Raw genomic sequence first — 72089 nt, forward strand, 5'->3', positions numbered from 1 at the left:
ACTACAAAGGAGACTCAATCCAACCATGAAAGAGGTGGTCCAAAAAGAGGTAATGAAATTATGGGAAGCATGTATTATTTACCCTATTTCTGACAGTCCTTGGGTAAGTCCTATGCAGGTAGTTCCCAAGAAAGGAGGGATGACATTGATCCAGAATGAAAAGAATGAGCTTATTCCTACAAGAACAATCACAGGATGGAGAATGTGTATAGACTACATGAGGCTCAACACTGCTACAAGGAAGGATCATTCCCCCTGCCTCTCATTGATCAAATGCTTGAGAGGTTAGCTGGTCATGCTTTTTATTGTTTTCTAGATGGATATTCTGGATATAATTAAATTGCAGTTGACCCTCAAGATTAAGAGAAGACAGCATTCACATGCCCCTTTGGAGTATTTACCTACAGAAGAATGCCATTTGGACTTTGTAATGCTCCAGCAACTTTTCAGAGGTGTATGCTTTCAATTTTTTTTTGACTTGGTTGAGAAGTTCATTGAGGTATTTATGGATGACTTTTCTATTTTTGGTAATTCTTTTGAATTCTGCCTTAAGCATTTATCTCTTGTCTTGAAACGGTGTCAAGAATCAAATCTTGTTTTGAATTGGAAAAAATGCCATTTTATGGTCACAGAAGGTATTGTTCTTGGACACCGGATTTCAAGTAAGGGGATTGAGGTTGACAGAGCAAAGGTGGAGGTAATTGAAAAATTACCACCACCTGCAAATGTTAAGGCAGTCAGGAGTTTCTTGGGTCATGTAGGATTTTGTAGGAGATTTATAAAGGACTTTTCTAAAATTGCTAAACCATTGAGCAACCTGTTGGTTGTTGATGTTTCTTTTGTCTTTGATTCTGATTGTCTACATGCTTTTGAAACTCTGAAAGCAAACCTTACCTCTGGTCCCATTATAGCTCCCCCTGACTGGGATTTACCATTTAAATTGATGTGTGATACCAGTGATTTTGCTATAGGAGCTGTTTTAGGACAGAGGCATGGTAAGCTTGTACATGTCATTTACTATGCCAATCGTGTGTTAAATGATGCATAAAAGAATTACACAACTACAGAAAAGGAATTATTAGCTGTTGTGTATGCTATTGATAAGTTTAGGTCCTATTTACTTGGTTCTAAGGTTATTATTTATACTGATCATGCTGCTTTGAAGTACCTTCTAACCAAATAGGATTCTAAACCAAGATTAATAAGATGGGTGTTGCTTCTTCAGGAGTTTGATATTGAGATAAAAGACAGGAAAGAGTCAGAAAATCAAGTAGCTGACTATCTCTCCAGAATTGAGCCTGAAGCAGGAGTACATCTACCCACAGCTGTAACTGAGACATTTCTGGACGAGCAGTTGTTTCTCATTCAGTAGGCTCTATGATTTGCAGACATTGCAAATTATAAAGCCATGAATTTTATTCCAAAAAAGTACAGCAGGCTGGTGCGATATTTTACAACCCACAAACTAACCGGTAAGTACACCGGGTTGTACCAAGTAATACCTTACGTGAGTAAGGGTCGATCTCACGAGGATTGATGGATTAAGCAACAGTTATTGAGTCATCGGCTTAGTTAGACAAGCAGAAAAGGGTTATGAGATATTCAAAAGGTTTAAATTCGAAAATATCAGAAGGCAGGATGATAAACCCCGTTTTTAGGGTTTATCTTGTGTTGAATTTAGAGCATTTTGATAACCTTTTCTCACATTTAGCCAATGAATTAGCATAGTTTTGTAATCTCTCCCGTATTTGTGCTTGAATGTAGAAACATGCTTTTTAAGCCTTTAATTTCGTAATTTTAATTCATCCTTGATTCCATAAGATGCCTTGATGTATTTGCTAGTAATCTCAGGTTAAAATAGGCTAGGCATGGATCAAAGCAGCAAGGAAGGAAGCATGCAAGTGGAGAGAAGCATAAAAATCCAAAGGAATAACCTCGGCCAAGGACGCACATGCGCACAAGGCACTCGCATGCACATTGCGAATTTGGCCAGGGATGCGTATGCGTACCGTGCGCATCCGCGCCGATGGCCGCACGTGAGTTTTAAACAGAAAATGTGCCCAGCAATTTCTGGGAAGTTGTGGGGCTCAGTTACAACCAATTTTGGTGCCCAAGTGCTTTAAAGAACCAAGGATTGAAGGGGATATCAAGGATTCATTCACCATTTTATCATTCTAGCTTAGATTAGTTCATTCATACACATTAGGATTAGTTTAAAGATAGTTTCTAGAGAGAGAAGCTCTTACTTCTCTCTAGAATTAGGATTAGGTTTAGGTTAATCTCTCCTCTTAGATCTAGGTTTAATTCATGCTTTGATTTACTTTCTCTCTATCAATTCTTACTTCTCTACTCTCCTTCTCTCTAGTTTTGTATTTCAATTCTTGTAATTCTTCACTTTGTTGTGGATCTATTTTTATTCTTTTATTTTCTTTCAATACTGCAATTTGAGGTAATTCATGATAATTGTGATTTTCTTGATTGTTGTTGTTAATTCTTTGTATTCAATTGTAGTTAGAATTCTTTCTTGTTGTGATTTACTATACTTTTCTTTTGTGCTTCCAAGTGTTTGATGGAATGCTTGGGAGGATGTTAGAGTAGAATTTTATGTTCTTGGCTTGAGAAGATAACTTAGGAACTCTTGAGTTACTAATATCCAAGTGATTGATAGTTGATAGCCATTGACTCTTGCTTTCATTAATTCAATTAGTGGGAACTAGGATTTATGGATTTGGATTGATATAACTCACTTGACTTTCCTTTGCTATTAGTTAGAGGATGACTTAGTGAGATTGATCCTTGCAACTATCATAATTGTGATTAGTGATAATGATATAGGTCCTTGATCATCAAACCTTGCCAAGACCATTTTGTTAATAAAATTTCATTACCATTTACTATTCATGTTTCTCATCTAAAACCCCAAAATAAACAAGTTCATAACCAATGACAAGAACACTACCCTGCAAGTCCTTTGAGAGATGACCCGAGGTTTAAATACTTCGGTTTATAGATTTTAGGGGTTTGTACTTGTGACAAACAAATTTTTGTATGAAAGGATTATTGTTGGTTTAGAGACTATACTTTACAACGAGATTTCATTAGTGAAATTCTAAACCGTCAAAATCTAATCATCAAAATGGCGCCATTGCCGGGGATTTGCAATGCTGTTATGTTATTGGTTATTGTACATATGTGAATATTGTAAATAGCTTGCCTTTAGTTTGATTACTAGCTTAGTTAGTTTTATTTTGTCTTTTCATAATGAATTCTCACTTTGGCTATGAGTTTGGTCCTAATTGTGTTGTAGGAAATGCAAACTTCAATGATAACATGTACCAAGGATGGAACCATCAAAGATGGAAGGAGCCTCAAGGAATTGATCACTCCTATTGGCAACAACCTCCGGATGCTTATAGGTATAATTCACATCCTAATGCATGCCAATTCAATGGCTATGGTGACTTCTTTTATGACAATCAACCATCACCATATGCCTACGAATCTTATCCTCAACATGATGCTCAACCATACTCACAAGCCCCTTTCTACCAAGTACCTTTATGTGACTCTTATCCATCATATGACCAATCACCCATACCACATCCTTGTGATCATTATGAGCAAGGACCTTTAGAACCACCACAATCCTATCAAGACTATCACCAAGAACCACCTCAATGCACATCTTCTCCACAATTTTACCAAGAGGAACCACCTTCCTACCATGAACCCTCTCTCCAAAATAATGAACCTTCCTACTCGCCCCAAGCCCCAATAGACGATTCTCTCACTCTGTTACTTCAAGGACAAGAAGCCATGAAGCGAGATACACTTGAGTTTGTGACCAACTTGACCAAGGTGGTGCATGCTCTAGCCCACCATTGTTTGAATACTCAAGTTATTTTCGTAGCCCCATGTGAAAAACCAAAGGAAGAACAAAGCATGGAGAAGATATCAAAAAATTCGATGAAAAAGGAAGAATCGGTAGTAGTAGTAGAGCGATTGGAGAAGCCTACGGTTATTGAAACAAAGGAGGAAGTGGTCCAAGATTTAAGAGATGCAGAATTGCCATGTAAATCTCAACAACCTCCAGAGCCTATCAAGATTGAAGAACATGAGAAAGTTAATCAAGAGGTAGATTCAATCATGGAGGAGTTTCTATCTACAATTGAACCTCCTCATAGTAGACATGAAGTTGAAACCGTAAAAGAGTGTGCACAACCTCCTAAAAAAGAAAAAGATGGCATGGTGTATATCGAAATTGAAGAATATGAAGAGGTTGATCAAGAAATGGATTTATTCATCAATGAATTTCTATCCAAAATTGAATCACCTTCCATTGGACAAGAAATCAAAATTCTTGAAGACAACACCAAGCTAAATGACAAAGGGGAAAAGGTTGAAAGTGAAGAAACTTGTCAAGAGGTGGAAGCAACAAAAGAAGAGCATAAAGAAGTCAACCTTGCATTGTCTAAGTGTGGGGAGAATCACCCCCCTAGATTGGCATCTTCCACAACATTCAAGTGGGTAAAATTCTTATCCCTAAGCTTTACTTTCTCGCTTGAATATAGTTTGATTGAAACGGATGGACAACTTAGAGCTCTTTGTGGAATTAAAAGCAAGAACGAGTTGTGTAATGGTTGGAAATTTGGAATTAGGCTCATTAAGGTCAAGCTCATAAGGTATGGGGACTATGATTGGAAGAATACCACTTTATATGGGTCTAGAAGGAAGGCATGGTGTGCTAAAGAGAATTCTATGTGTCAACCACTCGGAAAGAAAAAGTATGAAGATCAACTTGAAGATGGGTGCGAAAATAAGATATGGGACCCCGGATCGAAGAGTGAAGACTAATTAGGGGAACTCATATCTTGGGTGGAACTTCACCCAAGCTTGGTGAAGATGGTTGAAAATTCTATCAACCAATTGAGAAGCAAAGATCCTTGGAGGTTCAAGGATGAGTACAAGCATAAGCCGCCATGACAATGAGCTTCCCAAATATCTAACTTAAGGACTTTAACTAAAAGTGCTAGGTGGGAGACACCCCACCATGGTATACTCTTTCCACTCTCTTGTAGATTTCATTAATAAGTGATTTGAGTTACCATTGTAGGTAGTTCCCCATTTCATTTTAGTTGCCTTAATAAATTGATTGTTAGCATAGTCACATGTATGTTGTGCTTAGTAGTAGAGGAATAAATCAAATTGTATTTTTGTGAAATGTATGATTTTTGGTTGAATAAAGAGTTGTAGGAATTATAGGGAGCTCTTGGACATTTTTCTGTCAGTTAAAAAAAAGGGAAATGGCGCGCGAGCGCGCTGTACACACGCGCGTCCATGAGCGGATGCACCACCATACTAAACTCCAGAGAGTTGGGCCTCTCTTGGGCGAACATTGTGCCTTTAGCCCAACTCGTTCCACGCGAACGCGCACAACGTGCGTGCGCATCCATACACCTTTAGGGGAAAGCACGCGGGCGCGCACTTACCGCGTACGCATCCCTAGGCTGATAGCAGCAGCCCCTACATCCCCTAGAGAGTTATGCTGGCGTTAGGCCAACACTAAGCCCAGGCCCAAAACCTATCACGCAGACGCGCACTGCGCGCCTTCACTCCCACGAGTCAATAAGCATTTGCGCGAGCCCGCGCTGATCGAGTGACGCAATTTCCAGGCCAAAATCAGAGAGTTAAGCCAACTCTGGGCTCGCGTTAAGCCTTCGGCTCAACTCCTAGCACGCGTGCGCGCACCGTGCGCACACGCACACTTACCAACTCTCACCATCCACGCGTAAGCGCACAAGGCGCACACGCGTCGATTCCCAAATTCGTCAATGCACGCAGACGCGTGTGATAAACCACATTTGTAGGGTTTATCTTGTATTGATTTTAGGGGATTTTATAACCTTTTACCCACATTTATCCATTGAAATAGCATGGTTTTATAACTTCTCCTTTAATTGTGCTTAAGAGTGAAAACATGCTTTTTAGGTCTTAAAATAGCTAAATCTAATTCTCCTTGATTCCATTAGATGTCTTGATATGTTTGTTAAGTGATTTAGGATTTAGGAGGCAAAGATTGGATCAAGGGAATGAAGAAAGAAGCATGAAAAGTTGGAGAACTCATGAAGAAATGAAAGAACCGGAAAGCTGTCAAGCCGACCTCTTCGCACTTAAACGATCATAACTTGAGCTACAGAGGTCCAAATGATGCGGTTCTAGTTGGGTTAGAAAGCTAACATCCGGGGCTTCGAAACGATATAAGATTTGCCATAGTTGCTATACGTATGGTGGTGCGCACGCGCAAAGTACGCGCACGCGCCGTTGCTGCCACCTGGTTCACTTAAAGCAAAACGTGGCCAGCGAATTCTAAAGCCTTGTGGGCCCAATCCAACTCATTTCTGATGCTATTTAACCCAAGGAGTGAAGAGGGAAACATATGTTAGTTACCATTAGTTTAGGATTAGTTTAGAAGTAGTTTCTAGAGAGAGAAGCTCTCACTTCTCTCTAGGATTAGGATTAGGATTAGTTCTTAGATCTAGGTTTTAATCTTTGCTTTCTTCCACTTCTATCTCTCAGTTCTTTGTTGCTACATTCATCTTCTTCTACTCTTTTGTTGTAATTTCCTTTATGTTGTTCTTATATTTTGTTGTAGATCTACTATTGCTACTTCTTTTCTCTTTCAATTCAATTCAAGGTAAATCATAATAATTGTGTTCCTTTTGATTTGTGTTGTTAATTCCTTTCAATAATTGTTGTTAGATTTTGTTCTTGTTGTTGATTTACTATGTTTTACTTTTATGCCTTCCAAGTGTTTGATGAAATGCTTGGTTGGATTTTAGAGTAGGATTCTATACTCTTGGCTTGGAAAGGTAACTTAGGACCTCTTGAGTTACTAATGTCCAAGTGATTGATGATTGGGAGCCATTGACTTTAGTTCTCACTAATTGAATTAGTGGAGAGTTAGGACTTATGGACTAGGATTGATATAGCTCATTTGACTTTCCTTTACTACTAGTTAGATGATGATTTAATGAGATTAATCCTTGCCAATTCTCATATTGTGATTAGTGATTAGGATAGAGATCCTTGACCACCAACCCTTGCCAAGACCTTTTTAGCCATTAGTTTACTTTCTTGCCATTTATCTTTCATACTTCATATCAAAACCCCAAAATAACTCACAACCAATAACAAGACACTTTATTGTAATTCCTAGGGAGAACGACCCGAGGTTTCAATACTTCGGTTTATAAATTTTAGGGGTTTGTTTTAGTGACAAACAACTTTTTGTATGAAAAGATTAGTGATTGGTTTAGAAACTATACTTGCAACGAGAATTCAATTGTGAATTCTAAACAGTCAAAAATCCAATCATCAGCGTGCTGTGCGCGCTCATGCAGATTCAAATTCTATAACCCTAAGCACGCGAGGTAAGCAGCGTAGTCGTGCACCTCAACCTTTTTCCTCCCCTACTCTCATCTTCTCACCCTCTCACCTCCCTGCGCCTACCTCCGCTTCGACCACCACGCCGGTGGCGACCACCATCGCAACCCCTCCATCTCCCCCTCTTCCTCGCTCTCTCGTTCACACACACACCCCCTCTCTCTCTCACCCATCTCCTATCTGTCTCTCACTGCCCCAACCGGCGACCACCGGCGCACCTCCGTCGCCGCGGGTCTCTGCTGCCACCACCATCTGAGGCGGCAACTCTGTCTCTACTTCTGCCTCACCCCCTTGCCTACCCAGTTCTAATCTCTGTTCCTGCTCTAGGTTCATAGCCTTTGCCCCAACTCTGCTCTATCTCCTTAGTATTGCTGTTATTAGTTAGTGTTAGATTTGTTACTTAGTTAGATTTTGATTCTGTTTGTTAGGTTAGATAGAAATAATTGCTGTTAGGTAGCTAGGTTCTTGATAGAGGATTCTAGGCCTGATAATTGCGCCGTGTTTGTTTACCTATCTGAGCTTATGTTGATTGATTGCTGAGTGATATTCATACAGGTTTGCTATGTTTGCTGAGTGGTATGTTCAATGTTTGTTTCTATCAATGTTTGTGATGCCTGTTACATTTCTCACTTTGAAATTGTATTGCTGCTGCTTGGTTATGTGAATATTACTTGGTTATTGCTCTGTGGATTCATATGACTCTGTTATAGTTTTCTGCCTATCTGGGAATGTCCAATATTATGCCGGAATGCTGCTCGATTTTTCCAAAACTGTTTTTAACTTCACATTTCCACTGCGGTTTGAACTTGGCACTTTCAAATTGATTTTTGCCGAATTCACACCAAGCTCAACCCCCGGGACACTTGGGCCAGTTTTCTTCTATTTTCATTTTGGTTCCCATGATTAGTAGTGACTATAGGAACTTCAGGAAGCGCTTACACGTTTCATCGATCCACAATTTACAATCTCTTTTTACAATGTCCATTCTTTCAACAATTGGTGAATTCTACTTGTGTAACTCATTTTTACTCAAATTCACTCCTATCATGATTTGTGTTACACAACATGCATTTCAAACTTGCAACATCAATTACACATTTTGCAATCCTCTTTTAATTAGGCAAGTTTCCATCATAACACTAACCATCAATCTCACTTTTTAACTCACTAACTTGTTCAACCTACTAACTCCATTTCTCTTACCATTCTTTTGAGTTATGATGATAAATGTGCCTAATACATGAGCATTATGCACATTGATTGAAATGTTGAATTCTTGGTTTATAGCTATGTTTTCTATGCTTACTTGCTATCCAAGTTTTCTGTTTCAGTTCACCATTAGCCTATTTGTCTTCCATCTTACACCCTGAACATGTTCTACTTACTATTTGGCTACTTGCTTAATTGCTTATTCTAATTTTTAGGATGTCAGACAAAGAAAAGGCCATAGCCACTACTTTCAAGAAAAGAAAGCACTCTAAGACTTCTACCCCTTCCCCCTATACCAATTATGCTAAGAATCTACTGAATGAAATGGATAAGAAAAATCAGTTGCTACCTTCCACTGATCCAGAAAAATTCCCCAACCTTTACTGTGAGCTTCGCCTTCCCAGGTATCGGAAGAAGAACTTGAACATTGAAAAGAAACTAGTCCTCCCCAATAATGTGAGACGCGCCATCAACACCCGTATTCTAGAGTTGGGTTTGAAATTTGTTGATAGGGATCTGGGAAACATCAACGTCTCATGGGTCAAGGAGTTCTATTGCAACTTCTTCTGTCCCACTCTTGATTCAGTACAGCTAAGGGGTAGAGAGATCATGATTACTAAGACTGCTATTGAAGAGGCATTGCAGTGCCGACACCTTACTGATGGCACCTGCGCTCATCAGCAGCTAGAGACAGCTATCTAGTGCATGACTTTTGACTATGAGGCACTTAAGCGCATGATTGCCACACCCGATGCTCCTTGGATCATGGATTCGGGCAACACAAAGCCCAAAGGGATGCTTTTCGCTCATTTGACTAGAGAGGCTAAGACTTGGCAGATGATATTCGCCCACTATGTCCTACCCACCACTCACTTTTCTGAGATCCCGATGGAGATGTTACTTCTGATTGGTTGTGTCATGGAGGGCAAGGAGGTTTATGGTGCACGAAATTGTGATCATCAATAATGGCGCCAAAAACTTGGTAGCGCTCTCAAACGTGAATCACACTTAGTCACAACTCCGCACAACTAACCAGCAAGTGCACTAGGTCGTCCAAGTAATACCTTACGTGAGTAAGGGTCGATCCCACAGAGATTGTTGGTATGAAGGAAGCTATGGTCATCTTGTAAATCTAAGTTAGGCGGATAGTAAATGTTATGGAGTTTTCGAATAATAAATAAAGCAGAAAATAAAGATAGAGTTACTCATATAATTCAATGGTGGGAATTTCAGATAAGTGTATGGAGATGCTTGTCCCTGTTGGATCTCTGCTTTCCTACTGCCTTCCTTCAATCCTTCTTATTCCTTTCCATGGCAAGCTGTATGTAGGGCATCACCGTTGTCAATAGCTACATCCCATCCTCTCAGTGAAAAAGGTTCAAATGCTCTGTCATGGCACGGCTAATCATTTGTCGGTTCTCGATCATGTTAGAATAGAATCCCTTAATTCTTTTGTGTTTGTCATCATGCCCAACAATCACGAGTTTGAAGTTTGTCACAGTCATTCAATCCCTGAATCCTACTCGGAATACCACAGACAAGGTTTAGACTTTTCGGATTCTCATGAATGCCTCCATCAATTCTAGCTTATACCACGAAGACTCTGATCTCACGGAATGGAAGGATCGGTTGTCAGGCGAGGGCAACCATGTGTCGTGCATCAGGAATCCAAGAGATACACACTCTAGCTTTCGCTTGTAGAACGGAAGTGGTTGTCAGGCACGCGTTCATAAGGATGAATGATGATGAGTGTCACGGATGATCACATCCATCAGGTTGAAGTACGAATGGTATCTTAGAACAGGAATAAATCGAATTGAATAGAAAATAGTAGTAATTGCATTAAAACTTGAGGTACAGTAGAGCTCCACACCCCCTTAATCTATGGTGTGTAGAAACTCCACCGTTGAAAATACATAAGTGATGAAGGTTCAGGCATGGCCGAATGGCCAGCCCCCAAACGTAATCAAAATACCGAATGGTCAAAAGACTAGACCTGTAGTACAATAGTTAAAAGTTTTATTTATATTAAACTAGCTACTAGGGTTTACAGAAATAAATCTAAGTGCAGAAATCCACTTCCGGGGCCCACTTGGTGTGTGCTTGGGCTAAGCTTGAACTTTACACGAGCTGAGGCTTCTTTTGGAGTTGAACGCCAAATTGTAACGTGTTTTTGGTGTTCAACTCTGGTTCGTGACGTGTTTCTGGCATTTGACTCCAGAATGTAGCTTGGAACTGGTGTTGAGCGCCAGTTTTCGTCGTCTAATTTCGAATAAAGTATGAACTATTATATATTGCTGGAAATCTCTGGATGTCCACTTTTCAACACCATTAAGAGCGCGCCATTTGGAGTTCTGTAGCTCCAGAAAATCTATTTCGAGTGCAGGGAGGTCAGAATCCAACAGCATCAACAGTCCTTTGTTAGCCTTTTATCAGAGTTTTGCTCAGGTCCCTCAATTTCAGCCAAAAAATACCTGAAATCACAGATAAACACATAAACTCATAGTAAAGTCCAGAAATGTGAATTTAGCATAAAAACTAATGAAAACATCCCTAAAAGTAGCTAGATCCTACTAAAAACTATCTAAAAACAATGCCAAAAAGCGTATAAATTATCCGCTCATCACAACACCAAACTTAAATTGTTGCTTGTCCCCAAGCAACTGAAAATCAAATAGGATAAAAAGAAGAGAATATACTATAAAGCTCATAATATCAATGAATATTAATTCTAATTAGATGAGCGGGACTTGTAGCTTTTTACTTCTGAACATTTTTGGCATCTCACTTTATCCTTTGAAGTTTAGAATGATTGGCATCTCTAGGAACTTAGAATTTCAGATAGTGTTATTGATTCTCCTAGTTAAGTTTGTTGATTCTTGAACACAACTAGTTTTATGAGTCTTGGCCGTGGCCCTAAGCACTTTGTTTTCCAGTATTACCACCGGATACATAAATGCCACAGACACATGACTGGGTGAACCTTTTCAGATTGTGACTCAGCTTTGCTAAAGTCCCCAGTTAGAGGTGTCCAGAGCTCTTAAACACACTCTTTTTGCTTTGGATCATGACTTTAACCACTCAGTCTCAAGTTTTTCACTTGGACCTGCATGCCACAAGCACATGGTTAGAGACAACTTAATTTAGCCGCTTAGGCCTGGATTTTATTTCCTTGGGCCCTCCTATCCATTGATGCTCAAAGCCTTGGATCCTTTTTACCCTTGCCTTTTGGTTTTAAGGGTTATTGGCTTTTTCTGCTTGCCTTTTCTTTTTCTTTCTATATTTTTTTTCGCCATTTTTTTTCACAAGCTTTTGCTATTCACTGCTTTTTCTTGCTTCAAGAATCAATTTCATGATTTTTCAGATTATCAATAACATTTTTCTTTGTTCATCATTCTTTCAAGAGCCAACAATTTTAACATTCATAAACAACAAGATCAAAAATATGCACTGTTCAAGCATTCATTCAGAAATCAAAAAGTATTGTCACCACATCAATATAATTAAACTAAATTCAAGGATAAATTCGAAACTCATGTACTTCTTGTTCTTTTGAATTAAAACATTTTTCATTTAAGAGAGGTGAAGGATTCATGGAATTATTCATAACTTTAAGACATAGTTACTAAATACTAATGATCATGTAATAAAGACACAAACATAAATAAACATATAGCATAAAATCGAAAAAGCAGAAAAAAATAAGAACAAGGAATGAGTCCACCTCAGTGATGGTGGCGCCTTCTTGAAGGACCAATGGTGCTTTAAGCTCCTCTATGTCTCTTCCTTGCCTTTATTGCATGATCCCTAGTGATTTTGGTGCTCCTATCCTTAGTTGCTCCCAATAATTGTGTGGAGGAAAATGTATCCCCTGAGGTATCTCAGAGATTTCTTGATGAAGAAATTCCTCATGCTCTCTTGATGTGCAGTCAAATGCTCTATTACTGAGCTATGGACCATTGAGATGAATCTCTCCATCTCCCATGACTCAGAGGTGGAAGCAATTTTCTTTCCTTTTTCTTCTTCTTTTTTTTTTGAGGTTTCTCTAGCCTAATGCCATCAATGATTATGGAAAAGCAAAAAAAACTATGATTTTACCACACCAAACTTAGAATGTTGCTCATCCTCGAGCAAAAGAAGAGAGAATAGAAGAAGTAGAAGAGGATATGGAGGAGAGGGAGAGAGGTGTGTATTCGGCCATGTAGGGTGGGTTTGGGTGGGAAAGAGATGATGGATGTCAGTGGTGAAGAGGTAATGGGGAAGAGAGTTATTGGATTGTGTGAAAAAGAGAGAGAGGGGGTGAGTTGAGGTAGGTGGGGATCCTGTGGGATCCACAGATCCTGAGTTGTCAAGGATTTACATCCCTACACCTATTAGGCGTGTAAAATGCCCTTGTATGCAATTCTGGCATTTAAACACCAGAGTGATGCTTGTTTTGGGCGTTCAACGCCCAATTGCAGCATGTTTCTGGCGTTCAGCTCCAGCTATCCTCAGGGTGTATTCCTGGCATTCAAACGCCAGCATGCTGCTTGTTTCTGGCGTTCAACGCCAGATCCATGCTCTGTTCTGGCGTTGAATGCTAGCTAGATGCTCTTTACTGGCGTTGAACGCAAGTAAGTCCTTCCTCTAGGGTGTGACTTTTTTTCTGCTATTTTTGATTCTGTTTTTAATTTTAGTATTTTTTTTGTGACTCCACATGATCATGAACCTAATAAAACATAAAAGAATAATAAAAATAAAAATAAAATTAGATAAATAAAATTTGAGTTGCCTCCCAATAAGCGCTTCTTTAATGTCAATAGCTTGACAGTGGGCTCTCATGGAGCCTCACAGGTGATCAGATCAATGTTGTAGACTCCCAACACCAAACTTAGAGTTTGGATGTGGGGACTCAACACCAAACTTAGAGTTTGGCTGTGGCCTCTCAACACCAAACTTAGAGTTTGATTGTGGGGGCTTTGTTTGACTCTATACTGAGAGAAGATTTTCATGCTTCCTCTCCATTGTTACAGAAGAACACCCTTGGGTCTTAAATACAAGGTAGTCCCCATTCAATTGAAGGACTAATTCTCCTCTGTTAACATCTATTACATCTCCTGCTGTGGCTAGGAAAGGTCTTCCAAGGATGATGCATTCATCCTCTTCCTTTCTAGTGTCTAAGATTATGAAATCAGTAGGGATGTAAAGGCCTTCAACCTTTACCAACACTTCTTCTACCAATCCATAAGCTTGTCTTACTGACTTGTTCGCCATTTGCAATGAAAATATGGCAGGCTGTACCTCAATGTTCCCCAGCTTCTCCATTACAGAGAGTGGCATAAGATTTATGCTTGACCCCAGGTCACACAGAGCCTTTTCAAAGGTCATGGTGCCTATGGTACAGGGTATTAAGAATTTGCCAGGATCTTGTCTCTTTTGAGGTAAGGTTTGCTGAACCCATGTATCTAGTTCACCGATGAGCAAGGGAAGTTCACCTTCCCAAGTCTCATTACCAAATAACTTGGCATTCAGCTTCATGATAGCTCCTAGATATTGAGCAACTTGCTCTCCAGTTACATCTTCATCCTCTTCAGAGGAAGAATAGTCTTCAGAGCTCATGAATGGCAGAAGGAGGTTTAATGGGATCTCTATGGTCTCTATATGAGCCTCAGATTCCCTTGGGTCCTCAATAGGGAACTCTCTCTTGCTTGAGAGACGTCCCATGAGGTATTCCTCATTGGGATTCGCATCCTCTCCTTCCTCTCTAGGTTCGGCCATGTTGATTATATCAATGGCCTTGCACTCTCTTTTTGGATTCTCTTCAGTATTGCTTGGGAGAGTACTAGGAGGAGTTTTAGTGATTTTCTTACTCAGCAGGCCCACTTGTGCCTCCAGATTTCTGATGGAGGACCTTGTTTCACTCATGAAACTTAAAGTGGCCTTAGACAGATCAGAGACTAAATTTGTTAAGTTAGAGGTCCTCTGTTCTTAATTCTCTGTCTGTTGCTGAGAAGATGATGGATAAGGCTTGATATTGCTAAGCCTATTTCTTCCACCATTATTAAAGCCTTGTTGAGGCTTTTGTTGATCCTTCTATGAGAAATTTGGATGATTTCTCCATGATGAATTATAGGTGTTTCCATAAGGTTCACCCATGTAATTTACCTCTGCCATTGCAGGGTTCTCAGGATCATAAGCTTCTTCTTCAGAAGATGCCTCTTTAGTACTGTTGGATGCATTTTACCATCCATTCAGACTTTGAGAAATCACGTTGACTTGCTGAGTCAACATTTTATTCTGAGCCAATATGGCATTCAGAGCATCAATTTCAAGAACTCCCTTCCTTTGAGGCGTCCCATTATTCACGGAATTTCTCTCAGAAGTGTACATGAACTGGTTAATTGCAACCATGTCAATAAGTTCTTGAGCCTCTGCAGGAATTTTCTTTAGGTGAATGGATCCACCTGCAGAATGGTCCAGTGACATCTTAGAGAACTCAGATAGACCATAATAGAATATATCTATCATGGTCTATTCTGAAAATATGTCAGAAGGACATCTTTTGGTCATCTGCTTGTATCTTTCCCAAGCTTCATAGAGAGATTCACCATCTTTTTGTTTAAAGGTCTGAACATCCACTCTAAGCTTGCTCAGCTTTTGAGGAGGAAAGAATTTAGCCAAGAAGGCCGTGACCAGCTTATCCCAGGAGTCCAGGCTATCTTTAGTTTGAGAGTCCAACCATGCTCTAGCTCTATCTCTTACAGCAAAAGGGAAAAGCATGAGCCTGTAGACTTCAGGATCTACTCTATCAGTCTTAACAGTCTCACAAATCTGCAAGAACTCAGTTAAGAAATGGTAGGGATCTTCTGATGGAAGTCCATGAAACTTGCAGTTCTGTTGCATTAGAGCAACTAATTGAGGTTTTAGCTCAAAATTATTTGCTCCAATGGCAGGAATTGATATGCTTCTTCCATCAAACCTGGAAGTAGGTACAGTATAATCACCAAGCATTCTCCTTGCATTATTGTTGTTGGGTTCGGCTGCCATCTCCTTTTCTTGTTCGAAAATTTCAGCAAGGTTGTCTCTGGATTGTTGTAATTTAGCTTCTTTTAGTTTTCTCTTCAGAGTCCTTTCAGGTTCTGGATCAGCTTCAACAAGAATGCCTTTTTCCTTGTTCCTGCTCATATGAAAGAGAAGAGAACAGAAAAAGAAGAGGAATCCTCTATGTCACAGTAAAGAGGTTCCTTATTGTTAGTAGAAGAAAAAAGGGAATAAAGAAAGGAGAATCCAAACACAAAGGTGAGGATAGGGGCAGAGATTTGAGATGAAGAGAAGTGTTAGTGAATGAATAAATAAATAGAATAAGATGAGAGAAGGAGAATTTCAAAAATAAATTTTGAAAAAGAGTTAGTGATTTTCGAAATTTAAGATAAGAAATAAAATTAAAATTTAAAATTTAAAATAATTAATTAATTAAAAAAGAATTTTTGAAAAAGAGGGAGGTATTTTCGAAAATTAGAGACAGAAAAGTTGTTAGGTGGTTTTGAAAAAGATAAGAAACAAACAAAAAGTCAAATAGTTAGTTTGAAAATCAAATTTGAAAAGATAAGAAGATAAGAAGATAATAAGTTAGAAAAGATATTTTAAAATCAAATTTTTGAAAAAAGATAAAATTTTGAAAAAAAAAGATATGATATAAAAGATAAAACAAAAAGATATGATTAAAAAGATATGGTTAGAAAAGATTTAATTTTTTTAAAATTAAAATTAATTACTTAACTAACAAGAAACTAAAAGATAAGATTCTAGAATTTAAAGATTGAACCTTTCTTAACAAGAAAGTAACAAACTTCAAATTTTTGAACCAATCACATTACTTGTTAGTTAAGTTTCGAAAATTTTGAAATAAAATTAAGAAAAGATTTTGAAAATAATTTTTGAAATTTTCGAAAATCATGAAAGAAAAATGAAAAAGATTTGAATTTTGAAAAAGTTTTAAAAAGATAAGATTTTTAAAATTTAAAAATTTGACTTGACTTATAAGAACTAACTTATTTTAAAAATTTTTGACTAAGTCAACCCAAATTTTCGAAATTTTGAGAGAAAAAAAGGGAAAAATATTTTTTTATTTTTGAATTTTTTAATGATGAGAGAGAAAAACACAAATATGACCCAAAACATGAAAATTTTGGATTAAAACCAATGATGCATGCAAGAACACTATGATTGTCAAGATGAACACCAAGAACACTTTGAAGATCATGATGAAAATCAAGAACATATTTTTGAAAAATTTTTGATGCAAAGAAAACATGCAAGACACCAAACTTAGAAATCTTTAATGCTTAAACAATATGAATGCAAAGATGCACATGAAAAACAATAAAAGACACAAAACAAGAAAACATCAAGATCAAACAAGAAGACTTACCAAGAACAACTTGAAGATCATGAAGAACACTATGAATGCATGAATTTTTCGAAAAATGTAAGAACAATATGAATATGCAATTGACACCAAACTTAAAACATGACACAAGACTCAAACAAGAAACACAAAAATATTTTTGATTTTTATAATTTTATTATTATTTTTTTAGATTTTATTTTATTTTTTTGAAAACATATAGGAAAAAGGAAGTAATGAATTCAAAGTCCTCAATCAAAATTCCAGGAATCATACCAGGTTAGTCTAAAGCTTGATGGCCAGCCAAGCTTCAGCATACCATTTTGAAACTCTAGAATTCATTCTTAAAAAATCTGAAGGATTTTTCAAAAATAGAGGGAGAATTTTGAAAAATATTTTTGAAAACTTTTTGAAAATAAAATAAAAGAGAAAATTACCTAATCTAAGCAACAAGATGAACCGTCAATTATCCAAACTCGAAAAATCCCCAGCAACGGTGCCAAAAACTTGGTGCACGAAATTGTGATCATCAACAATGGCACCAAAAACTTGGTAGCGCTCTCAAACGTGAATCACACTTAGTCACAACTCTGCACAACTAACCAGCAAGTGCACTGGGTCATCCAAGTAATACCTTACGTGAGTAAGGGTCGATCCCACGGAGATTGTTGGTATGAAGCAAGCTATGGTCATCTTGTAAATCTCAGTTAGGCGGATAGTAAATGTTATGGAGTTTTCGAATAATAAATAAAGCAGAAAATAAAGATAGAGTTACTCATATAATTCAATGGTGGGAATTTCAGATAAGTGTATGGAGATGCTTGTCCCTGTTGGATCTCTGCTTTCCTACTGCCTTCCTTCAATCCTTCTTATTCCTTTCCATGGCAAGCTGTATGTAGGGCATCACCGTTGTCAATGGCAACATCCCATCCTCTCAGTAAAAAAGGTCCAAATGCTCTGTCACGGCACGGCTAATCATCTGTCGGTTCTCGATCATGTTGGAATAGAATCCCTTGATTCTTTTGCGTTTGTCATCACGCCCAACAATCGCGAGTTTGAAGCTCGTCACAGTCATTCAATCCCTGAATCCTACTCGGAATACCACAGACAAGGTTTAGACTTTCCGGATTCTCATGAATGCCGCCATCAATTCTAGCTTATACCACGAAGACTCTGATATCACGGAATGAAAGGCTCGGTTGTCAGGCGAGGGCAACCATGCGTCGTGCATCAGGAATCCAAGAGATACACACTCTAGCTTTCGCTTGTAAAACGGAAGTGGTTGTCAAGCACGCGTTCATAAGGATGAATGATGATGAGTGTCACGGATCATCACATCCATCAGGTTGAGGTACGAATGGTATCTTAGAACAGGAATAAATCGAATTGAATAGAAAATAGTAGTAATTGCATTAAAACTTGAGGTACAACAGAGCTCCACACCCTTAATCTATGGTGTGTAGAAACTCCATCGTTGAAAATACATAAGTGATGAAAGTTCAGGCATGGCCGAATGGCCAGCCCCCAAACGTAATCAAAAGACCGAATGGTCAAAAGACTAGACCACTAGTACAATAGTTAAAAGTTCTATTTATACTAAACTAGCTATTAGGGTTTACAGAAATAAGTCTAAGTGCAGAAATCCACTTCCGGGGCCCACTTGGTGTGTGCTTGGGCTGAGCTTGAACTTTGCACGAGCTGAGGCTTCTTTTGGAGTTGAACGCCAAGTTGTAACGTGTTTTTGGCATTCAACTCTGGTTCGTGACGTGTTTCTGGCGTTTGACTCCAGAATGCAGCATGAAACTGGCGTTGAGCGCCAGTTTGCGTCATCTAATTTCGAATAAAGTATGAACTATTATATATTGCTGGAAAGCTCTTGATGTCTACTTTCCAACACCGTTAAGAGCGTGCTATTTGTAACGACCCAATTTTCAGTACGCCTAGGACACACCGGAAACTGAGCGCTACCAATTTGTCTTCCTAATTATTATCTATTATTTATCATATGAGCCTGATTCGTTGTTAAAAACGTGGTTAATTTGCGAGGTATATATTTTTTTTATGGTTTGAAAACATTTGGGTTAATAAACGGAATCAGTCATAATCAATTCACAAGTAATAACAAATAAGTTAATTATAACCAACCACACATAAATACATCACGAGTAGCTAGAAACATTCATTTATCCAGCCTTTGTTAGAGTATAGACCGTTAGTTAGAACACCCCTAGATATAGCTAAATAATATCTATATACATATATATATATATACAACATCCCAGGTCCTGACCTGTTCAAGAAGTCCCTAAGCTGACACCCAGGCTAGCCTAGACTCTATACTCGCTTAGTCCCTCTAAACTACTAAAGCGAGGAAAAGTACGTTCTAAGTCTTCAAAACCCAAGTCAGGTGGAACGTCACCAAAAGGTAGGATATCTGCTATTCCTCTGCACGATCAGACATTGCCATAGAACGTCTCTTTGGTACCACATCAAGTAGCCACACAACAGGAGTCTTGTACACGGGTTTTAGGTTAAAGTGCGCATACGAACGGGGTGCAGACGTTGGCTGGTCTCACAGTATATACATATACATAGATAAAGAGATTCACCCTAGACTCAGAAGACTACCTAGAGCGGAATTCTCTTTACAAACGGTCATCAGCGAACTACGGAAGGGTACTCATGCTTCCATCTGGAGGGGGAAGGGAGAGAGAAGGGGTAAGAACTGGGGAGTTCTTAGTAGGGCCGGGGTTGTTAGTTACGTTCATTAATTTTGTGTTGTTTAGCAGACTAATAGCAGAATATAGAGAAGTAGTAAACAGAAGACAGATAAATAGAGAAAATAGAGAAAACAGAAAAAGATTGCAAACAGAAGAATACAAGAAAGTAAAACACAGACACAAACACGGAGAATAGAATACAAACAAAGAAAGCATACATTCATGCAACAATCATAATAGAGAAAATGCACAACCAAGTATGATGCATGTCTAGTCCTAGCGCAGGTAATGAGCTCATCTGTCGGTTACATACCCGCTCCCGACGTTACCCAGCAACCTCTGTCTGGATAAGGCTTTCCTGTTGGCAATATCCACTGCAAGCAACCTTTGTCTTGCAGGGTATCCACTGCAAGCAACCTTTGTCTTGCAGGGCAAAACTTACTAGCCGATATACGCCCAACAAACTCACTGTAAGCAACCTCTGTCTTACAGGAGCAACAACATACTCACTGTAAGCAACCTCTGTCTTACAGGAGCCACAACACATTCATTGTAAGCAACCTCTGTCTTACAGGAGCACATTCATCTTGATACCTCTGTAAGCAACCTCTGTCTTACAGCAAAGCATTATAGCAAGGTATCCCAGGAAAGCGTTCTCAGTGGTCGTACCACCATCTATCTGACTGCCTCTCTGCAGCAGATTCTTACATAATCATTCTCATTATCATCATTCATTAACATTCTCATTATTCATCATCACTTTCACATTCTTATTCTGTACCCCTTTCTTTCTCTGTTCAATCATGCTATACAAACTCTACAGCTTTTACTTTTACAACATCTAACTCAAACCATTTCTCTTTGTCACATTCTCTCTCTATGTCTTTTTACTTTGCTCAGATTACTCTTTCTCTGTATCCCTCTATTCTGCTCTGGTTACTCTGTTCTTTGTGTTTCTTTACTCTGTTTAACATATGTATTTAAAGCTTATGTAAATTTCGGTATGAATAGTTAGCCTGTCCCAAGTATAGGTTCATTAAGTCTATACTGAAACAGTTTAACTTTTCATATTATACCTAACACTAGTCGTAACTCAAGTACTAACTAAGTTGCCCTAGTTCGTTCACTAGTCTCTGTCTGTTTTTCTGTCGTTAGAATTTTACAGACTTTTTCTTTGGTTTTTATCTTTTCTTTAACTTTTTATCTTTTATTTATCTTTTCCTTACTAACATGTTATTACCACTCCCTAAGTGTTTTATGAAGGTAATTATGAGATTCTGCTCTTAAAGTTGTCTTTCTAAAGCTTTTACAGAAAACTGCCTTTTCTGCATTATTTTATTATTTTTATTAAAATATTATTTTTTAATTAAATATTATTATTTATTATTTTATTAATATATTTTCGAAAATTAACTTTACTTTAACCTTTAACCTTTAAAATTCACTTTTTACCCCGGTAACTTTTAATATTTCTACTTTTACCACCCTAACTTTCAGAAATTACAAAATAACCCCTCAAACACCAAAATAATTACTTCCTTGCCCTTTTATGAATCAAAAAGGTGTTCTTCATTGTTCTTCACCACACTCAAAGTGTTCTTCGTGTTCTTCATAAATTCTTCAGATTCTTTCTCTGTTTTACCCGTTTTTCAATCTTTTCAGCAACCGATTTTACCAAAATTCAAAATAAATTTCCAGCCACTAAAACCCCATCTTTTCCACATGATTTCAACACAAATTGAACCTCAATTTAGGGCCTAGGGTTCGTTTGTCCAGCAGCCACAAGAACACACATTCATAGCTTGAATTTCATCAAATTTCATCAAATTTTCACCAAAATTTCAACAAGAATTACTCATACAAACAATCAATTTCAAGCACAGCCAAACCATATCATAATCACACAACTCAAACACAATCAATCAAGATTAAATTCGTCAAACCCTACCTGGTTTTGCTGCTCCTAATTCAATCAAACTTTCAGGTGGTCCTTAAGCACTTTTTCCTCCTAAAACACATCAAGAAAACACATTTTTACCCATGTTTCCTTGAAACCGAATTGAAGAGGGAGGGAGACAGCCATCTCACCTTATTTCCAGCCTTGATAATTCACATGGTTATGTAGAGGAAGAAGAGAGGATCATTTTGGTGAAATCGGAGTTTTGATTTGAGTTTTAGTTCAGAAGAAATCAAGCTTTGAAGATTTATGAACCAAGAACTTTCTCTCCTTTTTCTCTTGGTGATTTTCGGCCACAATGAGCAAATGAGGCAGCCTTGGGGGTTTTGGGGGTGTAGGGTGAGTTGTGATTGGTTGGCTTGGAGGTGGATTAAAATAATATTAAATATCTCTGGTGTACAACTACTAAAACTAGGTGTATCGGAACACTCGTAAAAATATCTCTAAAAATTATTTTTTGAGCTACTAGCATGAATGACACTAGTAACATATTTATTATGAGAATAAAACATGAATAATGAGGCCTTAGAATTGCTAAAGTCATTAGAGAGTGCTGGTGCTAAGCTGCACCAGTAAACTGTGAACCCGGTTAAACCGATTTTCTGTTTTTAACTAAAACTGACCAGGTAACCTTATAATATCATTCAAGAAGCTTCTAATACTCATATAATGATGATATTACCCTATTATCTCTCTTCTCTCATGAATCGAGTCCGGTTCGTCAAACTGAGACTATTTACGAAAAACCGGATCAAAACTCCTAACCAATACGGTTCAAAAACTAGGTTCTTCGTGACCGCGTTATCGAGCTTGCCTCAAAAGAGGTTTTGGCTTAAAGATGTCATAATGACAATGAGGATTGAGATGCTTGATGATATATAATAGGTCTTTCCTTTACTGATCTTCCGGAGAAATCCGTGTCTTCAGAAAAGATCTCGCGTACTCGAAAAACAGGGTTGTTACATTCTACCCTCCTAAAAGAAAATTTTGCCCTCAAAATTTTAGCCACGTGCAAGAATCCTTCTTCAAGCGGTCTATTTCTTTCAAGCCATCCTAACAAAGAGATCGGTCCGTTGCTGATAGCATCCAAATCTCACACATCCATAGCCATTAAGATCATAACAGCTATGAAGATAGCTGTGGCTCACGTCAATTCATCGTTCGGAGCTCGATTAAACCATGCCTATTCACAGTCATTGAGGTCTTATCCGCACCAAACAATCGGTATTAAGGTGATCAGTCTTTACACTTCAAGTCAAGTGTGAACATTCCCAAAATGAGCACTCATAGACATTCATGCCCAATGTATCTTAAAGATACCCTAACAGCATGAGACACACAAGCAGAGTATGCAATGAAGCATAGTCAGTCCACTCCCCAGGCTCTACTGGGAACGAACTGCTCTGATACCAAATTGTAACGACCCAATTTTCAGTACGCCTAGGACACACCGGAAACTGAGCGCTACCAATTTGTCTTCCTAATTATTATCTATTATTTATCATATGAGCCTGATTCGTTGTTAAAAACGTGGTTAATTTGCGAGGTATATATTTTTTTTATGGTTTGAAAACATTTGGGTTAATAAACGGAATCAGTCATAATCAATTCACAAGTAATAACAAATAAGTTAATTATAACCAACCACACATAAATACATCACGAGTAGCTAGAAACATTCATTTATCCAGCCTTTGTTAGAGTATAGACCGTTAGTTAGAACACCCCTAGATATAGCTAAATAATATCTATATACATATATATATATACAACATCCCAGGTCCTGACCTGTTCAAGAAGTCCCTAAGCTGGCACCCAGGCTAGCCTAGACTCTATACTCGCTTAGTCCCTCTAAACTACTAAAGCGAGGGAAAGTACGTTCTAAGTCTTCAAAACCCAAGTCAGGTGGAACGTCACCAAAAGGTAGGATATCATCTGCTATTCCTCTGCACGATCAGACATTGCCATAGAACGTCTCTTTGGTACCACATCAAGTAGCCACACAACAGGAGTCTTGTACACGGGTTTTAGGTTAAAGTGCGCATACGAACGGGGTGCAGACGTTGGCTGGTCTCACAGTATATACATATACATAGATAAAGAGATTCACCCTAGACTCAGAAGACTACCTAGAGCGGAATTCTCTTTACGAACGGTCATCAGCGAACTACGGAAGGGTACTCATGCTTCCATCTGGAGGGGGAAGGGAGAGAGAAGGGGTAAGAACTGGGGAGTTCTTAGTAGGGCCGGGGTTGTTAGTTACGTTCATTAATTTTGTGTTGTTTAGCAGACTAATAGCAGAATATAGAGAAGTAGTAAACAGAAGACAGATAAATAGAGAAAATAGAGAAAACAGAAAAAGATTGCAAACAGAAGAATACAAGAAAGTAAAACACAGACACAAACACGGAGAATAGAATACAAACAAAGAAAGCATACATTCATGCAACAATCATAATAGAGAAAATGCACAACCAAGTATGATGCATGTCTAGTCCTAGCGCAGGTAATGAGCTCATCTGTCGGTTACATACCCGCTCCCGACGTTACCCAGCAACCTCTGTCTGGATAAGGCTTTCCTGTTGGCAATATCCACTGCAAGCAACCTTTGTCTTGCAGGGTATCCACTGCAAGCAACCTTTGTCTTGCAGGGCAAAACTTACTAGCCGATATACGCCCAACAAACTCACTGTAAGCAACCTCTGTCTTACAGGAGCAACAACATACTCACTGTAAGCAACCTCTGTCTTACAGGAGCCACAACACACTCACTGTAAGCAACCTCTGTCTTACAGGAGCACATTCATCTTGATACCTCTGTAAGCAACCTCTGTCTTACAGCAAAGCATTATAGCAAGGTATCCCAGGAAAGCGTTCTCAGTGGTCGTACCACCATCTATCTGACTGCCTCTCTGCAGCAGATTCTTACATAATCATTCTCATTATCATCATTCATTAACATTCTCATTATTCATCATCACTTTCACATTCTTATTCTGTACCTCTTTCTTTCTCTGTTCAATCATGCTATACAAACTCTACAGCTTTTACTTTTACAACATCTTAACTCAAACCATTTCTCTTTGTCACATTACTCTCTTCTCTATGTCTTTTTACTTTGCTCAGATTACTCTTTTCTCTGTATCCCTCTATTCTGCTCTGGTTACTCTGTTCTTTGTGTTTCTTTACTCTGTTTAACATATGTATTTAAAGCTTATGTAAATTTTGGTATGAATAGTTAGCCTGTCCCAAGTATAGGTTCATTAAGTCTATACTGAAACAGTTTAACTTTTCATATTATACCTAACACTAGTCGTAACTCAAGTACTAACTAAGTTGCCCTAGTTCGTTCACTAGTCTCTGTCTGTTTTTCTGTCGTTAGAATTTTACAGACTTTTTCTTTGGTTTTTATCTTTTCTTTAACTTTTTATCTTTTATTTATCTTTTCCTCACTAACATGTTATTACCACTCCCTAAGTGTTTTATGAAGGTAATTATGAGATTCTGCTCTTAAAGTTGTCTTTCTAAAGCTTTTACAGAAAACTGCCTTTTCTGCATTATTTTATTATTTTTATTAAAATATTATTTTTTAATTAAATATTATTATTTATTATTTTATTAATATATTTTCGAAAATTAACTTTACTTTAACCTTTAACCTTTAAAATTCACTTTTTACCCCGGTAACTTTTAATATTTCTACTTTTACCACCCTAACTTTCAGAAATTACAAAATAACCCCTCAAACACCAAAATAATTACTTCCTTGCCCTTTTATGAATCAAAAAGGTGTTCTTCATTGTTCTTCACCACACTCAAAGTGTTCTTCGTGTTCTTCATAAATTCTTCAGATTCTTTCTCTGTTTTTACCCGTTTTTCAATCTTTTCAGCAACCGATTTTTACCAAAATTCAAAATAAATTTCCAGCCACTAAAACCCCATCTTTTCCACATGATTTCAACACAAATTGAACCTCAATTTAGGGCCTAGGGTTCGTTTGTCCAGCAGCCACAAGAACACACATTCATAGCTTGAATTTCATCAAATTTCATCAAATTTTCACCAAAATTTCAACAAGAATTACTCATACAAACAATCAATTTCAAGCACAGCCAAACCATATCATAATCACACAACTCAAACACAATCAATCAAGATTAAATTCGTCAAACCCTACCTGGTTTTGCTGCTCCTAATTCAATCAAACTTTCAGGTGGTCCTTAAGCACTTTTTCCTCCTAAAACACATCAAGAAAACACATTTTTACCCATGTTTCCTTGAAACCGAATTGAAGAGGGAGGGAGACAGCCATCTCACCTTATTTCCAGCCTTGATAATTCACATGGTTATGTAGAGGAAGAAGAGAGGATCATTTTGGTGAAATCGGAGTTTTGATTTGAGTTTTAGTTCAGAAGAAATCAAGCTTTGAAGATTTATGAACCAAGAACTTTCTCTCCTTTTTCTCTTGGTGATTTTCGGCCACAATGAGCAAATGAGGCAGCCTTGGGGGTTTTGGGGGTGTAGGGTGAGTTGTGATTGGTTGGCTTGGAGGTGGATTAAAATAATATTAAAATATCTCTGGTGTACAACTACTAAAACTAGGTGTATCGGAACACTCGTAAAAATATCTCTAAAAATTATTTTTTTGAGCTACTAGCATGAATGACACTAGTAACATATTTATTATGAGAATAAAACATGAATAATGAGGCCTTAGAATTGCTAAAGTCATTAGAGAGTGCTGGTGCTAAGCTGCACCAGTAAACTGTGAACCCGGTTAAACCGATTTTCCGTTTTTAACTAAAACTGACCAGGTAACCTTATAATATCATTCAAGAAGCTTCTAATACTCATATAATGATGATATTACCCTATTATCTCTCTTCTCTCATGAATCGAGTCCGGTTCGTCAAACTGAGACTATTTACGAAAAACCGGATCAAAACTCCTAACCAATACGGTTCAAAAACTAGGTTCTTCGTGACCGCGTTATCGAGCTTGCCTCAAAAGAGATTTTGGCTTAAAGATGTCATAATGACAATGAGGATTGAGATGCTTGATGATATATAATAGGTCTTTCCTTTACTGATCTTCCGGAGAAATCCGTGTCTTCAGAAAAGATCTCGCGTACTCGAAAAACAGGGTTGTTACATTCTACCCTCCTAAAAGAAAATTTTGCCCTCAAAAGTTTAGCCACGTGCAAGAATCCTTCTTCAAGCGGTCTATTTCTTTCAAGCCATCCTAACGAAGAGATCGGTCCGTTGCTGATAGCATCCAAATCTCACACATCCATAGCCATTAAGATCATAACAGCTATGAAGATAGCTGTGGCTCACGTCAATTCATCGTTCGGAGCTCGATTAAACCATGCCTATTCACAGTCATTGAGGTCTTATCCGCACCAAACAATCGGTATTAAGGTGATCAGTCTTAACACTTCAAGTCAAGTGTGAACATTCCCAAAATGAGCACTCATAGACATTCATGCCCAATGTATCTTAAAGATACCCTAACAGCATGAGACACACAAGCAGAGTATGCAATGAAGCATAGTCAGTCCACTCCCCAGGCTCTACTAGGAACGAACTGCTCTGATACCAAATTGTAACGACCCAATTTTCAGTACGCCTAGGACACACCGGAAACTGAGCGCTACCAATTTGTCTTCCTAATTATTATCTATTATTTATCATATGAGCCTGATTCGTTGTTAAAAACGTGGTTAATTTGCGAGGTATATATTTTTTTTATGGTTTGAAAACATTTGGGTTAATAAACGGAATCAGTCATAATCAATTCACAAGTAATAACAAATAAGTTAATTATAACCAACCACACATAAATACATCACGAGTAGCTAGAAACATTCATTTATCCAGCCTTTGTTAGAGTATAGACCGTTAGTTAGAACACCCTTAGATATAGCTAAATAATATCTATATACATATATATATACAACATCCCAGGTCCTGACCTGTTCAAGAAGTCCCTAAGCTGGCACCCAGGCTAGCCTAGACTCTATACTCGCTTAGTCCCTCTAAACTACTAAAGCGAGGGAAAGTACGTTCTAAGTCTTCAAAACCCAAGTCAGGTGGAACGTCACCAAAAGGTAGGATATCATCTGCTATTCCTCTGCACGATCAGACATTGCCATAGAACGTCTCTTTGGTACCACATCAAGTAGCCACACAACAGGAGTCTTGTACACGGGTTTTAGGTTAAAGTGCGCATACGAACGGGGTGCAGACGTTGGCTGGTCTCACAGTATATACATATACATAGATAAAGAGATTCACCCTAGACTCAGAAGACTACCTAGAGCGGAATTCTCTTTACGAACGGTCATCAGCGAACTACGGAAGGGTACTCATGCTTCCATCTGGAGGGGGAAGGGAGAGAGAAGGGGTAAGAACTGGGGAGTTCTTAGTAGGGCCGGGGTTGTTAGTTACGTTCATTAATTTTGTGTTGTTTAGCAGACTAATAGCAGAATATAGAGAAGTAGTAAACAGAAGACAGATAAATAGAGAAAATAGAGAAAACAGAAAAAGATTGCAAACAGAAGAATACAAGAAAGTAAAACACAGACACAAACACGGAGAATAGAATACAAACAAAGAAAGCATACATTCATGCAACAATCATAATAGAGAAAATGCACAACCAAGTATGATGCATGTCTAGTCCTAGCGCAGGTAATGAGCTCATCTGTCGGTTACATACCCGCTCCCGACGTTACCCAGCAACCTCTGTCTGGATAAGGCTTTCCTGTTGGCAATATCCACTGCAAGCAACCTTTGTCTTGCAGGGTATCCACTGCAAGCAACCTTTGTCTTGCAGGGCAAAACTTACTAGCCGATATACGCCCAACAAACTCACTGTAAGCAACCTCTGTCTTACAGGAGCAACAACATACTCACTGTAAGCAACCTCTGTCTTACAGGAGCCACAACACACTCACTGTAAGCAACCTCTGTCTTACAGGAGCACATTCATCTTGATACCTCTGTAAGCAACCTCTGTCTTACAGCAAAGCATTATAGCAAGGTATCCCAGGAAAGCGTTCTCAGTGGTCGTACCACCATCTATCTGACTGCCTCTCTGCAGCAGATTCTTACATAATCATTCTCATTATCATCATTCATTAACATTCTCATTATTCATCATCACTTTCACATTCTTATTCTGTACCTCTTTCTTTCTCTGTTCAATCATGCTATACAAACTCTACAGCTTTTACTTTTACAACATCTTAACTCAAACCATTTCTCTTTGTCACATTACTCTCTTCTCTATGTCTTTTTACTTTGCTCAGATTACTCTTTTCTCTGTATCCCTCTATTCTGCTCTGGTTACTCTGTTCTTTGTGTTTCTTTACTCTGTTTAACATATGTATTTAAAGCTTATGTAAATTTTGGTATGAATAGTTAGCCTGTCCCAAGTATAGGTTCATTAAGTCTATACTGAAACAGTTTAACTTTTCATATTATACTTAACACTAGTCGTAACTCAAGTACTAACTAAGTTGCCCTAGTTCGTTCACTAGTCTCTGTCTGTTTTTCTGTCGTTAGAATTTTACAGACTTTTTCTTTGGTTTTTATCTTTTCTTTAACTTTTTATCTTTTATTTATCTTTTCCTCACTAACATGTTATTACCACTCCCTAAGTGTTTTATGAAGGTAATTATGAGATTCTGCTCTTAAAGTTGTCTTTCTAAAGCTTTTACAGAAAACTGCCTTTTCTGCATTATTTTATTATTTTATTAAAATATTATTTTTAAATTAAATATTATTATTTATTATTTTATTAATATATTTTCGAAAATTAACTTTACTTTAACCTTTAACCTTTAAAATTCACTTTTTACCCCGGTAACTTTTAATATTTCTACTTTTACCACCCTAACTTTCAGAAATTACAAAATAACCCCTCAAACACCAAAATAATTACTTCCTTGCCCTTTTATGAATCAAAAAGGTGTTCTTCATTGTTCTTCACCACACTCAAAGTGTTCTTCGTGTTCTTCATAAATTCTTCAGATTCTTTCTCTGTTTTTACCCGTTTTTCAATCTTTTCAGCAACCGATTTTTACCAAAATTCAAAATAAATTTCCAGCCACTAAAACCCCATCTTTTCCACATGATTTCAACACAAATTGAACCTCAATTTAGGGCCTAGGGTTCGTTTGTCCAGCAGCCACAAGAACACACATTCATAGCTTGAATTTCATCAAATTTCATCAAATTTTCACCAAAATTTCAACAAGAATTACTCATACAAACAATCAATTTCAAGCACAGCCAAACCATATCATAATCACACAACTCAAACACAATCAATCAAGATTAAATTCGTCAAACCCTACCTGGTTTTGCTGCTCCTAATTCAATCAAACTTTCAGGTGGTCCTTAAGCACTTTTTCCTCCTAAAACACATCAAGAAAACACATTTTTACCCATGTTTCCTTGAAACCGAATTGAAGAGGGAGGGAGACAGCCATCTCACCTTATTTCCAGCCTTGATAATTCACATGGTTATGTAGAGGAAGAAGAGAGGATCATTTTGGTGAAATCGGAGTTTTGATTTGAGTTTTAGTTCAGAAGAAATCAAGCTTTGAAGATTTATGAACCAAGAACTTTCTCTCCTTTTTCTCTTGGTGATTTTCGGCCACAATGAGCAAATGAGGCAGCCTTGGGGGTTTTGGGGGTGTAGGGTGAGTTGTGATTGGTTGGCTTGGAGGTGGATTAAAATAATATTAAAATATCTCTGGTGTACAACTACTAAAACTAGGTGTATCGGAACACTCGTAAAAATATCTCTAAAAATTATTTTTTTGAGCTACTAGCATGAATGACACTAGTAACATATTTATTATGAGAATAAAACATGAATAATGAGGCCTTAGAATTGCTAAAGTCATTAGAGAGTGCTGGTGCTAAGCTGCACCAGTAAACTGTGAACCCGGTTAAACCGATTTTCCGTTTTTAACTAAAACTGACCAGGTAACCTTATAATATCATTCAAGAAGCTTCTAATACTCATATAATGATGATATTACCCTATTATCTCTCTTCTCTCATGAATCGAGTCCGGTTCGTCAAACTGAGACTATTTACGAAAAACCGGATCAAAACTCCTAACCAATACGGTTCAAAAACTAGGTTCTTCGTGACCGCGTTATCGAGCTTGCCTCAAAAGAGATTTTGGCTTAAAGATGTCATAATGACAATGAGGATTGAGATGCTTGATGATATATAATAGGTCTTTCCTTTACTGATCTTCCGGAGAAATCCGTGTCTTCAGAAAAGATCTCGCGTACTCGAAAAACAGGGTTGTTACATTCTACCCTCCTAAAAGAAAATTTTGCCCTCAAAAGTTTAGCCACGTGCAAGAATCCTTCTTCAAGCGGTCTATTTCTTTCAAGCCATCCTAACGAAGAGATCGGTCCGTTGCTGATAGCATCCAAATCTCACACATCCATAGCCATTAAGATCATAACAGCTATGAAGATAGCTGTGGCTCACGTCAATTCATCGTTCGGAGCTCGATTAAACCATGCCTATTCACAGTCATTGAGGTCTTATCCGCACCAAACAATCGGTATTAAGGTGATCAGTCTTAACACTTCAAGTCAAGTGTGAACATTCCCAAAATGAGCACTCATAGACATTCATGCCCAATGTATCTTAAAGATACCCTAACAGCATGAGACACACAAGCAGAGTATGCAATGAAGCATAGTCAGTCCACTCCCCAGGCTCTACTAGGAACGAACTGCTCTGATACCAAATTGTAACGACCCAATTTTCAGTACGCCTAGGACACACCGGAAACTGAGCGCTACCAATTTGTCTTCCTAATTATTATCTATTATTTATCATATGAGCCTGATTCGTTGTTAAAAACGTGGTTAATTTGCGAGGTATATATTTTTTTTATGGTTTGAAAACATTTGGGTTAATAAACGGAATCAGTCATAATCAATTCACAAGTAATAACAAATAAGTTAATTATAACCAACCACACATAAATACATCACGAGTAGCTAGAAACATTCATTTATCCAGCCTTTGTTAGAGTATAGACCGTTAGTTAGAACACCCCTAGATATAGCTAAATAATATCTATATACATATATATATATACAACATCCCAGGTCCTGACCTGTTCAAGAAGTCCCTAAGCTGGCACCCAGGCTAGCCTAGACTCTATACTCGCTTAGTCCCTCTAAACTACTAAAGCGAGGGAAAGTACGTTCTAAGTCTTCAAAACCCAAGTCAGGTGGAACGTCACCAAAAGGTAGGATATCATCTGCTATTCCTCTGCACGATCAGACATTGCCATAGAACGTCTCTTTGGTACCACATCAAGTAGCCACACAACAGGAGTCTTGTACACGGGTTTTAGGTTAAAGTGCGCATACGAATGGGGTGCAGACGTTGGCTGGTCTCATAGTATATACATATACATAGATAAAGAGATTCACCCTAGACTCAGAAGACTACCTAGAGCGGAATTCTCTTTACGAACGGTCATCAGCGAACTACGGAAGGGTACTCATGCTTCCATCTGGAGGGGGAAGGGAGAGAGAAGGGGTAAGAACTGGGGAGTTCTTAGTAGGGCCGGGGTTGTTAGTTACGTTCATTAATTTTGTGTTGTTTAGCAGACTAATAGCAGAATATAGAGAAGTAGTAAACAGAAGACAGATAAATAGAGAAAATAGAGAAAACAGAAAAAGATTGCAAACAGAAGAATACAAGAAAGTAAAACACAGACACAAACACGGAGAATAGAATACAAACAAAGAAAGCATACATTCATGCAACAATCATAATAGAGAAAATGCACAACCAAGTATGATGCATGTCTAGTCCTAGCGCAGGTAATGAGCTCATCTGTCGGTTACATACCCGCTCCCGACGTTACCCAGCAACCTCTGTCTGGATAAGGCTTTCCTGTTGGCAATATCCACTGCAAGCAACCTTTGTCTTGCAGGGTATCCACTGCAAGCAACCTTTGTCTTGCAGGGCAAAACTTACTAGCCGATATACGCCCAACAAACTCACTGTAAGCAACCTCTGTCTTACAGGAGCAACAACATACTCACTGTAAGCAACCTCTGTCTTACAGGAGCCACAACACACTCACTGTAAGCAACCTCTGTCTTACAGGAGCACATTCATCTTGATACCTCTGTAAGCAACCTCTGTCTTACAGCAAAGCATTATAGCAAGGTATCCCAGGAAAGCGTTCTCAGTGGTCGTACCACCATCTATCTGACTGCCTCTCTGCAGCAGATTCTTACATAATCATTCTCATTATCATCATTCATTAACATTCTCATTATTCATCATTACTTTCACATTCTTATTCTGTACCTCTTTCTTTCTCTGTTCAATCATGCTATACAAACTCTACAGCTTTTACTTTTACAACATCTTAACTCAAACCATTTCTCTTTGTCACATTACTCTCTTCTCTATGTCTTTTTACTTTGCTCAGATTACTCTTTTCTCTGTATCCCTCTATTCTGCTCTGGTTACTCTGTTCTTTGTGTTTCTTTACTCTGTTTAACATATGTATTTAAAGCTTATGTAAATTTCGGTATGAATAGTTAGCCTGTCCCAAGTATAGGTTCATTAAGTCTATACTGAAACAGTTTAACTTTTCATATTATACCTAACACTAGTCGTAACTCAAGTACTAACTAAGTTGCCCTAGTTCGTTCACTAGTCTCTGTCTGTTTTTCTGTCGTTAGAATTTTACAGACTTTTTCTTTGGTTTTTATCTTTTCTTTAACTTTTTATCTTTTATTTATCTTTTCCTCACTAACATGTTATTACCACTCCCTAAGTGTTTTATGAAGGTAATTATGAGATTCTGCTCTTAAAGTTGTCTTTCTAAAGCTTTTACAGAAAACTGCCTTTTCTGCATTATTTTATTATTTTTATTAAAATATTTTTTAATTAAATATTATTATATTATTTTATTAATATATTTTCGAAAATTAACTTTACTTTAACCTTTAACCTTTAAAATTCACTTTTTACCCCGGTAACTTTTAATATTTCTACTTTTACCACCCTAACTTTCAGAAATTACAAAATAACCCCTCAAACACCAAAATAATTACTTCCTTGCCCTTTTATGAATCAAAAAGGTGTTCTTCATTGTTCTTCACCACACTCAAAGTGTTCTTCGTGTTCTTCATAAATTCTTCAGATTCTTTCTCTGTTTTTACCCGTTTTTCAATCTTTTCAGCAACCGATTTTACCAAAATTCAAAATAAATTTCCAGCCACTAAAACCCCATCTTTTCCACATGATTTCAACACAAATTGAACCTCAATTTAGGGCCTAGGGTTCGTTTGTCCAGCAGCCACAAGAACACACATTCATAGCTTGAATTTCATCAAATTTCATCAAATTTTCACCAAAATTTCAACAAGAATTACTCATACAAACAATCAATTTCAAGCACAGCCAAACCATATCATAATCACACAACTCAAACACAATCAATCAAGATTAAATTCGTCAAACCCTACCTGGTTTTGCTGCTCCTAATTCAATCAAACTTTCAGGTGGTCCTTAAGCACTTTTTCCTCCTAAAACACATCAAGAAAACACATTTTTACCCATGTTTCCTTGAAACCGAATTGAAGAGGGAGGGAGACAGCCATCTCACCTTATTTCCAGCCTTGATAATTCACATGGTTATGTAGAGGAAGAAGAGAGGATCATTTTGGTGAAATCGGAGTTTTGATTTGAGTTTTAGTTCAGAAGAAATCAAGCTTTGAAGATTTATGAACCAAGAACTTTCTCTCCTTTTTCTCTTGGTGATTTTCGGCCACAATGAGCAAATGAGGCAGCCTTGGGGGTTTTGGGGGTGTAGGGTGAGTTGTGATTGGTTGGCTTGGAGGTGGATTAAAATAATATTAAAATATCTCTGATGTACAACTACTAAAACTAGGTGTATTGGAACACTCGTAAAAATATCTCTAAAAATTATTTTTTTGAGCTACTAGCATGAATGACACTAGTAACATATTTATTATGAGAATAAAACATGAATAATGAGGCCTTAGAATTGCTAAAGTCATTAGAGAGTGCTGGTGCTAAGCTGCACCAGTAAACTGTGAACCCGGTTAAACCGATTTTCTGTTTTTAACTAAAACTGATCAGGTAACCTTATAATATCATTCAAGAAGCTTCTAATACTCATATAATGATGATATTACCCTATTATCTCTCTTCTCTCATGAATCGAGTCCGGTTCGTCAAACTGAGACTATTTACGAAAAACCGACTCAGCTAGAGCCTACCGGTTCACCTATCCCTGATCCTCAGGATTAGCATCGAGGACGATGCTTGATCTTAAGTGTGGGGAGGTTGCCGGTGGCACCATTAGAGGACCGGTGAACATTTTGGCATATTTCCTAGTTATATTACCTAGCTATCTTATTTTGTGCACTTTTGTATATATTTGTCATTTTGGATATTTTGGATACTTTTGCCTTAGTTGTTGCATATTTTGGATTTTAGATATTTTGGATGCATATTTTGGATTTTAGATATTTTGGATGCTAGATTTCATACTTTTTAGTTGGATTTTTCTCTATATAGTTATCTTTTTAGTTTGTGGTTGTGATTAGAAATTATTTTTGAATTGTCAAAGACCTAGTTAACCATTGTTGCATAAGAAAATTGTTTTTGATTGAAAAAGAAAAGGGTAAACTAAAGAAATTTCTAGAATTTCTCAATCACAACAATGCTTAGTCAAATATTGAGATTTTCCAAGGAATTTAATTATAGAGCACACCCCAATTGATTGAAAAAATTTTGGAACTTGCTTGAATTCTATATTTTGTGAAGTATGTTTTGAGCTAAGAACACAAGCAAGTGAGCTTTGAGCCTATTAATGTGGTTACATTTTATAACCACTTATTTTTCCTTCTTGTGTGCAATTATTCTCTTTCTATGATTGTGATCCTAGATTTGCTTGATTCTATATGTCCATTTATTCCTTGTAGTCACGCATTTATATGATTGAGGCCATTATTTCATTAGCTCACTTAACCAAATAGCCTACCTTTTATCATCCATTGCAACCAATTTTGAGCCTATGCTTAACCCAATTATTCTTCATTTTAGCACATTACAAGCCCTAAAGCGAAAAAATAATAAAAGTCCCTTGTTTGGATCTTTGATTGCCTTAGACTAGTGAGAGTGCTTATTTTCAAGTTTAGTGAGGATTGGGAACATTGGTTGGGATAAAAAGGGATGTTTTGTATTCTTATATTTGGGAATTGAGTGTATACTCATGTATTGAATAAGTGTAAGACCTTATGCATTGATATTCTTGAAAGAAAAAAAATGATGAGAAAAACAAAAGAAAAAGAAAAAAAAGGAAAGAAAAAAAGAAAAAAATATATATGTAGAAAAAGAAAGGATGAGAAAAGCAATAAAAGGGGACAAAATGCCTCAAAGCAAAGCTCAATAAGAGAATCAATACATAAGTGTTGTGAAATGAAAAGAAAATGCATGAGTATGTGAAAAAGTAAAAGATGGGTAGTTAGGTTAGAATTCCATTGTATAGGTCATTATATAGGTTAGGTGGGAAAGTTTAAGTTCATCAAAGGTCCAAATTCTAGTCCACTTATCCATATATGATCCTACCTTGACCCTAACCCCATTACAATCTATGAAAGACCTCATGATGAATGTATGCATGCATGGATTAAGTGTTGATTGTTAGAAGAAGATCAAATTTTGGAAGAACATGATTAGTAGAGAATTGAGTGAATTAACCCTTAAACACTTGAGTGAATAGAGCGGTTACACATCCGGTGAGGGTTCAAAAGCTCAATTACATGTTTTCACCACTATCATTTATATTCTTGCAAGTTTATAATTCTTTTGATAATCCAATGCAATTGTGGTTTGGACTTGGTTCCTATTGCTCTAGCTCTTGTGCTTACACATGCTTTCTTGGGAATTGATTTATTTTGACCAAGCATTTTCATTCACTTTAGGTAGTTGCATTTAGATAGGTTCATATAGCTTAGTTGCATTTAATAAATGGCATACCCCTTAGTTCATTCTTAATTTAGCATGAGGACATGCTAAGATTTAAGTGTGGGGAGGTTGATAAATCCCGTTTTTAGGGTTTATCTTGTGTTGAATTTAGAGCATTTTGATAACCTTTTCTCACATTTAGCCAATGAATTAGCATAGTTTTGTAATCTCTCCCATATTTGTGCTTGAATGTAGAAACATGATTTTTAAGCCTTTAATTTGGTAATTTTAATTCATCCTTGATTCCATAAGATGCCTTGATGTGTTTGCTAGTAATCTCAGGTTAAAATAGGCAAGGCATGGATCAAAGGAGCAAGGAAGGAAGCATGCAAGTGGAGAGAAGCATAAAAAGCCAAAGGAGTAACCTCGGCCAAGGACGCGCATGCGCATAAGGCGCTCACGCGCACATTGTGAATTTGGCCAGGGACGCGTATGCGTACCGTGCGCGTCCGCGCCGATGGCCGCACGTGAGTTTTAAACAGAAAACGTGCCCAGCGATTTCTGGGAAGTTGTGGGGCCCAGTTACAACCAATTTTGGCGCCCAAGTGCTTTAAAGAACCAAGGATTGAAGGGGATATCAAGGATTCATTCACCATTCTATCATTCTAGCTTAGATTAGTTCATTCATACACATTAGAATTAGTTTAGAGATAGTTTCTAGAGAGAGAAGCTCTCACTTCTCTCTAGAATTAGGATTAGGTTTAGGTTAATCTCTCCTCTTAGATCTAGGTTTAATTCATGCTTTGATTTACTTTTCCTCTATCAATTTTTACTTCTCTACTCTCTTTCTCTCTATTTTTGTATTTCAATTCTTGTAATTCTTCACTTTGTTGTGGATCTATTTTTGTTCTTTTGTTTTCTTTCAATAATGCAATTTAAGGTAATTCAAGATCATTGTGATTTCCTTGATTATTGTTGTTAATTCTTTGTATTCAATTGTAGTTAGAATTCTTTCTTGTTGTGATTTACTATACTTTTCTTTTGTGCCTTCCAAGTGTTTGATGGAATGCTTGGGAGGATGTTGGAGTAGAATTTTATGTTCTTGGCTTGGGAAGATAACTTAGGAACTCTTGAGTTCCTAATATCCAAGTGATTGATAGCTGATAGCCATTGACTCTAGCTTTCATTAATTCAATTAGTAGGAACTAGGATTTATGGATTTGGATTGATATAACTCACTTGACTTTCCTTTACTATTAGTTAGAGGATGACTTAGTGAGATTGATCCTTGCAACTATCATAATTGTGATTAGTGATAATGATATAGGTCCTTGATCATCAAACCTTGCCAAGACCATTTTGTTAATAAAATTTCATTACCATTTACTATTCATGTTTCTCATCTAAAACCCCAAAATAAACAAGTTCATAACTAATAACAAGAACACTACCCTGCAAGTTTTTTGAGAGACGACCCGAGGTTTAAATACTTCGGTTTATAGATTTTAGGGGTTTGTACTTGTGACAAATAAATTTTTGTATGAAAGGATTATTGTTGGTTTAGAGACTATACTTTACATCGAGATTTCATTAGTGAAATTCTAAACCGTCAAAAATCTCATCATCACAGGTACGCAAGTAAATAAGTTGAAAATAAAATATTGCAGAAACAGTTAAGGCTTCAGAATTATCTATTTTTCCGGATTAACTTTTCTTACTAACTATTTTAATCATGTAGGATTTAATTTATGGCAAACTATATGTGACTAGGCCCTAATTTCTTAGACCTTCCTAGTCTCCTCTAAAATTCATTAACTGCCAATTCCTTGACCAATTAATTCCAATTAGAAGGTGATGATCAAATTCCAGTTTATATGCCACAAAAATTCTAATTACTCAAAAATAAGAGGATTATATGTCATGTATCCTGTTAAATCCAAATAATTAAAATTTAGGAGAAATTGTTTTCAAGCTGTTGTTCAAGTAAAGAGCTTTTCCAAGTTTTACAAGAACTCAAATAGAAAGAGGGTCATACTTCCGTTCCACCCAAATTCATAAAATAAAGAGCGAAAATAATTCTTAAATTAAAAATCCATACATGAATTAAAATAGAAAAAGTAATAAAATCAATCCATATAAATAGACAGAGCTCCTAACCTTAACAATGGAGGATTAGTTACTCATGGAATACGGAATGTAAATTTGTATAGAATTCCCTAATGGAATTCCCCGGATGGAACCTCCCTCAATAGAAGAGAAGTCTCCCCTTTTTATAACTAATCCTAATTAATTTAAAATCTAATTTTAAAATTAAAATAATATCTTTTCCTATTTTTAAGTGAAATAGAACATGAAACCGTAAGCTCCCAAGCAGTGGGAGGAGCCCAGCCCGAGGGAAGGTTCCCTTTTTTTAGTTTTAGGGTACTCCGGGAAACAGATCCAGTGGAGACGGGATGGGGCCTGTAGCTCAGAGGATTAAAGGTCTATATGAGATCCTAACAACTTCATGGCATGCTCAATTATCTATTAACTTAGCTATGTTAGGCTCTTTGACTATTGTTGTAGCTCACCATATGTATTCTATGCCTCCTTATCCATACCTAGCTACCGACTATGGGACCCAACTATCAAATTCAAATTTGAATTTAAATCAGAATTAACTAACAACTCCGCGTCTTGTAACGTGGGGACCACTTGGCTTCACTGGATCCGCGCCTAACTTGGGTGATAAAATGGGGCCCAGAAATCACCCCAGCGGTTTCTACGTTTTCTGCACGAGGCGCATGTCACGCGTACGCGTCAGTCACGTGATGCTCTTTTTTGCCAGTCACGTGGACGCGTCGGTCATACGCACGCGTCGCTGTGCAAATCTTCAAATCACGCGTACGCGTCAGTCACGCGCATGCGTCGCCATGGAAAGCTCCAAATCACGCGTACGCGTCAGTCACGCGTACGCGTCGCTTCTCGCTGCCATCTCCTTTGATTCTTGTGCTGCAAAAACTCCATCAAATTCCGCCGAATGCTACCTAAAATAAACAAAATTGCAAAAAGACTCAAAGTAGCATCCATATTGGTAAAAGATAATTAATTCTTATTAAACTCAACAAATTAGATGCAAATTCACTAGGAAAAGATTGAAAAGATACTCACCATCACAACACCAAACTTAAACTGTTGCTTGTCCTCAAGCAACCAAAACTAATATAAGCTTAGGATGTGAATTTGCATGAGAATGAGAGTTCGATTAAGCTCATGTCTCTTCTTATAGTGGGGTTTACAACTGCAATCCTGAATAGTTTTGGCATTTCACTTTATCCTTTGAAGTTCAGAATGATTGGAATCCATAGGAACTCAGAATTCAGATAGTGTTATTGATTCTCCTAGTTCAGTATGTTGATTCTTGAACATAGCTACTTTATGAGTCATAACCGTGACCCTAAGCATTTTATTTTCCAGTATTACCACCGGATACATAAATGCCACAGACACATAACTGGGTGAACCTTTTCAGATTGTGACTTAGCTTTGCTAGAGTCCCCAGTTAAAGGTGCCTAGAGTTCTTAAGCACACTCTTTTTCCTTTGGATCACGACTTTAACCGCTCAGTCTTAAGCTTTTCACTTGACACCTTCACGCCACAAGCACATGGTTAGGGACAGCTTGATTTAGCCACTTAGGCCAGGATTTTATTCCTTTTGGGCCCTCCTATCCATTAATGCTCAAAGCCTTGGATCCTTTTTACCCTTTGCCTTTTAGTTTAAAGGGTTATTGGCTTTTTCTGCTTGCTTTTTCCTTTTTTTCTTCTTTTTTAATTTTCGCCACTTTTTTTTTGCAAGCTTTGTTATTCACTACTTTTTCTTGCTTCAAGAATCAATTTTATGATTTTTCATATTATCAACAAAATTTTTCTTTTTTTCATCATTCTTTCAAGAACCAACAATTTTAACATTCATAAACTTCACTATAAAAAATATGCACTATTCATGTCATGCATTCAGAATCATAGAAAATACCACCACATTTAAGTAAATAAGATTATTCTTCAATATAGACCTACTTTCTCATGCAATATATCACTCCTGTATTTTTTTTATTTGGATTCAAGCTCAGTGAGTAATACATGAGACATCTTTTCAAAATTAAAGTAATAGGGAGAACTAAACTAGTCCCAGGATTCTAACTAATAAAGGATCATGTAGCAAACAAAGCAAAATAGTAGAAAACCGGAACATAACATAGCAAAAGCGGGAAGGAATAAAAGAAATGAAAGGAACTCAACCACCTTAGTTATCCGAGTAGTCGTTTTATTCTTCAGGTTGTGCTCCTCAGTGAAGATGATTCGCCTCCCTTTTTGGTGCCATAGGAATAAACAGAAAACTTTTAAGCGAAGCGTCAACACCAAACTTAAAGGTTTGCTTATCCTCAAGCAAAGAAAATTTGAAAACAAAAACAAATAATAAGATGAAAGAAGAATAAAAGGATAAAGGAACAAGAGAGAATTAGGATTGGGAGAGAGAGAAAAGAAAATTAAAACTGGGCGGCGAACTAGTATAATTGTGCGGCGCAGGCGACACGTACATGTGCAGCACGCGTACGCGTGGGTCGCCGAATTTTCTTAATGACGCATAAGCGTCAGGCACGCATCCGCGCGCCCTTGGTTTTGTGCGATTCGTGCGAAGGCAGCCGCACGCACGCACAACTTGCTGTTCGTGCGGCTTGGAAACCCAGATTTTCAATTGACGTGTGCGCGTCATGCACGTGTACGCGTGGATGGCCATTTGTGCAAATGATGCGTACGCGTGAACAAGTTTTATGCTTCTAGCACACTTCCAGCCCGAAGCCAGCACAACTCTCTGCCCAACACATATTTACGTCGAAATTCAAGGTCACGCGTACGCGTGGAGTGCCAAAATCACGAATGACACGCACGTGCGATTGTTTGTGCAAAAGGCTTCATTCTGACGCCACTCCCGCGTAACTCTCTGGTCATTTTTATTTTTTATGCACACCCATCTGACGCGTACGTATCAGCGACACTTACGCGTTGGGTGCTCTCTCTCTTTTTTTTTCCGGTTCCTATTCTAAAATAGCTGCATGATCAGAAAATTAGTACGAACTCAATAAAAATCAAATAAGTAAGAAAACTACTACTACGAAAAATAACTAAGAATAAAAAGGAATGATCATATACCACGGTGGGTTGTCTCCCACCAAGCACTTTTAGTTAAAGTCCTTAAGTTGGACATGTGGTGAGCTCCATGTCATGGTGGCTTGTTCTTGTACTGATCCAGGAATCTCCACCAATGTTTATAATTCCAATGGCTACTGGGATCCCAAACTAGGCGCCTAACGCCTTCGAGCAAGTTGGAGCAAGTGACAAGGCCCCAAGGGTGTTGATTGTGGGAATGAATTCCAGGGTCCCAAACCTTGCTTTTATATCCGTCTCCTTGTGGATCACCATTGTTCCCACCGGGTGGCAAGCGATCTGAATTTTCACAGAGACATCCAAATAACCTTCTAGACCCAATTAATTGAGCTCTACACCAATCCTTGCACTTCAATTTGGAGCATGCAACCATATTAAACCTTGCTTGACAACTCTTGCCACTAACCATCTTCCTCTTACTCTTAATACCACAAAGAGCTCTAAGTTGACCATCCGTATCCAATAGCCCATATTCAAGTGGGAAAGTAAAGGTTAAGGATAGGAATTTTACCCATTTGAATATTGTATTGGATGGTGATGGCTTTGGAAGAGGTCTTGTAAGCTCCACTCCCTTGTGTTCTTCCTTGAATTCTTCGATCCTTGGTGAATTCCAAAATCAGCTTAAGTTTTTGGGATGAGTGATTTTATTACATGAGATGTTTATTGATAAGCAAAATTGTGACTCATACTTTTCACAACTCGAACAATTCTTAGCAATAGCTCCAAAAACTTGGTGCACAATACTATGGTTCACACACATTCTTCACAACTTCGCACAACTAACCAGCAAGTGCACTGGGTCGTCCAAGTAATAAACCTTTCGTGAGTAAAGGTCGATCCCACGGAGATTGTTGGTATGAAGCAAGCTATGGTCATCTTGTAAATCTCAGTCAGGCGGATTCTAATGGTTATAATGGTTTTCGAATATAAAGATAAATAAAGCATAAAATAAAGATAGAGAAACTTATGTAATTCATTGGTGGGAATTTCAGATAAGCGCATGAAGATACTGTGTTCCTTCTGAATCTCTGCTTTCCTACTGCTTTCATCCAATCATTCTTACTCCTTTCCATGGCAAGCTGTATATTGGTGGATCACCGTTATCAATGGCTACCATCCGTCCTCTCAGTAAAAATGGTCCAGGTGCACTGTCACCACACGGCTAATCATCTATCGGTTCTCAATCATGCAGGAATAGAATTTATTATCCTTTTGCGTCTATTACCACGCCCTACAGTCCTGAGTTTGAAGCTTGTCACAGTCATTCAATCCATGAATCCTACTCAGAATACCACAGACAAGGTTTAGACTTTCCGGATTCTTAAGAATGCTGCCAATGGATTCTAGCTTATACCACGAAGATTCTGATTAAGGAATCTAAGAGATATTCATTCAAGCTTATTTGCATGTAGAACGAAAGTGGTTGTTAGGCACATGTTCATAAGTGAGAATGGTGATGAGCGTCACATAATCATCACATTCATCAGGTTCTTGGGTGCGAATGGATATCTTAGAATAAGAATAAGTGTGAATTGAATAGAAGAACAATAGTACTTTGCATTAATACTCGAGGTACAGCAGAGCTCTACACCTAAATATATGGTGTGTAGAAACTCTACCGTTGAAAATACATAAGAACAAGGTCTAGGCATGGCCGAATGGCCAACCTCCCTAAATGGCATATGAATTTGAAAATAAGGAAAAAGACCCCTAGTACAATAGTAAAAAGTTCTATTTATACTAAACTAGTTACTAGGGTTACAGAAATAAGTCTAAGTACAGAAATCCACTTCTGGGGCCCACTTTGGTGTGTGCTTGGGCTGAGCTTGAGATTTACACGTGCACAGGCTTCTCTTGGGGTTAAACGCCAAGTTGTAACGTGTTTTTGGCGTTTAACTCTGGTTTGTGACGTGTTTCTGGCGTTTTACTCCAGAATACAGCATGGAGCTGGTGTTGAACGCCAGTTTGCGTAATCTAAACTCGAATAAAGTATGGACTATTATATATTGCTGGAAATCCCTGGATGTCTACTTTCCAACGCAATTGAGAGCGCACCATTTGGTGTTCTGTAGCTCCAGAAAATCCATTTCGAGTGCAGGGAGGTCAAAATCCAACAGCATTTGTAGTCCTTTTTCAGCCTCTTATCAGATTTTTGCTCAGGTCCCTCAATTTCAGCCAGAAAATACCTGAAATCACAGAAAAACACATAAACTCGTAGTAAAGTCTAGAAATATAAATTTTGCATGAAAACTAATAAAAACATCTCTAAAAGTAGCTAGATCCTACTAAAAACTACCTAAAAATAATGCCAAAAAGTGGATCCACCTGCAGAATGGTCCAGTGACATCTTAGAGAACTCAGATAGACCATCATAGAATATATCCAAAATGGTCTACTCTGAAAGCATGTCAGAAGGACACTTTTTGGTCAACTGCTTGTATCTTTCCCAAGCTTCATAGAAGGATTCACCATCTTTTTGCCTGAAGGTCTGAACATCCACTCTAAGCTTGCTCAGCTTTTGAGGAGGAAAGAACTTGGCCAAGAAGGCCGTGACCAGCTTATCCCAAGAGTCTAGGCTATCTTTAGGTTGTGAGTCCAATCATGTTCTAGCTCTGTCTCTTACAGCAAAAGGAAAAAGCATAAGCCTGTAGATTTCAGGATCTACTCCATTAGTCTTAACAGTATCACAAATCTGCAAGAACTCAGTTAAAAACTGATAGGGATCTTCTGATGGAAGTCCATGAAACTTGCAGTTCTGTTGTATTAGAGCAACTAGTTGAGGCTTCAGCTCAAAATTGTTTGCTCCAATGGCAGGGATTGAGATGCTTCTTCCATAAAAATTGGAAGTAGGTGTAGTATAATCACCAAGCATCCTCCTTGCATTATTGTTGTTGTCATTTTTTTCGGATGCCATCTCCTCTTCTTTTTCGAAAATTTTTGTAAGATTTTCTCTGGATTGTTGTATTTTAGCTTCTCTTAGTTTCTTCTTTAGAGTCCTTTCAGGTTCAGGATCTGCTTCAACAAGAATGTTCTTGTCCTTGCTCCTGCTCATATGAAAAAGAAAGGAACAGAAAATAATAATATGGATCCTCTTTACCACAGTAGAGAGATTCCTTTATGTGAGTAGAAGAAAATAAGAAGAAAATCCGAACACAGGTAGAGGGGAGAAGAGGGTTCGAATTTTGAGTAGAAGAGAAGTCTTAGTAGATAAATAAATAAATAAATAAATAGAAGGAGATGAGAGAGAGAGAGAGTTTTCAAAAATTGTTTTTGAAAAATGGTTAGTGATTTTCGAAAATTAAGAGAAGAAATAAAATTAAAATTAAAATTTAAAACAATTAGTTAATTAAAAGAATTTTGAAAAAGAGGAAGGTGATTTTTGAAAATTAGAGAGAGAAAAGTAGTTAGGTGGTTTTGAAAAAGATAAAAAACAAACAAAAAGTCAATTAGTTAGTTGAAAAAGATTTGAAAATCAAATTTTGAAAAGATAAGGAGTTAGAAAAGAGTTTTGAAATTGATTTTGAAAAAAAAAAAAGATATGATTGAAATTTATTTTAAAAAGATTTTATTTTTAAAATTAAAAATTGATTACTTAACTAACAAGAAACTAAAAGATATGATTCTAGAATTTAAAGATTGAACCTTTCTTAACAAGAAAGTAACAAACTTCAAATTTTTGAATCAATCACATTAATTGTTAGTAAAATTTTGAAAATTATGAAATAAAATTAAGAAAAAGATTTTGAAATTAATTTTTTTAAAAAAAAATTTGAAAATACAAAAGAAAAATGAAAAAATTTGATTTTTGAAAAAATTTTGAAAAGATAAGATTTTTAAAATTGAAATCTTGACTTGACTAATAAGAAACAACTTATTTTAAAAAATTTTGACTAAGTTAACCCAAAGATTTCGAAATTTATGAGAGAAATAAGGGAAAGATATTTTTTGATTTTTTTGAATTTTTAATGATGAGAGAGAAAAATACAAAAATGACTCACAACATGAAAAATTAAGATCAAAATAAAGAAAACATGTAAGAATACTATGAATGTCAAGATGAACACCAAAAACACTTTGAAGATCAAGATGAACATCAAGACTTATTTTTGAAAAATTTTCAAGAAAAGAAAAACATGCAAGACACCAAACTTAGAGATTTTTCATGTTTAGACACTATGAATGCAAAAATGCATATGAAAAACAACAAAAGACATAAAACAAGAAAATATGAAGATCAAACAAGAAGACTTATCAAGAACAACTTGTAGATCATGAAGAACACCATGCATGAGTTTTTTTCGAAAAATGCACAAATTTTAAAAACATACAATTGACACCAAACTTAAAATTTGACACTAGACTCACACAAGAAACATAAAAATAATTTTTTATTTTTATGATTTTATAATTTTTTTGTATTTTTTATTTTTTTCGAAAATTATTTGGAAAAACGAAAAAGAAGAAAAAAAATTTTGAAAGATTTTTGAAAACTTTTTGAGAATAAAATAAAAAGGAAATTACCTAATCTGAGCAACAAGATGAACCATCAGTTGTCCAAACTCAAACAATCCCCGGCAACGGCGCCAAAAACTTGATAGGCAAAATTGTGACTCATACTTTTCACAACTCGAATAATTCCTAGCAATGGCTCCAAAAACTTGGTGCACAATACTATAGTTCACACACATTCTTCACAACTTAGCACAACTAACCAGTAAGTGCATTGGGTCGTCCAAGTAATAAACCTTACGTGAGTAACGGTCGATCCCACGGAGATTGTTGGTATGAAGCAAGCTATGGTCATCTTGTAAATCTCAGTCAGGCGGATTCTAATGGTTATAATGGTTTTCGAATATAAAGATAAATAAAGCATAAAATAAAGATAGAGATACTTATGTAATTCATTGGTGGGAATTTCAGATAAGCGCATGAAGATATTGTGTTCCTTCTGAATCTCTGCTTTCCTACTGCTTTCATCCAATCATTCTTACTCCTTTCCATGGCAAGCTGTATGTTGGTAGATCACCGTTGTCAATGGCTACCGTCCGTCCTCTCAGTAAAAATGGTCCAGGTGCACTGTCACCGCACGGTTAATCATCTGTCGGTTCTCGATCATGCAGGAATATGATTTACTATCCTTTTGCGTCTGTCACCACGCCCTACAGTCATGAGTTTGAAGCTCGTCACAGTCATTCAATCCCTGAATCCTACTCAGAATACCACAGACAAGGTTTAGACTTTTCAGATTCTCAAGAATGCTGCCACTAGATTCTAGTTTATACCACGAAGATTCTGATTAAGGAATCCAAGAGATATTCATTCAAGCTTATTTGCATGTAGAACGAAAGTGGCTGTCAGGCACATGTTCATAAGTGAGAATGGTGATGAGCGTCACATAATCATCATATTCATCAGGTTCTTGGGTGCGAATGGATATCTTAGAATAAGAATAAGCGTGAATTGAATAGAAGAACAATAGTAATTTGCATTAATACTCGAGGTACAGCAGAGCTCTACACCTTAATCTATGGTGTGTAGAAACTCCACCGTTGAAAATACATAAGAACGAGGTATAAGCATGGCCAAATGGCCAGCCTCCCTAAATGGCATATGAATTCGAAAATAGGGAAAAAGACCCCTAGTACAATAGTAAAAAGTTCTATTTATACTAAACTAGTTACTAGGGTTACAGAAATAAGTCTAAGTGCAGAAATCCACTTCCAGGGTCCACTTTGGTGTGTGCTTGGTCTGAGCTTGTGCTTTACACGTGTAGAGGCTTCTCTTGGAGTTAAACGCCAAGTTGTAACGTGTTTTTGGTGTTTAACTCTGGTTTGTGACGTGTTTCTGGCGTTTTACTCCAGAATGCAGCATGGAGCTGGCGTTGAATGCCAGTTTTCATCGTCTAAACTCGAATAAAGTATGGACTATTATATATTGCTGGAAAGCCCTGGATGTCTTCTTTCCAACGAAATTGAGAACGCGCCATTTAAAGTTCTGTAGCTCTAGAAAATTCATTTCGAGTGCAGGGAGGTCAGAATCCAACAGCATTTGTAGTCCTTTTTCAGCCTCCTATCAGATTTTTGCTCAGGTCTCTCAATTTCAGCCAGAAAATACATGAAATCACAGAAAAACACACAAACTCATAGTAAAGTCCAAAAATGTAAATTTTGCATAAAAACTAATAAAAACATCTCTAAAAGTAGCTAGATCCTACTAAAAACTACCTAAAAACAATGCCAAAAAGCATATAAATTATCCGCTCATCATTTATTATCCCTACTATTCGGATGGTTATTCTGGATAGTATGGGTGATGTTCATTTTATTCATGGACCAAAGATTTAGCCTATTGTACACATTGTACGCTTAGACCACTAGATCCCTAGCAGTACCCTAAAAGATAACATACACAGTTAACAAACATGTTGACGTGGTAGTAATACATTAACATAGAATTTTGCAGTCATGTATTATCTCATCTAAGATATAATTAAAACGCATTGAACATCAGGAATAAAATTAAAACTAAAATATTAAAAAAATTAAAATAAAATATAAAGGTTGATAACAAAAAAGTAAATTGTATAAAATAACTTCAATTAGAAATATATTTTTTATTCTCAACCTTTATATTTTGTGTTAATTTTATTCTTAATATTTAATTTAAATTTTATCACAATATGTTTTTAATTATATTTCGAGTGAGACAAAATATGATGTAATAATTTTGTATTAAAGTGTAAGTGATATGTTAGCGAACAATTGCTACATCAGTATATTTGTTAATATCTCCTAAGAATATAATTAAAACATATTTAAAATTTTAGGAATAAAATTGAATTAAATTAAAAATTAAAGATATTTTTTAAATTTTTTGAAAATATTACAGACAAAATATATATTTTAAGGTATACTAATACTCAAGGTTCTAAAAATTGAACCAGTCCGATCGATTCGATCAGTTTAATTGCTAGTATAAAAAAACCAATCCACCAGTTGAAATAAAAAGCTGTTTGACAAAAAAGGATAAAAGATCAGTTAAAGTAGTAGTAAATCAGTAAACCGATAGAATCAATAGATTTTTTTTACGAATTTTCAGTTCAACTTTAAACTTTCTCAAATGATGTCATTTTAACTATAAAAAAACGTTGAATACCTACCCTACCCTCTCTCACAAACAAGAACCCTAAATACCCTTTTCTCTCTCTCTCTCTCTCCCCCCCTCTCTCTCTCTCTCTGATTTCCAACCCACCTAGCAGCAGCAACAACCAGCGCCCAGCCCCCGCCATCGACGAAATATTCTCCTCAATCAGAAGGTGTTGTCATCGTCGGCATTAATAGACAAAGGGTCATTTCAAAGTTCTTGACCGCCGATTCTCTTCTGCTCGTCGTCGTCGCCTCTAAACTTGCATATCAAAGCTCGTGACCGTCTTCTCTATGTCGTTGTCATCTCCTCTCCAAGTGTGGCTAGTTTGCTTGACCCTCATCTCTGTCTCGTCATCAAATTAGTTTCTCCCTCACCAATAGTTGAGTTTCATTCCTTCCTCACCGTCTATTTCGTTCCTTTGTTGCTGTCAGTTTGGTTATTTCGTCGTTGTCAATAAGCTTCACTTGATCAATTTTTTTTCTTTTGTTAATTTTTATGATTTTGAGTTTCTGTTTTTGTATAATTTTTGAACCTGGAATAACCCAATAATGGTTATGATTACGAATTTTTGATTGTTTTGTTATGTTTTTTCTTTTATTAATTTTGTATGAAACTGGAATTAACTCTGAAGTTGGTCGATTTCAATAATTCTGATATAATTTTGTTGATGTTGTTTCACTTGTTTGTTAAATGGTTGAGTTGATGGTACCTTCACTACCTTGTTAAATTTTGTAGAATAATTTTGTTGATGATTAATTTGTTTTGCTGAGTTAATTTTGATGGTTAATTATTTGATTGAGTTGCTGATTGTATGTTGAAGATGGAACACTTTTGAATTTTATTAGTATGAAAATTATTAAATTTAAATATTCAAAATTATATATTAGATTTTTTATAATTTTATTTTATATTTAATTAAATCAGTTAAATTCCAATTAAAATACTAAACCATTGAACTAGTTACTTTATCAGTTCATTGACCGATTCGATTCTTACAACCTTATAAATATTACTATGCTGTATTATTCTATGGTACCTATAAATAACACATCATCCAATTTTTTAATAAAAGTAGACTCTATCTCTCATCACTCAGGTTCAAGCAATTTAGACAGAAAAATTATAGATACTATAGAATTGCTCTGATCTACTACTTTAATAAGTCTCAATAGATTTTTAATAAATAATAAAAAAAATTCATATTATTAGGATGCTTGGATGAAGAATCAAAGAAACAACAATTAATCTATTACAATTAAATTGAGAATTTTTTATGTTTATTTTCACAATAAGAGCGAAAAATTGAAAGGAATTCTGTTAGAGAGACAATAGAGAATCTCTACAACGTGTATAATGGGCTAATTATTTATCTGAATTTCAAAAACTCCAGATTTTTTTATCAAAACCTCCAGATTTTTTTTATCAAAACAACCATCCAAATCCTAATTGAAAACAGTTTTCTCCCAATTTCTTCTCCCTCTCCCGACGGCAACCCCCTGGTACGTTCTTCACTAACCATCCTACCTCAGTGGCATCTGAAAAATTTGAGATAGATACAAATCCAACAAACAACCATCCAGGTAATACCCATCTAGCTACCTCATAAAATGAACATCCAACATTTGTTAATTATATATACTTAAACTAACCATCCGCATAAGAATTACACAATAACCATCCGCCAACCGATTGAACTGAACATCCATTAATGGGCACATGAGGGGAAGGGTTGTGGCTGCGGATGACGTCGGCACAGCTGGCGTGGGGGTTGCAGCGACAAAGGGGATAGAGAGAGAGACCTTGAGGGCCCTATGGAATGCAAAGCCAGGAAGATTAATGGACATGAACTTCATTCCTAGATTCAAGATTGTGTACAAATTGTCTACCATGCCAAGGTCAACATGATCATGATCATGAAAGCCAAAAAAGATGGTGGTAAGAACCTTGAATGTGAGCATCCTTATCTCAACAAGGAATTCACACTAAAATATTTTGGGTCTATGGCCACAATTTTTTTGGTCAAGGTAAAAAATCGTGACCATAGAGTTTTTTAAGGTGACTAAAAAAAAGCTATGGTTACGATTTTTTTGGAAAGGGTGACCATAGAGTACCTATGGTCAAGGTTTTTTAAAAAATGGTGGCCTAAAAGGGTCTATAGTCACGGTTTTGAGGGGTGACCTAAAGGGGTCTATGGTCACGGTTTTTCAAAAAAGGGTGACCTAAAGGGGTCTATGGTCACGATTTTGGGGGGTGGCCTAAAAAGGTCTATGGTCACGGTTTTGGAGGTGACTTAAAGGGGTCTATGGTCACAGTTTTTTACAGTGACAAAAAAGGAGCAATGGTCATGGTTTTTCAAAAAAGGGTGACCGAAAAGGGTCTATAATCACGGTTTTGGGGAGTGACCTAAAGGAGTCTATGGTCAGAGTTTTGAGGGTGGCCTAAAAGGGTCTATGGTCACAGTTTTGGGAGGTGACCTAAAGGTGTCTATGGTCACGGTTTTTTACAGTTACCAAAAAGGGTCTATGGTCACGGTTTTTTAGAAGGGTTACCTAAAAAGGTCTATGGTCACGGTTTTGAGGATGACCTAAAGGGGTCTATGGTCACAGTTTTGGGGGGTGACCTAAAGGGGACTATGATCACGGTTTTGGGGGTGGCCTAAAAGGGGTCTATGGTCACAGTTTTAGGGGTGACCTAAAAGTGTCTATGGTCACAGTTTTTTACAGTGACTAAAAAGGGTCTTTGGTCACGGTTTTTTGGAAGGGTGACCTAAAAGGGTCTATGGTCACGGTTTTGAGGATGACCTAAAGTGGGTCTATGGTCATGGTTTTATCAGGGGGTCTATGGTCACGGTTTTAGGGGGTGACCTAAAGGGGTCTGTGGTCACGATTTTAGGGGATGACCTAAAGGAGTCTCTGGTCACGATTTTGGCGTGGCCTAAAAGGGTCTATAGTCACAATTTTGGGGGTGACCTAAAGGTGTATATGGTCACGGTTTTTTACAATGACCAAAAAGGGTCTATGGTCAAAGTTTTTCGGAAGGGTAACCTAAAAGGGTCTATGGTCACGGTTTTGAGGATGACCTAAATGGGTCTATGGTCACGGTTTTGGGGGTGACCTAAAGAGGTCTATGGTCACGATTTTAGGGGGTGACGTAAAGGGGTCTATGGTCACGATTTTGGGGGGTGACCTAAAGGAGTCTATGGTCATGGTTTTGGGGGTGGCCTAAAAGGGTCTATGGTCACATTTTTGGGGGTGACCTATAGCTGTCTATGGTCACGATTTTTTACATTAACCAAAAAGGGTCTAAGGTCACGATTTTTCGAAAAGGTGATTTAAAGGGGTCTGTGGTCACGGTTTCTTACAGTGACCAAAAAGGGGATATGGTCACAGTTTTTCACAAAAAGGTGACCTAAAAGGGTCTATGGTCACGATTTTAGGGGGTGACCTAAAGGAGTCTATGATCATGGTTTTGGGGTGGCCTAAAAGGTGTCTATGGTCACGGTTTTTTATAGTGACCAAAAAGGGTCTATAATCACGGTTTTTCGGAAAGGTGATCTAAAAGGGTCTATGGTCACGGTTTTGAGGATGACCTAAAGGAGTCTATGGTCACGATTTTGCGGGTGACCTAAAGGGGTCTATGGTCACGGTTTTTTACAGTAACCAAAAAGTGTCTATGGTCACGGTTTTTCAGAAGGGTGACCTAAAAGGGTCTATGGTCACTGTTTTGGAGGGTAACCTAAAGAGGTCTATAGTCGTAGTTTTGGAGGGTGACCTAAAGGGCTCTATGGTCACAGTTTTAATAATTTGAGTTTAAATTAATTAAAATTTTTATGTAATTTTTACAATTTTAAATATTTTATCTTTTTAAAATTTAAAAATTTTAATAATTAAAACTAATAATAATTTTATATAATTTGTTTTAAATATTAAAATTTTAAATTTAATTTTATAAATAAAAAATTAAGTTGAATACTATTATTTTTAAATTTAAAAAAGATTTAAAACTTAATAATATAAAAAATAATTTAATAACTTAATAACGGATGAAAAACAAGTCCATCATTAATGACCACTTATAATACCAAATTTGTTTTAATTATAGTTTATGTTTTAGCCATAATACAGTATAAAATAATTAGAACAATATAAAAATTAAATTAATTTTGTACACTAAAAATTTAACCATTAAATTAAATCGATTATTAAGTTTTGTGCTTTAATTAGGGAAAAAAACATAAAAACCCTAAGGAACTAAAACTAAAGAACAAAGCTAATAAGGAAACTAACACTAACCACACACCCGGCCCACTCACTCAGCACCACTATCCTTTCCTCTCCGAAACTACAGAGCAAACTAAACCTAGCCCCCAGCAACCTAGCACGGCAGCCCGCCCCCTTGCAGCCACCGCAGTCTCCGTCGCCACTACAGCCACGCAGCCCCTGCATCCGACCCCGCAGCCACTGTAGCTTCCTGCAATCCACCACAGCCGCGCAGATCCACAGTATAATAATCTTAATTTTTGAAAATCAAATAATTAGTTATTTGTGATTTATTTTATTTATTGATAATTTTATTTTAAGAAAATTATTTTACTAAAGGTAATTAAATGGAGTTTCATGATAATTGAAGTTTAAATTAATTAGAATTTTTATATAATCTTTATTAGATATTTGGTATAATTGAAATTATAATTTCGGTTATTGAAAAATAAGAAAGAGTTGTATAATTTAATTTAAATAATTCTATTTTGAATAAATTATGTTATTAATTTGAACTCTTAGAAATTAATTTATTAGAAATGATTAGATTAATTTTTATAAATACTTTAAATTTACGTCAAATAATATTTATGTACAATCTTTATTATAACTAGTTATTTTATAATTTGAAACTAATGTTCTGGTGATAGAAAAATAAGGGCAATTTACTATATTAAATAATATAGAAATCAATTTTACCATAATGCACAAAATGAAAAATGGATACCAAAATGCATTTTCTCCCTAATCTATGTAAACCGCGATATGAGTCTCGCGGTTTACGAATACACGTAATCCGCTATAGGGGTGTCGTAGATTACGTGCAACTAAAAATGATCATAAACTACGATAGGGGTGTCGCGGTTTACGTGTTGGAGTAGAATGTGCATAAACTGCGAGAGGAGTATGTGTCGAAGCCCCCCGGCCTGAGGCTAGGAAACCGCTAGAAAATTCATGACTGCAGTAGCTGTAGGGGGCCTGCCAGGTTCGTCACATTTCTGTTGGCCACTGGACACATGCACTGATATAGCCTGGCCAACGTTGCCGACCCCCACCTATAACTGCCCATATAATCAAGCCTCGGTACAAAGGGCAACCACCGTATATGAACCCGGTTTTCACTCTTGTCACCGAACAACTGAGTGAAAAGCAGCATCATAATATAAACCCGTGCATATATGTGTACGGTCTCCTCCGTAGCATCATCTGGCAGCACCCTAAACCTCTCATGAAACCAGGTGAAGTGGACTATATACTACTTCACCTTATTCTGTAGTGGAAGCTCGCCAAACAGTTCCTCAAACCACTCCCATGCCAGTTTGCCTTCTTTCATAAACTTCTCAAAATCAGTAAGGCACCCAAATACCAGTAAACCATCCACGGATAGCCCCAACTGGTATACTACATCTTGCAGCGTGATAATGTACTTTTCAAAGGGCATATGAAAGGTATGCGTCTCGGGACGCCACCTCTCAATGAAAGCACTAACTAAGGGCTCGTCCAACCAGAACCACCTGGCGTTGAGCCTCACCAGGTGGTACAAACCAGCACTCTCCAGATATAGAACGATCCTGTCATGCAGAGGCATGTTCTGCTGCCTCCGGACACTTTATATACACCTAGTCGGCTGGAGCATGTACAGAATAAACCAAACATATAAAAAACCCAATAGTAATAATTTATAGTCATGAACCACTTAACTACAATTTTAAAGTTTAAATTGGTAACATATACTTCCTATTTTCTAATCATAAAATTCAATGAAAGACATAAACGATTAAAATAATAATTTAAATACTACATTTTATGATTTAAAATAATAATTTAAATCTAAATTTAAATAAATTAACTAACAATTACGAAACTAAAAATAACCAAAACACCGAAAAATACGAAAAATATTATACAACATACATTAACTAAAAATAACCAAACTAAAATCTTCGTTTATGCTCCCAGCAACGTGCGCAACGTCGTTTAGGCTGTATAGACTGCGTGCCTCCGCCATGGTTCTGGCTCCGATCTCAACTCAACTCAACCACTTCTCTCTCTTTTTCTCTCTCTAGAAAACCACTACTCTCTCTAAAAATCTTTTTTTCCAGCACAAATGTAATCCGCGAGACTCCTTCAGCGTATTTATACTAATGCATAAACCGCTACACCCCTCTCATGGTTTATGCACATTCTACGCCAACACGTAAACTGCGACACCCCTGTCGCGGTTTGTGCTCATTTTTAGTTGCACGTAATCCACGACACGCCTATAGCAGATTACGTGTATTCGTAAACCGCGAGACCCCTGTCGCGGTTTACATAAATTAGGAAAAAAATGCATTCTGGTATCTATTTTCCATTTTGTATAGTTTGGTAAAATTGGTTTCCATATTATTTAATATGGTAAATTGCCCGAAAAATAATGAAAAGTTATATCATTTGATTTGAGTAATTAATAGAGTTTAAACTATATTTTATAAAAATGTGATTAATATGTTAATTTTATAACTTAAATTAAAATTAATTGAAATTAGTAATATTATGATAAATAATGTTCCTAAATATTTTTAATAGAGTATATTTGATTTTAAAATTATTCTGTTATGTAATTTTATCAAAATATCTATTCATATCTATCCATAATTTTTTATAAAATCCTAATTTCTAATTTTAATTCCCAAATGGAATTGGAAAATTTCCAAATTAAAAACCCAAAATTCCCTAATTCACTAACCCTAACAGCACTCTTACCCTCCTTCAACTTAACAACACACACAGAACGGAAGAAAGGAACGTATAGAGAGAGGGAAGATGCTGCTGCTTCGCTGCCGCCGTGACCGCCGGGCTGCCGCACGAGAGGATCCCATGCCACCATTGTCCGCGTTACCCAGCCTTGCCCGCACTGCAGCATCTCCTATCAGCCGTTTGTGGAGCTGCGAGGAGCATCGCCGTCACGCCCAGCCCGTTCTGCCGCCGTCGCTGCTAGCGCTCATCGCGAGAAGCATTTCCGTCGCCATCAGAGATTGTCGTTCGCTCACCGCTGTTGCGTCGCCGTCGATGAAGCTTCTGTCGCCGCCGTGAATCGCGAATAGAGGAGAGCGAGAGAAGCTGAAGATGCAAGAGAGAAGAGGTGATGAACGAAGCCGTCACTGAAGCCTTGGCCATCACTACCAGAGGCGTGGAGGAAGGGAGGCAGAACCGCAAGATAGAGGTGGCACTGTGACTGTCGTTGCTGCTGCGAGTGTGGTCCACCGTCGAGCTGCACGCCGCCATCACCATCGGAAACCACCGTTATAACCACTACTATTTTGGTAAGCTTTACCCTATTTTTGATTCTTCCTTCTCTCCTAATTTGTCTCTACTATGAAGCCTGTCGTTGAGACTGTTTGTATTAAACAAAATTGTTATTGTGAGTCTCTGCACCGCCGCAGCTGCCACCGAGGTCGTTGGTGCTTGCCAAGAGTACTATTCTGGTTCTGAATCTATTAGTTCATGCCACTGCTTGTAACACCCTAACTACCAAAACTCACGCTTCCGGCTGCGCAACTCTGATAGCTCGGACATTACGACAACACTTATACTATTTAATACTAAAATATGAGCCTGTTTAAAACTTTTTACCACAATATCGTTTCCAAGATACTTCATTCGATAACGTACATCCATAGATATCATACAACTTATAATAAACTCGTAAAGAGTACATCCATGTATATACATACATATATATATATAAATAATACTACAAACATTAACCAATACAATCCCTATCCCTCTTACAAAATATATCAAGATAAAGGCGAGGGTACAAAAATAATAATCTAAAGCAATACAGAGCGTCTCAATAACAAATAATGAAACTCTTCATAACTTCTGCGTCCATACCCTGAAAGGGGAAAAATGTAGGGGGGTGAGAACATCATCCTCGAAAGGGTTCTCAGTAGAGGGTTTTTGGAAATTACTGTAATAGGATACGTGAAGATAAACCGTACCAGTGATTAATAACCGTCTTATGCCTCGTTTCAAAAACAACGGTTTTCAAATAAAAATAAAGTCGGAAATCTTTTCTGAAAGAGGTACCGTTCAATTCTCAAAACATCAAAGCCTTTCAAAAAGGTTTATCTATACTGAACCAAAATAGCATTTCATATTTTATTCCAAACCAGAACCATAAAACCAAAATCAACCATCGGTCCATCTCATTCAACCACGGCCCTAGGCCCAAAGAATCCAACCACAACCAATCCACCACAATCCAACAGAGTTCCAAACACAAACACAAGTAGAAAGATGCAAACACAAACAAACAGTTATTGCAAGTAGAACAATTAGCAATTAATCACATAGGCAAACCAAGTACAATATGCACACCCAAACAATGTCACATAGATGCATATGATGCATGCCTGTCCCTAGTGGCTGATGATATCATCTGTCGGTTATAGAGCCAACCCGACAAGTCCTGGTAGCTAACCATTGGACTGTCCCTCTGTCGCGCATCCCCAACTTGAGTTATACTCATCATAAACTTGATCATAAACATGATCCATATCCATCACCCTCACTGGTGAATATTTCGGGGGCGAGCTCATCCGGGACTTTCACAGTGCCCGGCCACACTTACGACATAGGGTCAACAGAGTATCAAGTCTCAACCTGGAGCACATGGTGGCTAGCCACTGCTACTACCCAGGGAAACCCGTATCTCAGATAGTGGAAGTGCAACATTCACATTTATCAATGATTCAGCATAAACATGCATTCAATCTCAGCCATGGATCACCATCCATCTCAGCCATCCGGCTCACGGTTCATTCCAGAACCAGCCAATATTCATATCATACACAGCCATTCCGGCTCACGGTTCAATCCAGAACCAATCAATATGTATAAACATACACAGCCAATCCGGCTCTCAACACAACAGCACTTCCACATTCAAAATCATCAATTCATGAAATCAGCATTTAAGCCATAAATCATTTTCTCAATTTATTTCACTTTGAAATCAAGTTTCGACTCTTTTTAACCTTGGCTTTTAGAAATCTCATTTCTCAAATCATCTCAAGCTCATAAGCCAAATTTACTCAAAGTGAGTTCCCTTTTTAAAACAGAGCCACTCTCGGCATTCTCTTTCCAAACTTCCAAACCATGGCAAGTTAAGGATTATTTCAAAGCATTCAAAATCACCCATCCAACAATGGGATTTTATATCAAAAGTTTCTCGGCAGAGTCCCAAGTCTTTAGGGAAGGTCAACCTATATCAATTCCTTAAAATTCATTGAAATCTTAAAATCATAGATTTCTCGGTTCAAGTAAATAAAACTGAATCTACTATAAAACCGGCCATACAAAATCACAAGTTCCAACCCGGTCCAAAAATCAACTCATTTGAAACGGAACCGGTTCATTTAAATCAAATCACTTTCAGGTTTCTTTTTAGAACCCATTTTTCTAACTCTTCCAAAATGCCTCAACCTTGATTAATCAATCAAAAGTATACATTCCTTTAAAATCACTAAAAGCTCATTTTTATATTGAAATCAATATTAGGGCGTCATTCTTTCCTTCAGTGATTCAAACTGTATAAATAGTTCATTTCTAAATCAGCCGAACTCAACGCATAAAGTTCAGTAAATAAATTAAGCTTGAAAACATAAATATTCTCTTAATAAATCAAATAATACAATTTCTCAAATCCAACCCTTTTTAAATAACTTTATAAACAAGTGTAGGAGTTTTGTAGAAATTTCGGCAGCACCTCCCCTAAAACTTGGAATTTTGCCACCCGGTTCGGGTCCCAACTAAACCATTTCTCATTCCTTTTCAACAGCTCAAAATCAGAAATCAATTTAAAGCAAGCTAAATCCAACAATCGCCTCAGTGGCGTACCTCAAGGATACCATTTTAAAAATCAACTTAATATCAATCGATATAACTCATTTTCAAAGCTTTAAAGAAATGGTTCAATAACAAATCATTTGTCCAAAACCAAATCAATTAAAATAAACCAGGCTGAATTCAAAAGTGCATTCGACTTTTCGAATCATCAAAACAATTAACTCAAATCAAATCAATCCTCAACGGATTAAACTCAGATTCAAATCTTTAAAGAATCAACTTCAAACATTACATTTCACAAAGCCGCACAACAATTCAGCCCAATCAACATCCATAATCATTCGAGTCAATCAAATAATACATAAGGCAGATACAATCACCAAATACACAATATCTCACATCAGTATCCATATATAATAATTCCAATACATAAAACATAGTTTTTGGAAAGCGCCCCTACCTCAAAACGCAAACCATAACCCCAAACGCGTTAACTGACTCCTTTTTGCTCAGCCCAAAATCACCGGTCAACCAAAATCCTGGCTCTGCTTGCTCTCTCAAAAGCAGAAACAGCTACAAACGGCACAAGGAAACCGGATTCTAACTCCTAAAACCATTAACAGTACAATTACTTTGTTACACGGAAAAGAACACTAACGCAGGGCTTTTGAAACAGAAACACTCACTGTATTAGCGAAATAAAGCAGCCGCAACATCAAATCTGCCCGGCAGCAGCTCCATCAATAACTTTTGGGCGACAACGGCGGTCTGAATATCTAATAACAGCAGCTGTATAACCACGCGTTATCAACACTCTTCCCGGAAATTCCAAAGGAACAGTAACCAAACTTAAAACTCTTACCGCCGGCGGGACTCGGTGGCAGCAGAGACGTTCCTGGCAGCAGAGGCAGCCTCAGCTTCAACTACTCATAACAGCAAAAACAAGCCTAACCGTGACATGCCATAATTCGAACTCAGCCCGCAACTAAGGAGAAGTTACTGAGCCAAGCGGCGGCCCTGGTAGTGATTCCGGCGGCGGCAACTTGCAGCAACTCCTAGCACAACAGCCGCGTCACAACCCTCATGGTAAAGATGAACTTTAACGGATAAGGAAACTGAAGACGGGTTAAAGCTTACCGAACGACACCGGCTTCGGTGGCGGTTTCCGGCGGCAGCAGCGTTAGCTTCGCGCAACACGGCGGTTCCAACAGAGGCGGCGCCGGCGACGTAAGCACGGCCGGGCGCGGTGGCTAGACTCCCAGCTCAACCTCAGATCTCCCTCTCTGCTCTGCTCCCGAGCTCTCCCTCTCTGCTCTACCATAAATGACGGCGACTGTCTCAGTGGCAAGGGTGATGGCGGCAAGGTGAGGACAACGGCGTTAGCACACGGCGGCGCAACGGGTCGTGCCCCTCGCGTCACTGGCCCACGCTCTCCTCCCTCACTGTCGTGCAGTTTTTCTCCTCTGGGCTCCCTCGACAGCGACGACTCCTCGGCGACGGCGCGGCTCAGCAACCGCGTGGTGGCGGCGCGAATCAGATCCTTCTTCCTCTCTTCATCTGCAACCCAACCTCTCTCTCTGTTCTGTTTTCATTCCTTTCTTCCATGGAAAGGGAAAAAGGAAAATCGCGTGCTGATGCTGCTTTGGGGGGACAAGGGGATGAAAGGGATAAGGGCCTGCTGCGGCTGTGTGTGTGGGTGAAACCGGGTCGGGTACGGGTCACTGGGTTGGTTTCCTCATTTTGAAAATTAGGGTTAGGGACATTTTAGTAATTTCAAATAAAGTTGGGAATAATATGGTAATTGAAACCCCAATTTAAATCCAACACTATTTGCACATAGAAAATACTATTTGCTCATCAATTTCGCAAATTATTTTCAATAAAATGCCTAAATCTAAAAATTAGAAATGGTATACTTAATTTCTTCATTTTCCAAAATAGCAGTAATAATATTTAAAATATTATTTATCTAATCATATAAAATCCTTATTATTTCATAACTATCAACTTTATACTTTAAATATAGAAAATAATCCAATAATTATAAAATTGGATAATAATCATAACTTATCTCAAATCCAATAAATCAAAACTCGCCTTAATTATCTATAATAAAATAATCTCTGAAATTAAGACTATAAATAACTGTAGGATTTGAGACTTGCTCATAATAAGACTTTTCAAAGATTCTGGATCTTACATTCTACCCACCTTATAAAAATTTTTGCCATCGAAAATTGATACAAAATGAAAGAAATTCCATAACAGTTCACCCTTGAACACATTTAAGGAAGAAGCAAAAGTATCTCAAAATATAATCATATATACGATTTTCAAATACTTTGATTGTCGTAAGCTTAAGGATGTAAAGGTAGGAGTGTGATTGCAAAGCAAACGTTACAAGGTAGGCTCAATGCAAAAGTTAACATGGGTCAATCATGTGATAGAAGGGCAAAGCATTAAAGGCTATAAAACAGGATGGAGTTAAAACGACGTGCTTAACCTCCGCACACTAATCTCATATCAACCTCAAAGTTTCAACTTTCCAACTCCATCAAGCACTTTACAAACCCCAAATTCGATCACAAGCCTGACAACCACAAACCCGTTCGCAAGGAACAAAACGCCCACAACTCATACGTTGCACACCTACCGCTTCAACTTCCGTATACACATCACGTCTTAAAGAACTAATGTATCGCGTTACTACGTCTACAAATCGCACGTGATATCAAAACAATTCTCGAGTCTACTCAGAAGGATACCAGATTCAGAACGGAGAGACAATTGTCAAGGGTAATACTCATAGATTTAAGGGAATGTATCCAATTTCCAGACAAACAAAGACGCGTAAGCAATGAAGTTTGCTAGACTCAATTCAATTGACAACTTCAAGATAACCCTTGGATCAAGGCAATTCATTAGGATCAATAGGAAGGAGAATCAGCGCATTAGTTTGAAACAATTTCAAGATGAGTCGAAGAAATAAGAGGTTACAGAAAAGAATATCTCAGACCCAAGCCAAACTCACAGAACTCAAGAGCATAATCACTATACTTTCGAATACATTATTCTTAAAAGAATCAAAACTTATAAAAATATCACTTCGCAGTCTGAAAGAGAAGTTAAACAACAAACATCCTTCAAGAGAGTAACAAAAGCATAAACGTGGCTTTACTTCGATACGATTTCATGTTGAAGTAGATTATGTAGAGTTCCAAAAACAAAATGCACACAACTTTGGCTAAGAGCTAAAATATTTCCTCAAATATTTTAGAAAGATAATTAGATGCACAACTTAACCAAAAGCAGTTCATAAAAACTTGGAAGTAATCAAATGCTTGTTCATAATTCTCAAAATTTCATATTCAAACAAGCGTGTATAACATTTATAGCAAGTACAAAAGAGGAAGTTAAACTCTTTTTAGAAAAGAAACTCCGAGACACCAATTTGCTTACAATTTGATAAAGGAGATAAGTGGTGCGTTACAAACGAACCGGTTTTCAATAAGCAAGGAAACTTTTCAGAACTTCATTTAAAATAGCGCATGCCAACTTTAAATTATTTTTGTCAAAATTGAACAATGGTTTCAATCTTAATCAAGCAACAGAAAATAAATTCCGTTTAGAATTTACTCAAAGCGAATTCAAAACTTCCTTAAAAGTTTAAAACAAGACTCCAAAAGTATACTTGAAATGACCATTTCCAAAAGGATATTCAAGAATATTAGGATGTACTTAAGAAGGAGTCAAGCCATACAAGAAAGAATCTTAAACCAAAGTAGTTCAAACAAGATTCACTAGGCATGAGTCATCAAACAAGCTCTCCATTGATCCAAAAGAATACTAAGCCTTAGGAAAAGACCAATCAATCATTAGAAATTTTTCAAAGATAAATCTTTGATTAAAAACTCTTGTAAAGACAATGAGAGGATAGACGATGCACGAAATTGAAACAAATCAAGCTGACTCACATAAGAGTGAGATTCACAAGAGAGTACAAACCAAGATCAATGGTAATGTTCACAAGATGTAAAAGATTAATTAAAAACAGAATCACGTATGACATTCATAGAGGTGAAAAGCTTAAGAAGGAATCAGTCCTTTCATAAGAAGAAAGCTATGAGTCCAACATTTTCAAAAGAACAACAATGACATAAACCATGTAGTATGCTAAACCAAACTCAAATCAAAATGAATTAAGTGAAGTTCATCAAACGAAACTCAACCGGAATAAAAGCAAAAAAAATCCTTTCTTCCCAGAATTTCAAAAAATATCCAAATACACAATCAATTAAAGATGTCCATTGGAACTATAGTAAAATTACTAGAAAGTCAAATTTACTTTTAAAGTAAGTGCAATTGTGTAAACCAGTAAAAGTACAGGCAAGATATTAGCAAGAAATAGTTGTTAAACTGTATAAATAATTTCAAAGTCTCATATATAGAAAAGTATATATCTAATCAACAGCAATTTATAAAATCTCAAAATTGGTTGTGATCACTGTCAAGTAAGAGGAAAAATTGAATCAACAATTTCTATAAGAATGGACTCGGAATTCGGACTTAAAAAGGCACAGTGCATTAAGACAAGTTCAAAGCTATATCAAAGGATACGTGAATCAAAAAGAACTCAAACAGAGAAAGATAGATACAACAAGGATCTCAAACAAGCATATGCACTTAGGATCAAACAAGAATGCATATGAATAAGGGAATTGAGTAGAAATATCAAACTACTTTTCAAAAGGAGTAGCAAACAAGAATTTCAACTTAGGACATGAAAGAACAGGTCGACTCGAACAAAATCCAAAACACACAACTGAATAGCCTCGAGAAATAGTTTCCAACGTTCCCAAAACCCGCAATTCGCTTTGCTCAAAACTCGTATATCGCCTATGATAACCCATTAGTGCTTTCATAGACATAATTCACTAGTATTAAGCCGGCCAAACTTAATACCAAGAATTATGCAATGCAAGACTAACGGCGTTAATCAATAGACCGTCATGTGCATAAAGCTCTAATTCTCGTCATTCGACAAGACCTAATACATGACAAACACTCAGAGTATGCAATTGAAGCATAGTTGGTCCATTCCTCAGGCTCTACAGGAAGGACTGCTCTGATACCATAATGTAACACCCTAACTACCAAAGCTCACGCTTCCGGCTGCGCAACTCTGATAGCTCGGACATTACGACAACACTTATACTATTTAATACTAAAATATGAGCCTGTTTAAAACTTTTTACCACAATATCGTTTCCAAGATACTTCATTCGATAACGTACATCCATAGATATCATACAACTTATAATAAACTCGTAAAGAGTACATCCATGTATATACATACATATATATATATAAATAATACTACAAACATTAACCAATACAATCCCTATCCCTCTTACAAAATATATCAAGATAAAGGCGAGGGTACAAAAATAATAATCTAAAGCAATACAGAGCGTCTCAATAACAAATAATGAAACTCTTCATAACTTCTGCGTCCATACCCTGAAAGGGGAAAAATGTAGGGGGGTGAGAACATCATCCTCAAAAGGGTTCTCAGTAGAGGGTTTTTGGAAATTACTGTAATAGGATACGTGAAGATAAACCGTACCAGTGATTAATAACCGTCTTATGCCTCGTTTCAAAAACAACGGTTTTCAAATAAAAATAAAGTCGTAAATCTTTTCTGAAAGAGGTACCGTTCAATTCTCAAAACATCAAAGCCTTTCAAAAAGGTTTATCTATACTGAACCAAAATAGCATTTCATATTTTATTCCAAACCAGAACCATAAAACCGAAATCAACCATCGGTCCATCTCATTCAACCACGGCCCTAGGCCCAAAGAATCCAACCACAACCAATCCACCACAATCCAACAGAGTTCCAAACACAAACACAAGTAGAAAGATGCAAACACAAACAAACAGTTATTGCAAGTAGAACAATTAGCAATTAATCACATAGGCAAACCAAGTACAATATGCACACCCAAACAATGTCACATAGATGCATATGATGCATGCCTGTCCCTAGTGGCTGATGATATCATCTGTCGGTTATAGAGCCAACCCGACAAGTCCTGGTAGCTAACCATTGGACTGTCCCTCTGTCGCGCATCCCCAACTCGAGTTATACTCATCATAAACTTGATCATAAACATGATCCATATCCATCACCCTCACTGGTGAATATTTCGGGGGCGAGCTCATCCGGGACTTTCACAGTGCCCGGCCACACTTACGACATAGGGTCAACAGAGTATCAAGTCTCAACCTGGAGCACATGGTGGCTAGCCACTGCTACTACCCAGGGAAACCCGTATCTCAGATAGTGGAAGTGCAACATTCACATTTATCAATGATTCAGCATAAACATGCATTCAATCTCAGCCATGGATCACCATCCATCTCAGCCATCCGGCTCACGGTTCATTCCAGAACCAGCCAATATTCATATCATACACAGCCATTCCGGCTCACGGTTCAATCCAGAACCAATCAATATGTATAAACATACACAGCCAATCCGGCTCTCAACACAACAGCACTTCCACATTCAAAATCATCAATTCATGAAATCGGCATTTAAGCCATAAATCATTTTCTCAATTCATTTCACTTTGAAATCAAGTTTCGACTCTTTTTAACCTTGGCTTTTAGAAATCTCATTTCTCAAATCATCTCAAGCTCATAAGCCAAATTTACTCAAAGTGAGTTCCCTTTTTAAAACAGAGCCACTCTCGGCATTCTCTTTCCAAACTTCCAAACCATGGCAAGTTAAGGATTATTTCAAAGCATTCAAAATCACCCATCCAACAATGGGATTTTATATCAAAAGTTTCTCGGCAGAGTCCCAAGTCTTTAGGGAAGGTCAACCTATATCAATTCCTTAAAATTCATTGAAATCTTAAAATCATAGATTTCTCGGTTCAAGTAAATAAAACTGAATCTACTATAAAACCGGCCATACAAAATCACAAGTTCCAACCCGGTCCAAAAATCAACTCATTTGAAACGGAACCGGTTCATTTAAATCAAATCACTTTCAGGTTTCTTTTTAGAACCCATTTTTCTAACTCTTCCAAAATGCCTCAACCTTGATTAATCAATCAAAAGTATACATTCCTTTAAAATCACTAAAAGCTCATTTTTATATTGAAATCAATATTAGGACGTCATTCTTTCCTTCAGTGATTCAAACTGTATAAATAGTTCATTTCTAAATCAGCCGAACTCAACGCATAAAGTTCAGTAAATAAATTAAGCTTGAAAACATAAATATTCTCTTAATAAATCAAATAATACAATTTCTCAAATCCAACCCTTTTTAAATAACTTTATAAACAAGTGTAGGAGTTTTGTAGAAATTTCGGCAGCACCTCCCCTAAAACTTGGAATTTTGCCACCCGGTTCGGGTCCCAACTAAACCATTTCTCATTCCTTTTCAACAGCTCAAAATCAGAAATCAATTTAAAGCAAGCTAAATCCAACAATCGCCTCAGTGGCGTACCTCAAGGATACCATTTCAAAAATCAACTTAATATCAATCGATATAACTCATTTTCAAAGCTTTAAAGAAATGGTTCAATAACAAATCATTTGTCCAAAACCAAATCAATTAAAATAAACCAGGCTGAATTCAAAAGTGCATTCGACTTTTCGAATCATCAAAACAATTAACTCAAATCAAATCAATCCTCAACGGATTAAACTCAGATTCAAATCTTTAAAGAATCAACTTCAAACATTACATTTCACAAAGCCGCACAACAATTCAGCCCAATCAACATCCATAATCATTCGAGTCAATCAAATAATACATAAGGCAGATACAATCACCAAATACACAATATCTCACATCAGTATCCATATATAATAATTCCAATACATAAAACATAGTTTTTGGAAAGCGCCCCTACCTCAAAACGCAAACCATAACCCCAAACGCGTTAACTGACTCCTTTTTGCTCAGCCCAAAATCACCGGTCAACCAAAATTCTGGCTCTGCTTGCTCTCTCAAAAGCAGAAACAGCTACAAACGGCACAAGGAAACCGGATTCTAACTCCTAAAACCATTAACAGTACAATTACTTTGTTACACGGAAAAGAACACTAACGCAGGGCTTTCGAAACAGAAACACTCACTGTATTAGCGAAATAAAGCAGCCGCAACATCAAATCTGCCCGGCAGCAGCTCCATCAATAACTTTCGGGCGACAACGGCGGTCTGAATATCTAATAACAGCAGCTGTATAACCACGCGTTATCAACACTCTTCCCAGAAATTCCAAAGGAACAGTAACCAAACTTAAAACTCTTACCGCCGGCGGGACTCGGTGGCAGCAGAGACGTTCCTGGCAGCAGAGGCAGCCTCAGCTTCAACTACTCATAACAGCAAAAACAAGCCTAACCGTGACATGCCATAATTCGAACTCAGCCCGCAACTAAGGAGAAGTTACTGAGCCAAGCGGCGGCCCTGGTAGTGATTCCGGCGGCGGCAACTTGCAGCAACTCCTAGCACAACAGCCGCGTCACAACCCTCATGGTAAAGATGAACTTTAACGGATAAGGAAACTGAAGACGGGTTAAAGCTTACCGAACGACACCGGCTTCGGTGGCGGTTTCCAGCGGCAGCAGCGTTAGCTTCGCGCAACACGGCGGTTCCAACAGAGGCGACGCCGGCGACGTAAGCACGGCCGGGCGCGGTGGCTGGACTCCCAGCTCAGCCTCAGATCTCCCTCTCTGCTCTGCTCCCGAGCTCTCCCTCTCTGCTCTACCATAAATGACGGCGACTGTCTCGGTGGCAAGGGTGATGGCGGCAAGGTGAGGACGACGGTGTTAGCACACGGCGGCGCAACGGGTCGTGCCCCTCGCGTCACTGGCCCACGCTCTCCTCCCTCACTGTCGCGCAGTTTCTCTCCTCTGGGCTCCCTCGACAGCGACGACTCCTCGGCGACGGCGCGGCTCAGCAACCACGTGGTGGCGGCGCGAATCAGATCCTTCTTCCTCTCTTCATCCGCAACTCAACCTCTCTCTCTGTTCTGTTTTCATTCATTTCTTCCATGGAAAGGGAAAAAGGAAAATCGCGTGCTGATGCTGCTTTGGGGGGACAAGGGGATGAAAGGGATAAGGGCCTGCTGCGGCTGTGTGTGTGGGTGAAACCGGGTCGGGTACGGGTCACTGGGTTGGTTTCCTCATTTTGAAAATTAGGGTTAGGGACATTTTAGTAATTTCAAATAAAGTTGGGAATAATATGGTAATTGAAACCCCAATTTAAATCCAACACTATTTGCACATAGAAAATACTATTTGCTCATCAATTTCGCAAATTATTTTCAATAAAATGCCTAAATCTAAAAATTAGAAATTGTATACTTAATTTCTTCATTTTCCAAAATAGCAGTAATAATATTTAAAATATTATTTATCTAATCATATAAAATCCTTATTATTTCATAACTATCAACTTTATACTTTAAATATAGAAAATAATCCAATAATTATAAAATTGGATAATAATCATAACTTATCTCAAATCCAATAAATCAAAACTCGCCTTAATTATCTATAATAAAATAATCTCTGAAATTAAGACTATAAATAACTGTAGGATTTGAGACTTGCTCATAATAAGACTTTTCAAAGATTCTGGGTCTTACACTGCTGCTACTGAGAAGTGATAAAAAAAATGCCGCTGCTGTTAGTTCGGTTCAAGATTGTTGTTGCCACTGTGAATTAAAAATAAAAAAGGCTTTGTTGCGTTTGATTGTCGAACTTCCGCTAATCGAGGTAGGGGATTTATTTCAAAATTTACAGTTTTAACTTATGAATGCCAATGAGGTTTAGTGAGTAATTGCAAATAATTCATAAATATGATTAATTGCAAATAACTTATGATAGGCTTGGTATGAGGTTGTGAAATTTGGATTAAGTTTGATGATGCTTTAGTGTTTCAATTAAATTATTGAATTCAGGTTATGGCTGTGAATGTTATTGGGCTTTGTTGTTGCGAGTGTTTGAAGCTATAATTGATATTGATTTTTTCTGATTTTGATGGAATTGTTGAAAATACTAATTTTATTATACTGAATTGGTTGAGTTGTGACTGTATTCTGATTATTGAGAATAAATGCTTGTTGATTTTAGTTATCTGATAAATCGGAATGGCTATGAAATTGACTTGTGACAAGTTGAAATTGGCTTTGGTGATTATTGAAGGATTAGAATTTAAGGGATTAAACTGTCTTGAGAACCTAATTTTCTGAAATAGAATAGCAACTTTAAAAGTATATAAATAGTTTTGTAATGGTTGGACTAATTTTCTGTGTCATGATTTATTGATTCTGATTATGTCTATAGACTGTAACTACTTTTGTGGTTGTTATGATAATGATCAGTGGTTTGATTATTTTACTTAATCCTGATTAGTTGGGCTAGCTATGAGTACGTTATGTTTATGCTTTGATTAATATGTGAATTGAGGATTGCTTGGTGAACGTTTGCTGGAGATTCTAATTTTGCTTGTCAGCAGTACATTGGATGTTGAATTGATTTTTGATAAGCTAGGTTTGAACTTGTGAATTGTAAAGAGATCATAAATCGATTGTTAAATTAATTCCTTAAAATCTAAATTGTAAACTAATGCAGTTATTTTAAAAGTATAAAGATAATTTGTAATAATTGGAAACTATATGAAGCTGAATTTTTGGGTGAACATAATAGTTGATTATAGGAGAACCAGGATTTTGTGAATAATACATATTTTTGTGTATTTTGGTGTCAATGTTGCTAAAATTCTGGTTAAGTTCGGTGACAATGTGTTTGAATATTTGAGAAACTGTGTTATTTGATTTATTAAGAACAGGATAAATTATATTTCGTTTTTGATTTATTTAAGAAAAAGGATTTTGTTATAAATGCTCCTTGTTATTTAGTGGATGAAATTTTCATGTTGATTGACTTATTAAACTTGTGCTCTATATTTATTACTCAACTGTACTGCATTATCGAAAATATTTTTGCTCTGTTCTAACATGTTTATTTCTTTTGCTAGCAGGAGGACATGATGTGAAGAAAATACGTTCTATACAAATACAAGATGGGATGGGTCTTATAATGAGTTTGGTTATCTAAATGTATTAGTTTGATGTGTTCTTTACTTTTTGATAAGAGACTTTATCCAATATTACATGTAATGGATGGATTACACCCTATTTTGATTAGTGTTGTAATGGATATCTAGTTTTTAATGAAACTTTTATGATTTGGATTTATCAAATTTCTCATTCTTAGATTTATTTTATGATTATCATCATTTTGGGATGTGATTATGCTTTTAAAAAAAAAAATCTCATAACGTAAAACAGGCTATGGTCACCATTTAAAAGTAGGGTAACCATAGATAAGCTATGGCCACGGTGAAAATCGTGACCAAAGATAAGGCTATGGTTACGGCGAAAAATCGTGACCATAGATAAGGCTATGGTCACGGTTTAAGGAGGGGTGACCATAGCTAAGGCTATGGTAACGGTTTTAGGTGAGGTGACCATAGAGGACGGAACCGTGACCATAGATAAGGCTATGATCACGGTTTTGGGGAGGGGTGACCATAAAGGCTATGGTCACGGTTTAATTAGGGGTGACTATAGAAGCTATGGTCATGGTCAAAATCGTGACTATAGATAAGGCTATGGTCATGGTTTTGGGAAGGGATGACCATAGAGGCTAAACTGTGACCATAGATAAGGCTATGATCACGGTTTTATCGTGTGACCATAGATTAACCTATGGTCACGGTAAAAAAAAGTGGCCTAAAGTGCCAGAATTTGAACATTACAACCGTGACCATATAAACCGTGACCATAGATAAAAAAACAGTGACCATAGGTCTATGGCCACGAGAGAATAGGCCACGACGGAAAAATCGTGACCATAGACCTTTGGTCACCCTTTTCACTAGTTGTGGTCACGGTTTTTCACCGTGATCATAGACCTTTTTTTGTAGTGTCAAAGGGTCTATCCTTGCTGCTCAATTCATGAAAAATCTTGACGAAAATATCCTCTTTGAGACTAGCATACGTGGACAAGGCATCTTGGCCAGTCATCGGAGCAGTGATTAGACGGTGACGGCGCTTGTGCTCGGTGTTTGTGCTGGAGTCTGGGTAGCATCGGACCGGAGAATGAGGAAGTGAAGCGGCGCCAATGAGAATGGAAGAGAATGGGAGAGACGAAGAGAACTCACATGCGGAGAGGGAGGCGAGTTTGCTCTCTCCGTAACTGACCATAATTCCAAATTCTAGTTTTTTTAATTCAAAAATGGTAACTGTTAATAATTAATTAAATTAATTATTATAAGATCTTAATTTTTTTTTTACTCCTATTGTACACACATTATACACTAAAATCATTATCTTCCCGTACTTTCTCAATTGGAAATGATAGTGATTAGCTGTTTGATTAAGTTAAACTTGGCTGAAAAGGATAAGTTGGATAACGACCATAAAAGAAGAAGATGATGTGAAAGTCGTTGTTTGGGTTTAATGTCTGTCAACGTATGAAGACTGCATACATTGAGAGAAAAATAGAGAAGAGTCAAGCTTGGAAAGAGCATAAATGATGGAAAGTTTACACCAACATCGACAAAGAATAAGAGATAGAAAACAATAAGAGAAAAGTGATCAAAATAAAGTCGAATTAAAAGATTTAATTGTCCTTTCAATGAAAAATTGATCAATAATAAAGATAGTAAAAGAAGATATAGAAAGATAAATTTGCCAAAATTTAAATAGAAAAAATTAATAGCGATATTAATAGTTGTACAACTACTACTATTATTATTGTTGTTTTTTTATTTCCTCTTTGATAAAATAACAACCTTTTTTTATTTTTGGATTTTGATA

The 72089-nt window shown here is 37.2% G+C and overlaps 1 protein-coding gene and 2 non-coding genes across 3 annotated transcripts in view; 2 read left to right on the forward strand and 1 right to left on the reverse strand.

Moving 5' to 3' along the window:
* Window positions 1-15175: 15175 nt before the first annotated feature.
* On the forward strand, window positions 15176-15279 carry LOC130971724 (small nucleolar RNA R71). The gene has a single exon (XR_009082936.1). It is a non-coding gene; the product is annotated as a small nucleolar RNA R71 (small nucleolar RNA).
* Window positions 15280-44335: 29056 nt separating this feature from the next.
* LOC130972742 (small nucleolar RNA R71) lies at window positions 44336-44443 on the forward strand. The gene has a single exon (XR_009083905.1). It is a non-coding gene; the product is annotated as a small nucleolar RNA R71 (small nucleolar RNA).
* Window positions 44444-67364: 22921 nt separating this feature from the next.
* LOC130966205 (pectinesterase/pectinesterase inhibitor PPE8B-like) overlaps window positions 67365-72089 on the reverse strand; it is an 8132-nt gene continuing 3407 nt past the window's right edge. The window contains exons 4-7 of the mRNA XM_057890985.1: window positions 71269-71466; window positions 67787-67963; window positions 67650-67704; window positions 67365-67544 (exon numbers count right to left, since the gene is read on the reverse strand). Coding sequence (XP_057746968.1) covers window positions 67365-67544; window positions 67650-67704; window positions 67787-67963; window positions 71269-71466 — 610 coding nt within the window. The remainder of the gene's footprint in view (window positions 67545-67649; window positions 67705-67786; window positions 67964-71268; window positions 71467-72089) is intronic.

Source organism: Arachis stenosperma, chromosome 3 (genome assembly GCF_014773155.1).
Source record: "Arachis stenosperma cultivar V10309 chromosome 3, arast.V10309.gnm1.PFL2, whole genome shotgun sequence".
Classification (NCBI taxonomy): domain Eukaryota; kingdom Viridiplantae; phylum Streptophyta; class Magnoliopsida; order Fabales; family Fabaceae; genus Arachis; species Arachis stenosperma.